This window comes from Eucyclogobius newberryi, unplaced genomic scaffold (genome assembly GCF_026437365.1).
Source record: "Eucyclogobius newberryi isolate DKJ021-1_F unplaced genomic scaffold, fEucNew1.0.hap1 SCAF_6, whole genome shotgun sequence".
Classification (NCBI taxonomy): Eukaryota; Metazoa; Chordata; class Actinopteri; order Gobiiformes; family Gobiidae; genus Eucyclogobius; species Eucyclogobius newberryi.
Window position 1 is genome coordinate 8,686,530 of NW_027316278.1, and position 72,089 is coordinate 8,758,618.

At 44.1% G+C, this 72,089-nt stretch overlaps 1 protein-coding gene across 1 annotated transcript; it reads left to right on the forward strand.

The window, feature by feature from the left end:
- Positions 1-47,869: 47,869 nt before the first annotated feature.
- LOC140346803 (zinc finger protein 703-like) lies at positions 47,870-50,886 on the forward strand. The gene is given in 3 exon segments (XM_072432999.1): positions 47,870-47,977; positions 47,979-48,161; positions 48,542-50,886. Coding segments are annotated over 3 exon segments (1,752 nt in total). The 5' UTR covers positions 47,870-47,884; the 3' UTR covers positions 50,018-50,886.
- Positions 50,887-72,089: the final 21,203 nt, after the last annotated feature.

A 72,089-nucleotide genomic window follows, 5' to 3' on the forward strand; every position in this document is an offset into this window, starting at 1 on the left:
TGTATCATTATTCCTCACACAGATCTTCAGTGTGCCATTATTCCTCACACAGATCTTCAGTGTGCCATTATTCCTCGCATAGATCTTCAGTGTGTCATTATTCCTCACAGAGATCTTCAGTGTGTCATTATTCCTCACACAGATCTTCAGTGTGTCATTATTCCTCAAACAGATCTTCAGTGTGTCATTATTCCTCACACAGATCTTCAGTGTATCATTATTCCTCACACAGATCTTCAGTGTGCCATTATTCCTCGCATAGATCTTCAGCGTGTCATTGTTCCTCACAGATCTTCAGTGTGTCATTATTCCTCCCACAGATCTTCAGTGTGTCATTGTTCCTCACACAGATCTTCAGTGTGTCATTGTTCCTCCCACATATCTTCAGTGTGCCATTATTCCTCGCATAGATCTTCAGCGTGTCATTGTTCCTCCCACAGATCTTCAGTGTGTCATTGTTCCTCACACAGATCTTCAGTGTGTCATTGTTCCTCACACAGATCTTCAGTGTGCCATTATTCCTCGCATAGATCTTCAGCGTGTCATTGTTCCTCACAGATCTTCAGTGTGTCATTATTCCTCACACAGATCTTCAGTGTGTCATTATTCCTCACACAGATCTTCAGTGTGCCATTATTCCTCGCATAGATCTTCAGCATGTCATTGTTCCTCACAGATCTTCAGTGTGTCATTATTCCTCACACAGATCTTCAGTGTGTCATTATTCCTCACACAGATCTTCAGTGTGTCAGTATTCCTCCCACAGATCTTCAGTTTGTCATTATTCCTCACACAGATCTTCAGTGTGTCATTATTCCTCACACAGATCTTCAGTGTGTCAGTATTCCTCCCACAGATCTTCAGTGTGTCATTATTCCTCACACAGATCTTCAGTGTGTCATTATTCCTCACACAGATCTTCAGTGTGTCATTATTCCTCACACAGATCTTCAGTGTGTCATTATTCCTCACACAGATCTTCAGCGTGTCATTGTTCCTCATCAGATCTTCAGTGTATCATTATTCCTCACACAGATCTTCAGTGTGCCATTATTCCTCGCATAGATCTTCAGCATGTCATTGTTCCTCACAGATCTTCAGTGTGTCATTATTCCTCCCACAGATCTTCAGTGTGTCATTGTTCCTCACAGATCTTCAGTGTGTCATTGTTCCTCACACAGATCTTCAGCGTGTCATTATTCCTCACAGAGATCTTCAGTGTGTCATTGTTCCTCACACAGATCTTCAGTGTGTCATTATTCCTCACACAGATCTTCAGCGTGTCATTGTTCCTCACACAGATCTTCAGTGTATCATTATTCCTCACACAGATCTTCAGTGTGCCATTATTCCTCGCATAGATCTTCAGCGTGTCATTGTTCCTCACAGATCTTCAGTGTGTCATTATTCCTCACAGAGATCTTCAGTGTGTCATTATTCCTCACACAGATCTTCAGTGTGTCATTATTCCTCAAACAGATCTTCAGTGTGTCATTGTCCCTCACACAGATCTTCAGCGTGTCATTGTTCCTCACACAGATCTTCAGTGTATCATTATTCCTCACACAGATCTTCAGCGTGTCATTGTTCCTCCCACAGATCTTCAGTGTGCCATTATTCCTCGCTTAGATCTTCAGCGTGTCATTGTTCCTCACACAGATCTTCAGTGTGTCATTATTCCTCACAGAGATCTTCAGTGTGTCATTGTTCCTCACACAGATCTTCAGTGTGTCATTGTTCCTCACACAGATCTTCAGTGTGTCATTATTCCTCACAGAGATCTTCAGTGTGTCATTGTTCCTCACACAGATCTTCAGTGTGTCATCATTCCTCACAGAGATCTTCAGTGTGTCATTATTCCTCACACAGATCTTCAGTGTGTCATTATTCCTCAAACAGATCTTCAGTGTGTCATTGTCCCTCACACAGATCTTCAGTGTGTCATTATTCCTCACACAGATCTTCAGTGTATCATTATTCCTCACACAGATCTTCAGTGTGCCATTATTCCTCGCATAGATCTTCAGTGTGTCATTATTCCTCACAGAGATCTTCAGTGTGTCATTATTCCTCACACAGATCTTCAGTGTATCATTATTCATCACACAGATCTTCAGTGTGCCATTATTCCTCGCATAGATCTTCAGCGTGTCATTGTTCCTCACAGATCTTCAGTGTGTCATTATTCCTCCCACAGATCTTCAGTGTGTCATTGTTCCTCACACAGATCTTCAGAGTGTCATTATTCCTCACAGAGATCTTCAGTGTGTCATTATTCCTCACACAGATCTTCAGTGTGTCATTATTCCTCAAACAGATCTTCAGTGTGCCATTATTCCTCGCATAGATCTTCAGCGTGTCATTGTTCCTCACAGATCTTCAGTGTGTCATTATTCCTCACAGAGATCTTCAGTGTGTCATTATTCCTCACACAGATCTTCAGTGTGTCATTATTCCTCAAACAGATCTTCAGTGTGTCATTGTCCCTCACACAGATCTTCAGCGTGTCATTGTTCCTCACACAGATCTTCAGTGTATCATTATTCCTCACACAGATCTTCAGCGTGTCATTGTTCCTCCCACAGATCTTCAGTGTGCCATTATTCCTCGCTTAGATCTTCAGCGTGTCATTGTTCCTCACACAGATCTTCAGTGTGTCATTATTCCTCACAGAGATCTTCAGTGTGTCATTGTTCCTCACACAGATCTTCAGTGTGTCATTGTTCCTCACACAGATCTTCAGTGTGTCATTATTCCTCACAGAGATCTTCAGTGTGTCATTGTTCCTCACACAGATCTTCAGTGTGTCATCATTCCTCACAGAGATCTTCAGTGTGTCATTATTCCTCACACAGATCTTCAGTGTGTCATTATTCCTCAAACAGATCTTCAGTGTGTCATTGTCCCTCACACAGATCTTCAGTGTGTCATTATTCCTCACACAGATCTTCAGTGTATCATTATTCCTCACACAGATCTTCAGTGTGCCATTATTCCTCGCATAGATCTTCAGTGTGTCATTATTCCTCACAGAGATCTTCAGTGTGTCATTATTCCTCACACAGATCTTCAGTGTATCATTATTCATCACACAGATCTTCAGTGTGCCATTATTCCTCGCATAGATCTTCAGCGTGTCATTGTTCCTCACAGATCTTCAGTGTGTCATTATTCCTCCCACAGATCTTCAGTGTGTCATTGTTCCTCACACAGATCTTCAGAGTGTCATTATTCCTCACAGAGATCTTCAGTGTGTCATTATTCCTCACACAGATCTTCAGTGTGTCATTATTCCTCAAACAGATCTTCAGTGTGTCATTGTCCCTCACACAGATCTTCAGCGTGTCATTGTTCCTCACACAGATCTTCAGTGTATCATTATTCCTCACACAGATCTTCAGCGTGTCATTGTTCCTCCTACAGATCTTCAGTGTGCCATTATTCCTCGCTTAGATCTTCAGCGTGTCATTGTTCCTCCCACAGATCTTCAGTGTGTCATTGTTCCTCACACAGATCTTCAGTGTGTCATTGTTCCTCACACAGATCTTCAGTGTGTCATTATTCCTCACAGAGATCTTCAGTGTGTCATTGTTCCTCACACAGATCTTCAGTGTGTCATTATTCCTCACAGAGATCTTCAGTGTGTCATTATTCCTCACACAGATCTTCAGTGTGTCATTATTCCTCAAACAGATCTTCAGTGTGTCATTGTCCCTCACACAGATCTTCAGTGTGTCATTATTCCTCACACAGATCTTCAGTGTATCATTATTCCTCACACAGATCTTGAGTGTGTCATTGTTCCTCCCACAGATCTTCAGCGTGTCATTGTTCCTCACACAGATCTTCAGTGTGTCATTATTCCTCACACAGATCTACAGTGTGTCATTATTCCTCACACAGATCTACAGTGTGTCATTGTTCCTCACACAGATCTTCAGTGTGTCATTATTCCTCAGTAGTTATAGTACGACAAAACGCCCTGAGGAAACACTTTGGTTTGTACTAAATAAAGGACTCATCACCAAACAAAGTCCTTTGATTGTACATTTATTTTTTATATATGTAAAGCTCGGTAACTTTCACTGTTCTTCATCTGACGAGGCCTCGATAAGCACATGTTTCATTTTCTATTTTTCAAACAAGAATATCTCACTTTTCATGTTTCCACAAGTTTTATTCTGAACAAAACCATTCGACATTGAAGTTTAGACGTCGACAAACAGTTTCTAAAATGCCTGGGATTCTCGTACAAGCTCCGGGAACGGTTTTGAAATATGAACTTTGAAATGAATCCTCCTGTCAAAAAAAAAAAAAGAAAAATCATAATTAGATATTGTTAGAGGCTAAAAACCACTTGCACCACAGTCAGTAACATGTATTTCATTAAAAAGATAGTATCATGTTCTCATCTGGAGCAACATTCTTCCCTGTGTCGTTCTCACTCCATAAATCTCGTGTAGTTTGACATCCGGCTTTAGATTATCACCCTTTTTTGGACGGCTTTTCCGATCTGCTGTTATGTATTGTCTCACACGTGACATAACTCTTTGCACAGTTGAACAAGAGCCAATTATAACGTGATTAAAAAAGACAATAATCACCTCGACGATGTTTTTTTAAGCCCATGTTTTTCCTGAATAGGTTTTATCACACGCACTTCATCATTCACAATAACACAACAATAACCTGAACACTAGTTGTTGCACCAATGAGACTGTGTTCAAATATCTCTCTATAATGAAGCATTAAAGGCAATTGACAAAAAAAACACTTTGTTATCACCATGGCAACATCCTTAGCAAAGACAAAATGCTTAGTTTTGACTATTTTATTTTATTTTCAAATCCAAGAACTCTATTCAAAATCCTTAATAATGCTGCTTCAACTCACACAAATCTTGAGTGTGTCATTGTTCCTCACAGAGATCTTCAGTGTGTCATTATTCCTCACACAGATCTTCAGTGTGTCATTGTTCCTCACAGATCTTCAGTGGGTCATTATTCCTCACACAGATCTTCAGTGTGTCATTATTCCTCACACAGATCTTCAGTGTGTCATTGTTCCTCACAGATCTTCAGTGTGTCATTATTCCTCACACAGATCTTGAGTGTGCCATTATTCCTCACACAGATCTTCAGTGTGTCATTGTTCCTCACACAGATCTTGAGTGTGTCATTATTCCCCACACAGATCTTCAGTGTGTCATTGTTCCTCACACAGATCTTCAGCCTGTCATTATTCCCCACACAGATCTTCAGTGCGTCATTATTCCTCACACTTAGCAAATACAAAATGCTTAGTTTTGACAATTTTATTTGATTTTCAAATCTAAGAACTTTATTCAAAATCCTTCATAATGCTGCTTTACCTCCCTTGAAAAAACATGTCCAACCAAACCGAGATCTATATCTGTTTATTCTGTAACTCTTAGAAATGGATTTGTTTTATAGTGTATTTTACTGAGCTAATGTTAATAATGAAATGTAACGTGCTGTAATTGTAACGAAACGTGTGCTTTTATTATCGTGATGTATTCGCCTGCCCAGGGACTGCAGATTGAAAGTAGCAGTCGCTAAATCATCTTTTCTCTTGAAGATGAATGCTTTTCTACACGGTCCCTGACAAATAACGACTAAACTAAACTAAAACATGCGCCGATTCCAATACCCGAATCCATATCAACATTTTGGTCGCGCTGAACTCTACTTTAACTCCTTTTTACACTCTTTTTTTTCTTCATCATGATTTATTCACGGGACTGTCCGCGGCGAGGTGGCGAGTGCCGTGTTCACATGGAATACGCTTGGTTCCCAGTGTCGGTGCGCTCTGACACGCGAGGAGCTGTCAGCGCGTTCGCTAATGTAGCCAAATGAGTGTCAATCCTTTCCATTCCGCTACGGACCCCCATACACCACACTCCCCCCCACGCACCCCCACGCACCCCCTCGCTCGCCCCCGTGAATAGGCAACCAGCTGGGTGCTATAAAACCACCGGCGGCACACACTAACCTTGAGTGTCAGGGCTTAAAGGATGATGGGTCCGTCTTTGATGAGCGAAGGTGTCTCATCTCGCACCTTGTCGTCAAACTTCCAAAATGAAAAAAATAAAAAAAAGCGAAGGGGGCCACGGGGCCGGGGATATTAGCCTGTCAGTGGGGTGACAAGCTTAGCACAATAGGGGTGGTATAACCGGAGAGAATATATTGAAAGAGTCAAAGGGTCGACGAGCACAAGTCACATGCTATTAAGCTCACGCTGGTTCATTTTAAAGCGGTACAATGTAACTTTGGCTGGCTGTCCCCATCTGGCTTTGGAACAGAAGTGGGGAATTTAACAGCCGCGGCAACAGCAGTGCCCCGTGTCACGGTTAATTTACTTAAAATGTGTTTTGAAAAGCTTTGACTTAGCACGTTAGCTTTGGCGAACGTCTGTGTTACAAGCAGCTAAAGGCGTGGCAAACCCGTTCCCAAATATACTTTAAGCCCATTCTATTCTTAAGTTTTTATTTTATCATGATTTATGTATCGTTGTTTTACGTTGCATCTTTCTGCCGAAAGAGTGATAAGCTTTGACTTAGCACGTTAGCGTTTAGCTAAAGTCTGTGTTACAAGCAGCTAAAGGCGTGGCAAACCCGTTCCCAAATATACTTTAAGCCCATTCTATTCTTACGTTTTTATTTTATCATGATTTATGTATCGTTGTTTTATGTTGCATCTTTCCGCCGAAGGAATGATAAGCTTTGACTTAGCACGTTAGCTTTAGCGAACGTCTGTGTTACAAGCCAGCTAAAGGCCTGGCAAACCCGTTCCAAAATACTTTAAGCCCATTTCATTCTTAAATTTTTATTTTATTGTAATTTATGTATAGTTTATATCTTTACAAACATTATTATTCATTGTTTTATTTTGCATCTTTCTGCCAAAGGAAGGTTTTAGTTTTGATTAGCCTGTACGTAGTGTTCAATGTAGCAGGGAAACATGTTACTTTCCTTCAAGATGGCTGCAGTTTCCTTGTGATCGCTGATTGCGCGGCGGAAACACGTTCACTTTTCAATCAAATGTCACGGATACGTCATGCAAGCGTCATATGGGAAAGAAGTTTAGTAAAGCGTGTCATTCCCAATTTTCCCATGTCTTGATTCAGCATCCAAGAGTACTTAACCTAGCGAGCATGGATCAGAAAACTCAAAGCCCTCAAGCTCAAGGGAATTGAACCCTGGGTCTTCTTGCCATGGCGATCAGGAAAGGTGTCGATTTCGCCCATGGTTAAAAGTCCAGGAGCCTTTAAGAATTCCCAACACGTTCTCCAAAGTTACAAACTCTACATTCAGACCGCTGCTTTACATTTACCAAAAAAAAGAAAACGAAATGAATTCCGCTCTTTGCCAAACTCGCTCCGAAACCGACGCCATTCCTCGGCACGTCCAATTGGTTGTTTACGGTTCCCCTTCTCGTGTCGCTTTCAAAGACTCCCGTTCCAAACTTTGGCTTCTCCTGCAGCTCCCAAAGAAGTCAGGATCAAGAGCTTTTGTTATTTCGAGTTCTCCCCTGAAGGCAGCGCCGGCGTAAAAGCCTCACCGTTTCAAATCCGCCGTGTGATGTTGTTGGAGCGCTGCACTTTTTTTCCCGCGCATGTACTTTCTCCTGCATCAAAGTCAATATTTCTCTAGATATCCGCGTGTACCGTGTCATCGGCGCTGCAAAACAACACATTAGAATGACTGACAGTGCCAATAGTTTGCCAGCTTGATTGACACTCGGCTTATTTGACGCTAAGCGGGACCGGGGGGGGGAAAATCGTCTTGCTCCTTGACGAACCCCCCTTTTTCTAGACTCCTCCATCATTTTTACACGTCTGCCATTGCCGACTTTGTGGTTACTGACTCTGGCGAAATCCTCTTTGAGTTGAGATCACCACGGTCCTGCCAAATGACGGATAATCCTTTGGCGTTTTATCGCTAAAGCTTCTCCGCGGTACGTTGCGGCGTCTTGTCGATACGATCTGATTCGAGAGCTACGCGTTCGTCGATAGAATTTCATCATCAAAGCGGTCATTTACATATGGCGGGAACGGAGACACAAGGACTACTTAACTGTAAGCGGCCTACATGTGCATGCAATATACATAAGCGTGTTGTAAACGTACATATTTTCCAGAGTATAAGTCGCACCAGCCAAGTAATGCATAATAGAGAAGAAAAAGATATATATAAGTTGCACTGGAGTATGAAATGTGGTTACAAGTGTGAAAATAACAAGCCATATCACATATAAGTTGCTCCGGAGTATAAGTATATAAGTATAAATATAAGTATAAGTCCCACCCCGGCCAAAAAATGCATAATAGAGAAGAAAAAAACATATATAAGTCGCACTGGAGTATGAAATGCGGTTGCAAGTGTGAAAATAACAAATAATATCACATATAAGTCACTCCGGAGTGTGAGTATAAGTATATAAATATAAGTTTAAGTCGCACCCCGGTCAAAACTATAAAAAAAGGTGCGACTTATAGTCCAGAAAATACGGTATATTATTGGCCTGGATGGAGAAAAATGTAAATATTTGTAGTATTTTTCATCAGAAGGTGCAGGTTCTTGACAGATTTGAAGCAAAGTTTTAGCATTGACTATTTTCTTTAATTGGTAGTAGTGTCTTTATGTTCATAACTCGCCCCATTTATATTTCTGCAAAAGGGAAAACAAAAGTTGTAATTTGTTACTTTTTTCCACACTGTGCGGCGGAACTTGACAAACAGATTGACGGCGTTGTGAAAGTTTTTTTTCAACTTGGCCTTTCATCTAAAGTAAAGCCTTCTGCAAATCGCGCCGACCTTGAAAGAACTATTCATGCTTTTATCAGCTCACAAATGGATAAATGTGATATACTTTTATGTCTCCCAGTCTGCCCTCGGTCGCCTCCAACTAATGCTGCAGCTCTTTTTTATTCACATTCAGACGTCAGCACATCAACGCAGTTCTTTTCGCACTGACATTAGCTTCCAGTTTTCTTTTAGAATTGATTTAGAAATGGTACTTTTTGCCTTGCGCCTCCTCATCCGACTCAAACACGGGAGTGATGGAGCTTTTTCCGCCCAAGACTCTGTAACAAGCTGTCCGAGGCTCAAAAAATACTCACTAACCCAAGTCGCACCAGACAAAAAATGCATGATAGAGAAAAAAAACACATATATAAGTCGCACTGGAGTATAAGTCGCACCAGCCAAAAAATGCATGATAGAGAAAAAAAAAAACGATATAAGTCGCACTGGAGTATGAAATGCAGTTGCAAGTGTGAAAATGACAAATAATATCACATATAAGTCGCTCCGGAGTATAAGTATATAAGTATAAGTCACACCCCGGACAAAACTATGAAAAAAGGTGCGACTTATAGTCCGGAAAATACGGTATTCAGACTCACGCAGTAATGTACCACCACCGCTTTTGTACAGTTTGTTTTAATATCTGCACTGTTAATTGTATTGTATTATAGTTTTACCGTTTATCTTGCCTTAATTAATTGATTGAATAACACCAAACATTATCACATGCAATAACCCTACATAACCCTTTCACAAATTCCCGTACAATAAAAACACAATCTCCATCAACGCTTTAACATTGCACGACACTGATTGACAACCACTAACATACATTAACCGCAGCCCTCTTTACCCAACAATCCAGATGCATTATTCTTTTCAAAGCTCCCTCACAAGCTTTTAATATGTCAGCTCTGTCAAACATCTATCGAGACGGGAGCAGAATGTAATAATAAAACTATTTGTAAGCCCACACCTGTTGTTCCCATTTCATCTGGAGGTGTCACAATAAGTGTTTAGTGCCTTGTTGAGAGATGCCAAAGTCGCTGGCAATCACAACACACAACGCCAGAGCGACTGACGTGACAGGGCTTTGAAGTCTCGCCTGTAATTTACCTTTGTGACTCAATTATAGCCTATTAAAAAAACCGGAGAACACGTTTTGTACATAATGCCGATCATAACAGCTGTAATTTATCGCCATCGGTTGAGGAGCGACGGAGGCACGACATTGCGGTCTGGCAGAGGGCTTCAAAGGGCGCGGCGGCGATGACAAACGCGCGGCGCTGAGAGAATCCAGGAAGGTGGGTTAGTTGGGAAAGCCGCGCCGACATAATGGCGTCGCTGCGGGCAGGATTCTGATCCCAGCGACAGGAAGAAGGAAAGTACAAAGGGAGCGGGGAAGAGAAGTATTGTTTTCAGTGTGCAGCGACTGTGTTCAAAACTTTGTCTTTTGTGCGGCTCTCAAAGCGAGCTCGCAAATCAGTTCTGCACCTGCACGGACCGTGAAGGAGATTTATTTCTTGCCTTAGGTTCGACTGTAAATCTCGCTTTGCGTCTGCTTCAATGGGACTAACTCATCCTGTTTCAAACCGATGCTTCTTGAGGACAGGGCGTAGCTGGACGTCACATCATATTTCGTGGAATAGTGTCCAGTGACAGAAAATGGAAAATATTGCTAGGGATTGTTTGAATCGAAGGTGATTTACGGGGAATTCCTCAGATGTCGTCGTCATAGTTGGGCTCGTTCGAGTTCCGACTTGTGCACTTTCACTGGAACACGAATCCAACTCAAATTTCTGTTGGATTTTTGTCTTGAGTCCAACGAACCGGCCAGACCGTAGTTTAGCATTAGTGCTAACAATTTGAAGCTATATTTGCTGCTCCAACAAAACATAAAAAATATAATAATAATAACGTCGATAAGCCGCAGGTGCCCACGTTGTAACACGACGTATTTACATACACTGGTCTTTGGAACCGGGGGTCTCGCAGGGCGGGTCTGATTAGACTCATTTCTCAGTGAATTAATATGATTGTAATAAAACACACAGCATTTTGAAGCTGAACAAACAGAAAACACATCACAGCTGTCCCTACTGTCCCCCTCTGTCCTACTGCCCCCCTCTGTCCCTACTGTCCCCTCTGTCCTACTGTCCCCTCTGCCCCTACTGTAACTACTGCCCCCTACTGTCCCCTATTGTCCCTACTGCCCCCTCTGTCCCTACTGTCCCCTCTGTCCCTACTGTCCCCTCTGTCCCTACTGTCCCCTCTGTCCCTACTGGCTCCTCTGTCCCTACTGGCACCTCCGTCACTACTGCCCCCTTTGTCCCTATTGTCCCCTCTGTCCTACTGCCCCCTCTGTCCCTACTGCCCCCTCTGTCACCACTGTCCCTACTGTCCCCTCTGTCCCTACTATCCCCTCTGTCCCTATTGCCCCTACAGTCCCTACTGCCCCCTCTGTCTCTACCGTCCCCTCTGTCCCTACTGTCCCTACTGCCCCCTCTATCTCTACTGCCCCCTCCCTCTGTCCTACTGCCCCCTCTGTCCCTACTGTCCCCTCTGTCACTACTGTCCCCTCTGTCCCCTCTGTCCCTACTGTCCCCTCTGTCCCTACTGCCCCCTCTGTCACTACTGTCTCCTCTGTCCCTTCCGGACCTTCTGCAGCCGGTCTGTCAGTGGAAGAAGGATCTCTACTTCACTGTTGTTCTCCACAAGGTTTCTACTTTTTCTCACATGTTTTTTTGTTGTTGTACTTTTTCCTTTTCGTTGTACTTTGTCCTTGTGTCTGAGGACAGGGGACGCTAGGCCAGTTATCCATTTGCTCAAGACGAGACGCTACAGGTGAAACGCCTTCAAAAGTAACACCTACACACACCAAACTTTACAATTTTGTACTTCACAGAACGTACAGAAGGATTTATTGATATATAATTCTGATCGCTACATCATTCAAGTTTTAAGTCTAAAGATTAAGGCAAAATTTTCAGTCACATAAAACTGAATAATATACCCAAAATCTCCTCTGTGAATGTTTTTGTATGTAATATTGTCAACAAACAGAAATGTAAACCTAGTTCTGTCCATTTTTCAGATTTAAATGTCCTAAATATGTGTGGAGCGTTTTTGACCATATGAAAACGTGATATAACAAATTTTCTTTACATTTATATGAGTAAACTACAAGAGAAGTGTCAAAATGATATCTTTTGAATTCAAGATTTTTTTCCCATTCACCTGCAGTGTCTATTTCCTTCAAACGTCGGTCAATCTGCCTCTCTTTTACCGACCAACGACTCGTTCAGTGTTTTCTAAGCGTTAGCCGTCCGTCTCCGCAGCTGCAGTTCTCCGAGTCACCCGAGAGACTCCGATCGCGGCTTCCCCCCGAAACCAAAGTCCTTCGCGTTCGTACGAAAACCTGTTCAAACACGAATCCTCGCATCAGACAGGTGCTAGACTGCAACTTCACAGTCTGCTTCCTCCGCACAAAGATAAAGGTACATTTGTTTATGCTGCTGTTTGATCTATGAGCCATTGTGCCCCCGAGTACACTATCCTTATTGTAGCGTGCCACATGTGAGCATTCAAGCGCTCCAAAGAAAGAAAGAAAGAGAGGGGGGAGAGAAAGAGAGGCTGGGGGGGTGAAACGTTGTGCTGGATTTGCGGGCGAATGTGATTTATGCCTGGGAACTTTGATCTTTAAAAAGGCTCTGGGATTTTACACAACAATAATTCTCTTTGGCCTCACTTTGAATAAATGATGTGTCGGTGGCCGGTGTCCAACGTAGGTTTTTATAGACGCAGTGGGTCGGATACAGCCAAGAATATACACGGGCCGGGACCGGGGCGACGTACAGAGGGACTGGGCGAGCTTGCAAAAAGAAAAAGTCACAAAATGTTCTCTGAGGTATTTTAATTTGAGGAACAGACCGTAGCGAAATCGTCGACTTGCTTTATAGGTGTTTTACGAGGCATTTTCCTGCACTAAAAACACTTGTAATTGAATAAAAAGGAGGTTAAACACCAAGACTGCAGAAGACTAAAGACGTGTAAGTAACGTTTATCTGGAGTCAAACCAGAGAAGTCACACGGCGTGTCTCGATCCAACTGTGTTCTTTGTACTTTCCTTGATCCCGGAGAAGATTTATGTCAGGCATGGATTTGTGTTTACCGTATTTTTCGCACTATAAGGCGCACTGGATTATAAGGCGCATTAAGCGAAACAAAACAGTCAGATAAGTCAGTCAGTTGAACTTTATTAATGCAGTATGCACGGAAAGTGGCCAGCTTTTCGTCGTAATCTTTTGGCAGTTGCTGTGAGATATTAATTCATCCATTATAAGGCGCATTTGGATTATAAGGCGCACTGTAGTTTTTTTGAGAAAATTAAAGGCTTTTAAGTGCGCCTTATAGTCCGGAAAATACGGTAACCAGGTAAAACTCATATTTTTCATAAGTGAACTGGGGCAAAGTGAAAAAGTAGCAGCAGGCAAATCATAAAAACATTTACATTTACATTTAAAAGAGACATTTGAGGGGGAAAAATCAGAACAGAACTACATTTAAAAGCATGAAAAATATGCATAGGATTCTCACTCTTTGTTTTTGGGCTCAATCAATTAAAACTAGATCAAACAAGGGGCCGGACAACTGGGATTCATCCAGAAGGTTATAGTGGTCAAATACCATGTGCCAGTTAATAAATGTACATTCTACACTACTTCTACGTATGTTTTTGTTTGAATATAACTCCTTATAAAGCCAGCCCTTTTATAATTCCACCAGCATTCGATCACATTCACAATTTCCCACGCGCTCTCTGCTCTCTAATGTGTCTCGACGAGTGAATTAATCCTCTTGTGAGACGAGTACAGTTCCGTCTTATCTTATCTCTGCGTGCACACAAAGATAGCCTCGTCTTTAGCTCGTTGTTTACTTCCCGCTCGTAAGGTCAAAGTTCAGGCGGGGCCACAGGGGAGACCGCCTCGGCTCATCCTCAGCAGAAGCGCATGTGTCCCGTTCAACTTTCGACCTCTGGCCCACGGCGGACTTTACAACATAAACACAGCCGCAAAACAACTTAAGGACCTGTTTTTGAGTCATCTGGGTTTTCCATCATTTGTTATAAGCACAAACGCTCAGAGGAGTCATAAAGTGTTGGGTCTCACACCGTTTGGTAGTTTTATAGTTGTGTGAGATCATATAACGTGATTCAAATTAAATTAAGACGTGTTGCGCACAAAGTATTATAATACCATAACAAATCATTTATAGGCACAAGTTGATGAGCAGCAAAACACACACTTACTCAAGGTGTGGATCTTAATCGTATATATCTTATCTTTTATCTCAAATGTGTGTAAGTTAATGAAGTTAGTGTGTCAGTATCATGCTCCGAGGGGCACCAGCCTGAATAGGGGGGCATACATTAGGCATAGGTTACTCTGTTTTTAATTCTTTATCATTTCAAAACTAACTCTAGGACTCGAGTGATGCTGCCTTGTCTTTAGAAGATACGAATCTGTCTCAATTTCAACTAGAAACAGTGAAAAAAACAGAATGAAACGAGACGTGTGATGCGTCCAACGATGGAGCAGGGGCGGAGCAAAGACATTTAGGGACTGTGGGGGCCCTCATAATGAAGTGAGTAATGCACCACAACAGGAAATGATATGATCCCCAGACCCCTTTATGATTGTGATTCAAGCAGTATATAAAATGAAATAGCCTACATATGAAAACAATTGAAATGGGGCACCATTGAGCATTCTGCTTAGAGCACCCAAATGGCAAGCAGTGTGGAGAGTGGACCAATCACAGCGCTGCATTGTGGTTTGGGAAGCAGCCAAACAGACCTAAACAAACATGGCGACGAAGAAATACATACTATTTTGTTTTTGAAAACAGGAAATATGAAATCAATCTGGCCAGGTAATATTAAAGCAGCTTTCAGTCCAATACAATATTAACAAATCACATCATTTAATGGTGGTAAAATGTGCATTTACTTAAAAAAAAGAAATTAAGAAGAAGTCCCGCTTGTCTTGACACTCAATAATGACCTTTATTAAAGAACACAAACATTCTCTCTGTTGAAAAAAGACATCTGTGCTTAGTTAGTCAAATGTTAGTCATATGTCTCGAGTCACAGCTGGCTGCTGTCCACAGAAAGTTATGTTTCATGTGTCCAATAAGTCTCGCAGTAATAGCTGATTGTGATAAAAGACTTGTCCGAGTGCTGTTTGACTTTTCTCCTGCTCCTCAGCCTCCCACTCCACTCCATTTGTCCTCCATCATGTGAAATTACAGTACATTACTTTAACAAACCATAACCGTAAATCTGACTCTGGGACAGTCTGATATATCGTCACCAGTGGACACTTTCATTTTGCTCGCCTGTCATTTAGCCTCCACTAAAAGGGACAGGCCGTTCTTCCAGGAGAAGAATTCCTCCCTTCAGGCTGAAAGAAATGTATGACCTTGGATTTGGTTTTAACCACGGCTCACACAAACACCGTAAATTTACAGCTGGGAACCGCTCTCTGAAAAGGACTCGCAATTTGCCAAAGCCATAAGTCCAGTCAGCAGTCTCCGCTCTCATCACAAACCCGAGAGCTAAGGTAAGCTAATCACTGGAAATGTCAGCCCAGTACTCTGACTGCAATAAATAATCCCATTTAAATGAACTAGCCTGTTTAACGTTTGCACTTATGTAACGGGAGAAGATAAATGTTTGGCCTCGTGAGCTACTTGATGGTAACTTAGCTGCAAACGCACTGCAAATGTTCACCAAGACAAACTGTTCACCATAAAACATGCTAGCATTAGCTTGAACCAGTCACGCTGCAAAGTTTGCTAACAAAATTATAATGTGCGTATACAGGGTTGTGTTAGCAGCTAGTATCAATACTATGCTAGCTGTTAGCATCAATACTATGCTAGCTGTTAGCATCAATACTATGCTAGCTGTTAGCATCAATACTATGCTAGTTGTTAGCATCAATGCTAAGCTAGCTGTTAGCATCAATAGTATGCTATTTGCCCCATTCTTGTCTCATCCACTTTTTCAGTTGCTGTAGCTAAAGCAAACCAGTCCAGGAAATGTGGGATAACACAGTTTTGCAACACATAAAACTCCAAATCTTTATCAATTTAATCCACTTATCGTCAGAATTCATATATAATTGTTAAATGACTGGTAGGAAAATTCAACTGTAACATTTTTGAGAAGCAGTTAAGGCTAAATAACTGTCAGAATTCTTTATTTCAGTAATAAATGTGGATGTTCGTTCCTTTAAGATGAAGCTGCTTTCACCTTCAGTGACGGGACAAACACCAAACATTCTTGTTCGAATACATATGCCTGTGTTCCACCCCCAGCCCGTACAAAGTGTCCCGTGTGGAGGCCATGCGTCTTAGTCCTCGGCAGCTGGATCCACTCACCCGACTCTCTCACTGGGCTTTGAAACAGCAATCAGTGCTTTATACTGCAGGGAGGCCTCGTAAAAGTGTCACTGCGGGGAATATATGACGCCGTATTTCAAGCTCCCCTCCCTATTTTTAAACACTGAGTTATGGCTGCAGAAATGTGGGACCATTAAAGGTGATATGATGTATTTTCTGCCTTGTTCAGAAAGTCATTCATCACCATGCACCAAAAGGAAAACTGCACTTACCCTCTCCGTTCACTGGCCATTCTTCTGTCCCCCTGCCCCCCTCGCCCTCGCCCCGTCCAGTACGCTGTCTTAAGTAATTTACGACACACCGGTAGTGCAACCTTCTGGCAGAAACTGCAAGAGCAGCTTGCTCACTCTCCTGGATACTAAATAACCTTTTATAAAGGATCCAACTTGGCCAAGTCATCTGCTGCAGCACATTACAGACAGCCTCTGGAGCACAAGCTAAAGAGGGAAAGATTCATATTATATCTGGTTTTATCTTTTTGTAACTATGTGAACAGTGAGACGAAAGGGCAGTGGATCCAAGGTCGAAGTATGAAGAATGTTTGATTTGTCCAACTGTATGGTTTCATTTCCCTCTGTTTCCATGGTTGGAGCCTTTCCCAGCCTGTTCTCAGGGGCCGAAGTGGGACTCTCATTCACCGCGGGCAATTTAGATAAATGCAAAGCACTTTGCCACCATTGATTTTAGCGTACAGTTGTTTATATTTTGTATATATCCTCACTTAGGGACCTTAGTTCAGTTGTAACACCAGGAGAGTACAGTTTATTTTATTCTACAATGTAACAAGAAGCAATAATATTGCTTATAGTTCTAGATCATTGAATCTGTTGCTGTGACACTGAGCATGCAAATGTGCTGCTCGCTGTGCCCATGCGTCATCACTGTCATCTTTGTACGATGCGTGTTAAAAGTTGCATTTGTTTATCTGTAAATAGGACACACATGGACTGAGACAAATGCCTGCGTCAAAGTAGGCCGTTGTTTGTGTTCTCAGGACAAAACACTGAAAGTTTACGTCTCTTTGCTTCTTTATTCTTTATGACTTTGTGGTATACCGTATATCTGCCGCATAAGTCACCGCCTTCCAACTGTATCTCCCCTGCAACTAGTGCTGTATCAAATAAAGGTGGAATAAATCTTGGTTGGCGGTAATGATTACACCAGGAGAGCGCGGCGTAGCGGGCTGTGGCTGCTGTGTTTTGTTGTCATGGTGCCCCGGTGTCTCTCGGCGCAGGATTAATCTCCCGCGCTGAGGCAGTAGCTAAGGTCAGCAAGGGAAATATTTCATAAGTGTCAGGTTGGCCCGTAGCCCTCATGCTAGCTGGGGCTGGAATGAGAAAGCACGGCACCATAACAAACGGCCGTATGTGGCTTCGCGAGGGCCCACAGCTCGGCAGAGGAGGGGCCGGCGTGATATACGAGCGTACTTCACTTTCATGTATTCATCTGAGCCGCTGAATTACTGCCAGGGACACGCGGGGTGCTTTGTCACCACAAGGACCCGGCGAATAAAATATTTTCGGTCTGGGTCTGGAATGCATTTTCCATTACTGCCGCCGCTGCTCAGAGTTTCCCGTTTTTTTTATTTTATTTTTTGGTACTAAAGGGAGTTTTATGAAAGTACTAAGTGTTGCAATAAAACATGAAGTACAGCCCCGCGAAGCTGAACGTGCTTGTTTTCTGATTCACGCTGATGGAAGAGAAATGGAGCTCCGAGCGGAAGTCGATCAATGGCCGACTTTCCAGAGTGCCTGACCTCTGACAAAAAACATGTACTTTTAGCTCAGAAAGCAGCCGGCCAGCTCAATAACCTCAGCAGTCCGTCCGGGTGAAGTAGACACACGCTGTATATCTCCTTTCAATGTCAAATGTTAGTGGTAAGTCGCTATTAGTGGGACTAATAGCGACTTGTGGATGTTTTGGACGAGTACGAGATGTAGAACGATGGTAAATGGCATCGCTCGACATTGATTTGGCCCTAAAAGCGTTGTTCACCCGAGGAAGCGTTTGTTATTGACCCCGGAGGTTAAAGTGTTTGGCCCAATGACCCAGAAAACGTATCGGGAAACGGTTGAATGCTCGATTGTTATTGCCAGGGAAGGGAAGGGCCCCGTGTGCAGAGGTGGAGCCCGTGTGCAGAGGTGGGTGGAGCCCGTGTGCAGAGGTGGGTGGAGCCTGTGTGGAGAGGTGGGTGGAGCCTGTGTGCAGTTGTGGGTGGAGCCTGTGTGCAGAGGTGGGTGGAGCCCGTGTGCAGAGGTGGGTGGAGCCCGTGTGCAGAGGTGGGTGGAGCCCGTGTGCAGAGGTGGGTGGAGCCCGTGTGCAGAGGTGGGTGGAGCCCGTGTGCAGAGGTGGGTGGAGCCCGTGTGCAGAGGTGGGTGGAGCCCGTGTGCAGAGGTGGAGCCCGTGTGCAGAGGTGGGTGGAGCCTGTGTGCAGAGGTTGGTGGAGCCCATGTGCAGAGGTGGGTGGAGCCCGTGTGCAGAGGTGGGTGGAGCCCGTGTGTAGAGGTTGGTGGAGCCCATGTGCAGAGGTGGGTGGAGCCCGTGTGCAGAGGTGGAGCCCGTGTGCAGAGGTGGAGCCCGTGTGTAGAGGTGGGTGGAGCCCGTGTGCAGAGGTGGGTGGAGCCCGTGTGCAGAGGTGGAGCCCGTGTGCAGAGGTGGGTGGAGCCCGTGTGCAGAGGTGGGTGGAGCCCGTGTGCAGAGGTGGGTGGAGCCTGTGTGCAGAGGTGGGTGGAGCCCGTGTGCAGAGGTGGGTGGAGCCCGTGTGCAGAGGTGGAGGCCGTGTGCAGAGGTGGGTGGAGCCCGTGTGCAGAGGTGGGTGGAGCCTGTGTGCAGAGGTGGGTGGAGCCTGTGTGCAGAGGTGGGTGGAGCCTGTGTGCAGAGGTGGGTGGAGCCTGTGTGCAGAGGTGGAGTGACGTTACATTAAATAATCATTCAAACGATGTGACGCAGCAAATCGCAGGTACACAAAGAATCGCTCAATTAAGAGTAAAAGGGTCTTTGGAGAAACTACTACAAGTTTGTAAAATGTATTCTTTGTTCAGGCAAGTTTATTTGTAGAGTATGATAAAAAAAAAAAATGCATTCAAATCACAAAACAGATAAAGACATTAAAGAGACGAGTGCAAATTAAATCATTTCGTCTTATGCACAGCCAAAGGAAAAATAGTTTTTAGCTTTTTAGTTCAGAGTAGAACCCGTCTCACATAAAACCGCTGATTTAATGTGATAAATTATGTAAAAAGAAAAAAAAATGACATAATGCACAGGTTCTGGTATTTGCACAGAAAAGACACGCACAAAATACAAAAACAAATAGTATCTGAAGGTGAGGGTTAAATATATGTATATATATATATACATAGTGACTTAGCTGTACTATATATGTATGAAGTCATATTGTGTCAGAAAACAATGCTGAAAAGTGCAATTTCCTCAAAAAGTTACTCAAGTAAAAGTAACCACCCACTTCTGAGGCTGGGTCAAAGTCATTAGTATTAACAAGGCAATAAATACTTCTTCAACCATGTACTTTTACTTTCATTTCTTATGCATAAGCGCAGTATATACAGCATTTCCACAGACGAGCTAAAAGTTGAGCTATTTAACTCTTTTACTGAGCTGTCATTAGCCGCTGAGTGCTGTACGTGCAAAGAGCAGTAAAGTTCAAAGACGTTTATGAAACATTTGGGGAAAACATGGGTGACATTTCACACCCACACTGACAACAGCCATTAATCTTCTTCATGATCTTTGTTTTCGCTCACGTCCGCCAACAGCCTGTCAGTCACACGCCACTGCAGTGAGCTATGTGACAGGTAATTGGCCCGGATATTCACCGAGGCCTATGAACCTGAACTACAGCCCACGGAGCAGGCAAAAGTGAGGACGCAACCACTGACGGATGAGACGTTTAAGTGAAATAATGAGCGACGCAACCGACACTTGGACGAGTCAAGTGAAGGGCACGCGCTCGCTCAAGGTGCAGTGACGTTTCCCCGCACGTTCTGAGCCTTCCTTACTGTTCTGAGGGCTCGTTTAGAAAGCACGCCAAGTATGTCGCTTTACACGTTAAGTCTGGGATTTACAATAAGACAAAATGAGCAGGTTTTTTGAGAGAAACGGTCTGAGTTTGAGGCCGTTGCTGTTTTGTCCGTGCGCACACTTTTGCTAAGAACGTTTTGTAAATGTTTTGGATTCTGTGACGTTTTTAATGCACAGTAAAACTTGATATATCTACACTTGGAGATTAAATTTGCAATCTACCGTTTCTAGTCATGTCGTCTTGTGCTGTTTTTATGTGGTACATCGCGAGACAATAAAGCCATTCTCTCTTATTATGCAAAATCAACGCTATCCATGCCAGGGTACCTACATTTATTCATGAAAATAACAGTATTTTTTTGTGTTTTCCCCAAAGAGAGGTTGTAAAATCAGCACGTTGTGACAGAATCAGACCGCTGCACGCTGTCCGCATGTAATCGCATGCAATCCAATTTTATTTAGAACTACGGGAGCAATACCGGTAATCTAGTACAGTATTAGACCTGGTTTAGACCTGGTTTAGACCTGGTTTAGACCTGGTTTTGACCTGGTTTAGTCCAGTATTAGACCTGGTTTAGACCTGGTTTAGACCTGGTTTAGACCTGGTTTTGACCTGGTTTAGTCCAGTATTAGACCTGGTTTAGACCTGGTTTAGACCTGGTTTTGACCTGGTTTTGACCTGGTTTAGACCTGGTTTAGACCTGGTTTTGACCTGGTTTAGACCTGGTTTAGACCTGGTTTTGACCTGGTTTAGTCCAGTATTAGACCTGGTTTAGACCTGGTTTAGACCTGCTTTAGACCTGGTTTAGACCGGTTTTAGACCTGGTTTAGGCTTACAAAGGACCGGTTTTAGTTCCAGGATAGATCTGGTGGGACTCAGAAGACCAAACGTTGGAGAATCCCTGACACAGATTATAAAAAAACCTTGAATATTACGTCATCTTTATATTTCGAACACTTAAAGAAACAGAAAGTACAGTATAATACAACATATTGTCTGTTTTTGTTCTTTTGGTATGAACTAACTCCATCTTTACACTGTATATTTCTGACAATGACCTGAAGAAACATGTTACTTTTAATTTCCCCCGACGACAAACACAACCCGCTCGGACCACTCTGCTCTTCTCTTCCAGCCTCACCTTCCCCATCTGTGTTTTTTTGCTGGCGCAGCATTATTCCACTCTGCGGCAGGTTCTCGCTCGGGCGCTGACCCGGCGTTGGCAGGCGCGCACACATGATTGATGTCGTGGGCGGGACACTCTGGGAGCCGTTTGTATGATGTGTCAGAGCTGATCTGCTCACACGCGGCTGGCCTTTTAATTGAGCGATGCCATCCGCCGTCACATCTCGCCGCTGGTTGCGAGTGATTGACAGGTGCAGCGAGTCCGGCGACGTTCAGAGACTTCGGTGACTCGACATTGTCTGCGTCGAGACTTGGGAACAACGCAAACTTGGCATGGCAGAGTACAAACTGTGATGTCAGTGACTAAAATGAATAGTATGCAGTATATAGTATATATATAAAAGGGAAATAGTTTGGAAAATCGACTTTTATGAGCTTTTAACCACGTGACATTAGTGTTCTTTCATCACTGGTTGTATTTTTATTGATTGATTTGTGCATGTCTGAGTAATACTTGAGCAATACTTGCGTAATCCGCCCACTTTTCGGGAATTTACTTGTGATGAGTCAAAACAATTCATACATATACGGTTTCAAAACATGCCATTTTTCAACATTAAAAGCAAGTAAACACATTTTTGGTACTTGTAACAGTGAAATATCTGTTTGAAAAGGCGGGGCTTATCAGTTTGGACATTTGGAACAGGAAGTCAATGGACCTGTTTCAACTATTAGGCCATTTTAGATCAATATTTCAGTTTAGGATTGACAATGATGTTATGGTTTAACACTAAATATCAGAAAAACACATCTTTAAATGATCATTATTATACTCAAACGCCTTTGGAAACTATATTGTGGCTACAACTACTGACACTATTACTTCAGCCACTCTTATTGTTATGACCTATTACTAAACCCGTGTACTACTTACATTGTTTTTGATGCTACTACTACTTCCTAATTAGTACTTCTGTGACTCCCTTTCGCACTGTTTGATCTACTGGTTTTATTTCACCCTTTTTCACTTTCCTTTGATAGTTTGTCCCCTATAATTTCACTAAACATGTTGACGAAGCCGCTTTTCCCCAAACTCGTCCGCGCTAAGTCGGCGGGGCTTTTATGACATACAGTAAAAGCGGCGCTCACGAGACGAACTGACAGGCTAAAGAGTGTTTTCCCAGCCTCTGATTGGCCGATAAACCTGGAGTGCAGGAAGTAGCTTTGACTCTTAACAGGCGTGAGGAATGCGCCGCGGCTGATGTCTTTGCACAACCCGCTGTCCCGAGCTGCCAGACCTGTCACGGAGGAGGCTTATGAATACCTTTATTGTGCTTCTATCAAAATGGCCGCCCCCCCACACACTCCTTCCTCCTTCCTTCCCCCCCCCCCCCCCCCCCCCCCCCCCTCCTCTCGGCGTTGTCAGATAGATCACTGGTGGAGAAAAACAACTTTGATGTCATCTGAAATTTCACACAACATTGTAGGACGATCTGATTTGGAGGCGGGCGATGTCTGGCGGAGCGGTTTGATTCTCTCCCCTCGCGCTCCTGATAACTTCTCCGAGCTTCAAACAATGGGAGCCTTTGTGTCCGTTTGAGAGAGGGTTCGGGTCGCCGCTGGGTGTGGGACGGGGGCGTATGGGGCGTTGGAGGGCGGCGGTTGATAGTGGTGAGCGCTATCTGCTTTGTTCACGTTTTACATTTACAAATTCAAATGTGATCAGGCCTCCGAACTCTGACCATGATCACAGTGGATGGATACCTTACGGAGTGTACTGTGGCTGTGAGTAAGAAGTGTCACCAAAAAAAGTATGGATGACACAAACTGCACCGACAATCAAGGACTGGACTGACATTAGATTTGAAAATGGGGGGAAAAAATCACATTCACACACTTTGTTGCCTTTTGTGACCCTTTTATGTGGTATTTTGTATATATCCTGCTCTCCCTGATCTGTGTGCTATATTTAAAAACTGAAGAAAACAAAACAAAGCAATGGGCCCTCTGCCGGTGCACCGCGGAGTGATAGAATTTAAACAAGGCTCAAAACAATAGCTGCTAGCTTCAATGTTAAGGTGAGTCTTAGTGAAGGTCAGAATATGCATTGTGAATTGTTTTCAACAATAACATCCTCCATGACTTTAAAAACATCTAAAACTTCTACAATGAAAATAATCGGTGGATACATTTGGAATTACTTTTGGCAGCCGAAAAAAGTTATCCCAAAGAAATGTATGGAAGATTCAGCAGAGCGCACAATGCGCTGTAGTCTCTGTTTGTCCCTGGCTGTGGCTCCAGCGTACCACACGGTGATGGAGGAGGTGAGGATGGACTCAATGAAGGCCGTGTAGAACTGCACCATCATCTCCGCTGTCAGCTTGGCTTTCCTCAGCTGCTGCAGGAAGTACATCCTCTGCTGGGCCTTCTTGAGGAGCTGATGGTGGCCCCCACTTCAGGTCCTGGTGATGGTGGTGCTGAGGAAGAGGAGGGAGTCCACAGTGCTGGGGGAGTCTGTGATAATGAGGGGGGGCTGGGGGGCCGGTCCACCTCCTTCCTGTAGACGGACTCATCCCCGTCCGAGATGAGCCCGATGAGGGTGGTGTCGTCCGCAAACTTGATCATTTTGACGTGGCTGGAGGTTCAGCAGTTTGTGTTCAGGGAGAAGCAGGATCGCTTTGATATGTCAACGAGGAAACATAATTTTAACAAAAAGCATAAAACGGTACTTCAACTTAGACCCTTTAAGGAGGCCATGCAGGTAACCACTGCCACTATGCACCCCACAATGAACAGTGAACCCCCCCAAAATACCACAACTAAAACACACAATTAATGTATCGACTCATCACAGATTTGCAGATGTAGCTCATACCACAGAGCAGCAACAGCAGGTTGTGGATTTGGAAACAAAAGTGCCAATCTGGGAGGGAAGCCTATTATCCCGGTGTGATTTTGAGGCAGACTGGTGGAGGACAGGTAGGCAGCGAGGAGACACAACGCTCTGACAACGCAGACACAATCTCCTTTAAACCCGTGCGATAGCGCTGTCAGGAACTGCTCCGCGGCTGACACGCTCAAATACAGTGCAGACAGCTAGACGGACGTATGCGATTTAAACGCCGCTCTCAAGTCTCAAGAATGGCCCGTGTTTGTTATTATAGCCGGCAAACGCACTTGTGAGCACATGCACGCCGAGCGACAAGAGGATTAGAGCTGTTCGTCAGAGCGCGGGAGAGGCAGGCGCTAAGATAAACCAGCTAGGCAGACGAGTCACAGGCTGAAAAAGACGGTTTCGTTCGGGTTTGAGTTGTGTTTCAATTGTCAGGTTTTTGAAAGATGCGTAACCTTCTTAATGTTAAAGGTGCACTATGGGCAGGCCCGGGTCGTCAGGGGTGCAAAAGGGTGCAGTGCAACTTCATTTTAAAAGTCTTTGCACCCTCATCTCGAGTTAAATAATGACTATCTTCCCCTTTGAAACTCAGATGCACCGACAGGCAGTTTGGTCTTGACCCGGGCCTGACTATGGGCCGACTTCATCGCTGTATCCGGGATGCTCCGCAGTCACTATCACTACGTTGACATGCACAGAGAAAATCGGATCGTGCCCACCAAACCAGTCGGACCAGTTCCACAAACCGAGTTCACATGCATGCTCCCGTGTACGAAGAATTGTCTGAAAAGTGTCTGATTGAGCTAAACTACCACACTTACCACGCTCACCGATCAATTCATCACACAGACTGGCTCTCTATGTCATTCAAACACTGCTTGTATTTCCGACTAACGGCTAATCATTAGAAACGTGGACAGAGCCTGCGCTAGAAAGTCTCTAAAAGCTCGTTTTTTGCTGAAACTTGGCGCTGCTGTTGTGCACGAAGCATGAAACCGTCTCCTCGCAGTAGCTGATTCCACGTTGTAATGTTTATCTGCCTATATACTTTTTTAGCTTCCAGGGCTTTGTGTGGGAGGGTGTGTGCGCAGCAACGTTTGTCCGGCTGCAGTTTTGATTGATCGCTCACATCAGACTGAATATGGAAGAGGTCGAGACCATTTTGCTCCTGGTGGATTTGAGAGAATCGATCCATCTCAGTCGAAAGTGCACGGATTTACACGCAGTTCTGACAATCGATTGAAATTGGACGAGGCAACGTATACGATTTCCCTGAAAACGGGACGGCAGAACTAGTCCAATATTAATGGGTTTGTCAAAATAGTGTGTTGGGTTGCCATAACAGGATCTGTGGAGAGGCAAGCAAACGTTATTCAAGTAAAAATATAAATAAATAAAAGCACCACACACTGAATGCACTCAGCATTTCCCTCACACATGATCTGTAGGTTAATCCTCCAGCTAACGACTCCTGACCAAGATCTCATACTCTAAACATAGCTTTGATGAAAAGGTCAATAACAAAACATTCCAAGTATGTGAGATCTTGTTTGCAAGTTGTAAAGCTAAAGATGACTCATGGGGGTGAAATGTCTGTATGTTTTGGGCTTTTCTTCAACCCATGACCTGAATGACTTACATTCTTCACAGCAATAAATAGTAGGAGTTTACTTTGCCGATTTGCATGTTGTTCATGGCCAGGATAAAACTTAGCAGAGGATTAGCCTCCTGCATATTTGAGGTTGTTGGGGGAAACGGGAATATCTAAAGGAAATCTACCCAGACACAGAAGAAAGACCTTAAATGGGATGGGAACAGAACCCATGACCATGCTGCTGTGAGGTGCTGCTGTGAGGTGGTGCTGTGAGGTGGTGCTGTGAGGTGCTGCTGTGAGGTGGTGCTGTGAGGTGGTGCTGTGAGGTGGTGCTGTGAGGTGCTGCTGTGAGGTGCTGCTGTGAGGTGGTACTGTGAGGTGCTGCTGTGAGGTGCTGCTGTGAGGTGGTGCTGCTGTGAGGTGCTGCTGTGAGGTGCTGCTGTGAGGTGCTGCTGTGAGGTGGTGCTGCTGTGAGGTGCTGCTGTGAGGTGCTGCTGTGAGGTGCTGCTGTGAGGTGGTACTGTGAGGTGGTGCTGTGAGGTGGTGCTGTGAGGTGCTGCTGTGAGGTGGTGCTGTGAGGTGGTGCTGTGAGGTGGTGTTGTGAGGTGCTGCTGTGAGGTGGTGCTGTGAGGTGCTGCTGTGAGGTGCTGCTGTGAGGTGCTGCTGTGAGGTGGTGGTGCTGCTGTGAGGTGGTACTGTGAGGTGGTGCTGTGAGGTGGTGCTGTGAGGTGCTGCTGTGAGGTGGTGCTGTGAGGTGGTGCTGTGAGGTGGTGCTGTGAGGTGCTGCTGTGAGGTGGTGCTGTGAGGTGCTGCTGTGAGGTGCTGCTGTGAGGTGCTGCTGTGAGGTGGTGGTGCTGCTGTGAGGTGGTACTGTGAGGTGGTGCTGTGAGGTGCTGCTGTGAGGTGCTGCTGTGAGGTGCTGCTGTGAGGTGGTGGTGCTGCTGTGAGGTGGTACTGTGAGGTGGTGCTGTGAGGTGGTGCTGTGAGGTGCTGCTGTGAGGTGGTGCTGTGAGGTGGTGCTGTGAGGTGGTGCTGTGAGGTGCTGCTGTGAGGTGGTGCTGTGAGGTGCTGCTGTGAGGTGCTGCTGTGAGGTGCTGCTGTGAGGTGGTGGTGCTGCTGTGAGGTGGTACTGTGAGGTGGTGCTGTGAGGTGCTGCTGTGAGGTGGTGGTGCTGCTGTGAGGTGCTGCTGTGAGGTGCTGCTGTGAGGTGGTGGTGCTGCTGTGAGGTGGTGCTGTGAGGTGCTGCTGTGAGGTGGTGCTGTGAGGTGGTGCTGTGAGGTGGTGCTGTGAGGTGGTGCTGTGAGGTGCTGCTGTGAGGTGCTGCTGTGAGGTGCTGCTGTGAGGTGCTTCTGTGAGGTGCTGCTGTGAGGTGCTAATAATTGCAAGTGGAGACAGTTTAATTCCTGTCAAAATTTAGGAAATTTAGGAAACAGCAATTGTCCATATCAAATCAACCGTGTGGTTTCACCTTCTGACAGAACAGGAAGTTTGGGTTTCAGAATGTAATTCTTCTGTAGCACAATATTTACAAAAACTCAATAGAGACAAGTAATATGCAGCAGAGACTGGGAGACGTCGTGAGCTCAGCATCTGCTTCATATCGTCATTGTGTGATTCAAAATTCCTCTATTTAATGCAGTTAAATCATCACAATGTTCTGAGCATTTCTGATATTAAAAAATGACAGAGGCAAGCCAGGATTTGTTCATCTTACCTATTCAATTCCCCCTGCAGCCAGCAGATGGAGCCCAAAAGTCAGTTCCTGGTGTGGGAAAAGACAGAGTGACATGAAGCCATTTTGTTTTTGTAAACAATTATCATTTTTTAGTTTTAAATCATGAGATGTAAAGTAACAGCACTAAAGAGCACGTTTAAATGACAATAACTATACAAACAATGCACAATATTTGTCCTTTAACAGCATTTATAAAGTAACCACGATTTGTAATAAAAAAATTAAATTATGATCCAACTCAAAAAAAATAAAAAATACTGATATACATTTTTCTCCACATTACCCACACTTAATAAGCAGTATTCTGTGTACAGTTTTACACTCAGGTTTTTGGGTTTTACATAACATTTTCAGTTTGATGCGAGTGTCAGAAGTTTCCACTGTATCCCGGCCGCTCTGTTGCCAGCCTGGCTCTTTCCAAGTGTTTGGCTCTAAATGCCACGTCGGCTACACCCCATCAAACTGTCCTATCCACCTCTTTCCTTTGACTTTTATTACAGCTAACACAAAACGCACAACAGACCCCCGCCTCGGGCCCCCATATTCCCATTCCACACAGCCCATAAGTCAGTCACAGATAATTAAATAGGAGTTATTTACACTGCTGGCCCCTCCTCTGGCACTTTTATCATTCCTCGCTGTTTTGTACAGTGCACTCCACACACGGAGCCAGACCCTGTCAACGATTTGGCCGACGCCGGCGAAAAGCCCTGACGATCGTAACAACTTGAAACGACGTATAAATGTGTCTTATGAGCTAATGTCAATGTCAACAGCCCTCATTAAGCGATCATTTCCAGCACTTTTCAGGGCCCGAGCGCACGTCCAGCGACCGTGGAGCCAAAGGAGGGTTTCCGCGAGGTTGCCAGGTTTGTCGGATTTCAGCGTCTGACTGTCAGCGTTATGTATTTGTTTTGGAGCAGAGCGATGGCAGCATTACGAAACTCAGTGGGGTCATAAATCACTGGCTGGCGATCCGGGTTCCAGACTGTCCAGCTCGCTCTTTCCGCTCGATGGAAACAAGATGGACGCACGACGTGGAGGAGGCGGAGCTTTAACTGGGTACTTTAAATGATGTACTTGTTCAAATATATAACAAGTAAGATGTCGTTTGAATGAAGGACGTTCCTTTTACTTCGTTTGTGGGACGACTAAAGGTATTTTTTTTTTTCATTTAAGTCAAATTTGGACCGTTGCCATAGCAATAAACCATTCTGAACTCATTGTACTGTGTTTGAATGGGTCAAAGTCCTCCTCAAAATGACATGCAGTGAAGGATTTATCAATAATTGTTCATGAATAATTAAATTGAATTAAATTAAAGTTAAGGTTAAGTCAATTCAACTTAAGTCTAGTGAGGTCTAATTTAGTTAAACACCACGTTACATTTGGGACTAAACTAGAAATTAACCCAGACCTAAACATGGTCTGAACCAGGACTGAACCAGGTCTGAACCAGGTCTGAACCGGGTCTGAACCAGGTCTGAACCGGGTCTGAACCAGGTCTGAACCAGGTCTGAACCAGGTCTACATCTGAATTAAACTGGGCTCAAATCAGAACCAAACCACAAGTGCAAACGCATCCTTAGTTTAGATCAGGTTTAAATTAGCTTAGGTTTAGTCTAAGCTTAGGGTTAGGTTAGGTTAGGTTGAGTTTAGGTTTAGGTTTAGGTTTAGTTTAGTTTAGTTTAGTTTAGTTTAGTTTAGGCTTAGTTTAGTTTAGTTTAGTTTAGTTTAGTTTAGGGTTGGTTAGGTTTAGTTTAGTTTAGTTTCGGTTTAGTTTAGGCTTAGTTTAGTTTAGGTTTGGTTAGGTTTAGGTTTAGTTTAAGCTTAGTTTAGTTTAGGGTTGGTTAGGTTTAGTTTAGTTTAGGCTTAGTTTAGTTTAGGCTTAGTTTAGGTTAGGGTTGGTTAGGTTTAGTTTAGTTTAGGCTTAGTTTAGTTTAAGCTTAGGTTTAGTTTAGGGTTAGGTTAGGTTAGGTTTAGTTTAGTTTAGTTTTTTTCTATTTTAGTTTAGTTTAGGCTTAGTTTAGTTTAGGCTTAGGTTTAGTTTAAGTTTAGTTTAGGGTTAGGTTAAGTTTAGTTTAGGCTTAGTTTAGAGTTAGGTTAGGTTTAGTTTAGTTTAGTTTAGTTTTTTACTTCAGTTTAGGTTTGGTTTAGTTTAGTTTAGTTTAGGCTTAGGTTTAGTTTAGGTTTAAGTTGAGGTTTAGGCTTAGTTTAGGGTTAGGTTAGGTTTAGTTTAGTTTAGTTTTTACTTCAGTTTAGGTTTGGTTTAGTTTAGTTTAGGGTTGGTTAGGTTTAGTTTAGTTTAGTTTCAGTTTAGTTTGGGCTTAGTTTAGTTTAGGTTTGGTTAGGTTTAGCTTAGGTTTAGTTTAAGCTTAGTTTAGTTTAGGGTTGGTTAGGTTTAGTTTAGTTTAGGCTTAGTTTAGTTTAGGCTTAGTTTAGTTTAGGGTTGGTTAGGTTTAGTTTAGGCTTAGTTTAGTTTAAGCTTAGGTTTAGTTTAGGGTTAGGTTAGGTTTAGTTTAGTTTAGTTTTTTTCTATTTTAGTTTAGTTTAGGCTTAGTTTAGTTTAGGCTTAGGTTTAGTTTAAGTTTAGTTTAGGGTTAGGTTAAGTTTAGTTTAGGCTTAGTTTAGGGTTAGGTTAGGTTTAGTTTAGTTTAGTTTAGTTTTTTACTTCAGTTTAGGTTTGGTTTAGTTTAGTTTAGTTTAGGCTTAGGTTTAGTTTAGGTTTAAGTTGAGGTTTAGGCTTAGTTTAGGGTTAGGTTATGTTTAGTTTAGTTTAGTTTTTACTTCAGTTTAGGTTTGGTTTAGTTTAGTTTAGTTTAGGCTTAGGTTTAGTTAGGTTTAAGTTGAGGTTTAGGGTTAGGGTTAAGTTAGATTAGTTTAGGTTAGGTTTAGTTTAGTGTTAGCTTTAAATTAGGTTTCTTCAGGTGAACACAACAGGTAAAAACGTACTCATTGCATCACGATTAACTTAACTCATTATTAACAACAGCTCAGTGAAAAACACAATAAAATGACACCATTTCAAACACAATAGATTTCCTCAAATGATCAAATGAGTTTTTTCAGATATTAAAAATAATGATGTGCTTTATCAATTACTTTAAAGGAATAAACATAGAATACGACAAAAAATAGTGCAGATCACGACGAGCAAAAATCTAAATAAGAACACAAGTAAACGTCGAGTAAACATCAAAAGAAACTAAATCAGGGCTTTTTCAAGTTTGGAGTGACATTCTAAAAGTGTCTGACGGGAAGAAAAAGGCAAAGATCTTTGGGGATTGTGCAGTGGAGCGGGCCGATCAGGTGGTTTGTTCACAGCAAAGTTTGATACATTTTTTAATATTACTAACCACTTTGAATAGAGTTCTTAGACTCAAAAGTAGACTTAAATTGTCAAACGTAGAAATTCAAAGTACAAAAACAGCAGGAGAATAATAAAATATACAATCAAATATAAAAGACTTAAAGACGCAATGGACGATTTTTCGGCGATTTGAGAACGCAGGCGGAAGTGCACATGCGCACTCCCCCGTGTGGACTGATACAACACACACGTGCGTTTGTTTATTAGCGCGAAAGAGCGCATCGCATCGCTCGTCTCCCGTAGATTTCTGTCCACTTCTGCGTCAGCTCGAACTGTCTTTCTCCGTCTTCATTTTGCCCCGTACACTGAGGGAACTATATTATGAGAGATCCATGCGCTTAGACACGCGGAATCGTGGGGACGAGCCTGACGCGGCTGCAGGTGAGCGGTAGGTGCGTTTTATGATTGATACGTGGCAGGACAAATGATTTATCCACGCCACGAGGAAATATGATAAAAAATGTGCTGAAAAAAATCAGCCATTCCACCTTTAACACAAAAAAGTCTTATACAACCACACTTTACGTTTTACTTATCACCTAAATATCACGTGATTTGACAATGTTAACAATCTAATACAATTCAACATCAAGACAACAAACAAAATAATCTCTTTGCTGAAGTTACTCTCTTAACTACAAATACTGCAAATACTCCAGTAGCTAACAACATAGCAGCAGCACTGACACTTTCATAGCTTCTTAACGCCAGAATAGACAACGTCACGATGCCACTTTTAGCTTCTCTAAACTCAGACGGCGTAAAAGCCGGTGGTCAGTTTATGGCCCAACGTCACACTGTCGTCACGCTCTTCACTGCGGGCGGCGCCGTGAAAGACGCGCCGGCATGAATCACCTCCAGAATCACCTCCAGAATCACCTCCAGACTCACCTTCAGACTCACCTCCAGAATCACCTACAGAATCACCTTCAGAATCACCTCCAGAATCACCTCCAGAATCACCACCAGAATCACCTTCAGAATCACCTTCAGACTCACCTCCAGAATCACCTCCAGAATCACCTTCAGAATCACCTTCAGACTCACCTCCAGAATCACCTCCAGAATCACCTTCAGAATCACCTCCAGAATCACCTTCAGAATCACCTCCAGAATCACCTTCAAAATCACCTTCAGAATCACCTCCAGAATCACCTCCAGAATCACCTCCAGGATCACCTCCAGGATCACCTCCAGGATCACCTTCAGGATCACCTTCAGAATCACCTCCAGAATCACCTCCAGAATCACCTCCAGGATCACCTCCAGGATCACCTCCAGGATCACCTACAGGATCACCTTCAGGATCACCTCCAGGATCACCTTCAGAATCACCTCCAGAATCACCTCCAGAATCACCTTCAGAATCACCTCCAGAATCACCTCCAGAATCACCTCCAGAATCACCTCCAGAATCACCTCCAGACTCACCTTCAGACTCACCTCCAGAATCACCTACAGAATCACCTTCAGAATCACCTCCAGAATCACCTCCAGAATCACCACCAGAATCACCTTCAGAATCACCTCCAGAATCACTTTCAGAATCACCTCCAGAATCACCTCCAGGATCACCTCCAGGATCACCTACAGGATCACCTATAGGATCACCTTCAGGATCACCTCCAGGATCACCTACAGGATCACCTCCAGAATCACCTCCAGAATCACTTTCAGAATCACCTCCAGAATCACCTTCAGAATCACCTCCAGAATCACCTTCAGAATCACCTCCAGAATCACCTCCAGAATCACCTCCAGAATCACCTTCAGAATCACCTCCAGAATCACCTTCAGAATCACCTCCAGAATCACTTTAAGAATCACCTCCAGAATCACCTCCAGAATTACCTTCAGAATCACCTCCAGAATCACCTCCAGAATCACCTTCAGAATCACCTCCAGAATCACTTTCAGAATCACCTCCAGAATCACCTCCAGGATCACCTCCAGAATCACCTTCAGAATCACCTCCAGAATCACCTCCAGAATCACCTCCAGAATCACCTCCAGAATCACCTCCAGGATCACCTCCAGGATCACCTTCAGGATCACCTTCAGAATCACCTCCAGAATCACCTCCAGACTCACCTTCAGACTCACCTCCAGAATCACCTACAGAATCACCTTCAGAATCACCTCCAGAATCACCTCCAGAATCACCACCAGAATCACCTTCAGAATCACCTTCAGACTCACCTCCAGAATCACCTCCAGAATCACCTTCAGACTCACCTCCAGAATCACCTCCAGAATCACCTTCAGAATCACCTCAGGAATAACCTCCAGAATCACCTCCAGAATCACCTTCAGAATCACCTCCAGAATCACCTCCAGAATCACCTTCAGAATCACCTCCAGAATCACCTTCAGAATCACCTCCAGAATCACCTTCAAAATCACCTTCAGAATCACCTCCAGAATCACCTCCAGGATCACCTCCAGGATCACCTCCAGGATCACCTACAGGATCACCTTCAGGATCACCTTCAGGATCACCTTCAGAATCACCTCCAGAATCACCTTCAGAATCACCTCCAGAATCACCTCCAGAATCACCTCCAGAATCACCTCCAGAATCACCTCCAGGATCACCTCCAGGATCACCTCCAGGATCACCTACAGGATCACCTTCAGGATCACCTTCAGGATCACCTTCAGAATCACCTCCAGAATCACCTTCAGAATCACCTCCAGAATCACCTCCAGAATCACCTCCAGAATCACCTCCAGAATCACCTCCAGAATCACCTCCAGAATCACCTTCAGAATCACCTCCAGAATCACCTTCAAAATCACCTTCAGAATCACCTCCAGAATCACCTACAGGATCACCTATAGGATCACCTTCAGGATCACCTCCAGGATCACCTACAGGATCACCTCCAGAATCACCTTCAGAATCACCTCCAGAATCACCTCCAGAATCACCTTCAGAATCACCTCCAGAATCACCTTCAGAATCACCTCCAGAATCACTTTCAGAATCACCTCCAGAATCACCTTCAGAATCACCTCCAGAATCACCTTCAGAATCACCTCCAGAATCACCTCCAGAATCACCTCCAGAATCACCTTCAGAATCACCTCCAGAATCACCTTCAAAATCACCTTCAGAATCACCTCCAGAATCACCTCCAGAATCACCTCCAGGATCACCTTCAAAATCACCTTCAGAATCACCTCCAGAATCACCTCCAGAATCACCTCCAGGATCACCTCCAGGATCACCTCCAGGATCACCTACAGGATCACCTTCAGGATCACCTCCAGAATCACCTCCAGGATCACCTCCAGAATCACCTTCAGACTCACCTCCAGAATCACCTCCAGAATCACCTTCAGAATCACCTCCAGAATCACCTTCAGAATCACCTCCAGAATCACCTTCAAAATCACCTTCAGAATCACCTCCAGAATCACCTCCAGAATCACCTCCAGGATCACCTCCAGGATCACCTACAGGATCACCTATAGGATCACCTTCAGGATCACCTCCAGGATCACCTACAGGATCACCTCCAGAATCACCTCCAGAATCACTTTCAGAATCACCTCCAGAATCACCTTCAGAATCACCTCCAGAATCACCTTCAGAATCACCTCCAGAATCACCTCCAGAATCACCTCCAGAATCACCTTCAGAATCACCTCCAGAATCACCTTCAGAATCACCTCCAGAATCACTTTAAGAATCACCTCCAGAATCACCTCCAGAATTACCTTCAGAATCACCTCCAGAATCACCTCCAGAATCACCTTCAGAATCACCTCCAGAATCACTTTCAGAATCACCTCCAGAATCACCTCCAGGATCACCTCCAGAATCACCTTCAGAATCACCTCCAGAATCACCTCCAGAATCACCTCCAGAATCACCTCCAGAATCACCTCCAGGATCACCTCCAGGATCACCTTCAGGATCACCTTCAGAATCACCTCCAGAATCACCTCCAGACTCACCTTCAGACTCACCTCCAGAATCACCTACAGAATCACCTTCAGAATCACCTCCAGAATCACCTCCAGAATCACCACCAGAATCACCTTCAGAATCACCTTCAGACTCACCTCCAGAATCACCTCCAGAATCACCTTCAGACTCACCTCCAGAATCACCTCCAGAATCACCTTCAGAATCACCTCAGGAATAACCTCCAGAATCACCTCCAGAATCACCTTCAGAATCACCTCCAGAATCACCTCCAGAATCACCTTCAGAATCACCTCCAGAATCACCTTCAGAATCACCTCCAGAATCACCTTCAAAATCACCTTCAGAATCACCTCCAGAATCACCTCCAGGATCACCTCCAGGATCACCTCCAGGATCACCTACAGGATCACCTTCAGGATCACCTTCAGGATCACCTTCAGAATCACCTCCAGAATCACCTTCAGAATCACCTCCAGAATCACCTCCAGAATCACCTCCAGAATCACCTCCAGAATCACCTCCAGAATCACCTCCAGAATCACCTTCAGAATCACCTCCAGAATCACCTTCAAAATCACCTTCAGAATCACCTCCAGAATCACCTACAGGATCACCTATAGGATCACCTTCAGGATCACCTCCAGGATCACCTACAGGATCACCTCCAGAATCACCTTCAGAATCACCTCCAGAATCACCTCCAGAATCACCTTCAGAATCACCTCCAGAATCACCTTCAGAATCACCTCCAGAATCACTTTCAGAATCACCTCCAGAATCACCTTCAGAATCACCTCCAGAATCACCTTCAGAATCACCTCCAGAATCACCTCCAGAATCACCTCCAGAATCACCTTCAGAATCACCTCCAGAATCACCTTCAAAATCACCTTCAGAATCACCTCCAGAATCACCTCCAGAATCACCTCCAGGATCACCTTCAAAATCACCTTCAGAATCACCTCCAGAATCACCTCCAGAATCACCTCCAGGATCACCTCCAGGATCACCTCCAGGATCACCTACAGGATCACCTTCAGGATCACCTCCAGAATCACCTCCAGGATCACCTCCAGAATCACCTTCAGAATCACCTCCAGAATCACCTCCAGAATCACTTTCAGAATCACCTCCAGAATCACCTCCAGAATCACCTTCAGAATCACCTCCAGAATCACCTCCAGAATCACCTTCAGAATCACCTCCAGAATCACCTCCAGAATCACCTCCAGAATCACCTCCAGAATCACCTTCAGAATCACCTCCAGAATCACCTCCAGAATCACCTTCAGAATCACCTCCAGAATCACCTTCAGAATCACCTCCAGAATCACTTTCAGAATCACCTCCAGAATCACCTCCAGAATTACCTTCAGAATCACCTCCAGAATCACCTCCAGAATCACCTTCAGAATCACCTCCAGAATCACTTTCAGAATCACCTCCAGAATCACCTCCAGGATCACCTCCAGAATCACCTTCAGAATCACCTCCAGAATCACCTCCAGAATCACCTCCAGAATCACCTCCAGAATCACCTCCAGGATCACCTCCAGGATCACCTTCAGGATCACCTCCAGGATCACCTTCAGAATCACCTCCAGAATCACCTCCAGAATCACCTCCAGAATCGCCTTCAGAATCACCTCCAGAATCACCTCCAGAATCACCTCCAGACTCACCTCCAGACTCACCTTCAGACTCACCTCCAGAATCACCTTCAGAATCACCTCCAGAATCACCTTCAAAATCACCTTCAGAATCACCTCCAGAATCACCTCCAGAATCACCTCCAGGATCACCTCCAGGATCACCTACAGGATCACCTCCAGGATCACCTCCAGGATCACCTCCAGGATCACCTACAGGATCACCTCCAGAATCACCTCCAGAATCACTATCAGAATCACCTCCAGAATCACCTCCAGAATCACCTTCAGAATCACCTCCAGAATCACTTTCAGAATCACCTCCAGAATCACCTCCAGAATCACCTTCAGAATCACCTCCAGAATCACCTTCAGAATCACCTCCAGAATCACTTTCAGAATCACCTCCAGAATCACCTCCAGAATCACCTTCAGAATCACCTCCAGAATCACCTCCAGAATCACCTTCAGAATCACCTCCAGAATCACCTCCAGAATCACCTCCAGAATCACCTTCAGAATCACCTCCAGAATCACCTCCAGAATCACCTCCAGAATCACCTTCAGAATCACCTCCAGAATCACCTCCAGAATCACCTCCAGAATCACCTTCAGAATCACCTCCAGAATCACCTCCAGAATCACCTTCAGAATCACCTCCAGAATCACTTTCAGAATCACCTCCAGAATCACCTCCAGGATCACCTCCAGGATCACCTACAGGATCACCTATAGGATCACCTTCAGGATCACCTCCAGGATCACCTACAGGATCACCTCCAGAATCACCTTCAGAATCACCTCCAGAATCACCTCCAGAATCACCTTCAGAATCACCTCCAGAATCACCTTCAGAATCACCTCCAGAATCACTTTCAGAATCACCTCCAGAATCACCTTCAGAATCACCTCCAGAATCACCTTCAGAATCACCTCCAGAATCACCTCCAGAATCACCTCCAGAATCACCTTCAGAATCACCTCCAGAATCACCTTCAAAATCACCTTCAGAATCACCTCCAGAATCACCTCCAGAATCACCTCCAGGATCACCTTCAAAATCACCTTCAGAATCACCTCCAGAATCACCTCCAGAATCACCTCCAGGATCACCTCCAGGATCACCTCCAGGATCACCTACAGGATCACCTTCAGGATCACCTCCAGAATCACCTCCAGGATCACCTCCAGAATCACCTTCAGAATCACCTCCAGAATCACCTCCAGAATCACTTTCAGAATCACCTCCAGAATCACCTCCAGAATCACCTTCAGAATCACCTCCAGAATCACCTCCAGAATCACCTTCAGAATCACCTCCAGAATCACCTCCAGAATCACCTCCAGAATCACCTCCAGAATCACCTCCAGAATCACCTCCAGAATCACCTCCAGAATCACCTCCAGAATCACCTTCAGAATCACCTCCAGAATCACCTCCAGAATCACCTTCAGAATCACCTCCAGAATCACTTTCAGAATCACCTCCAGAATCACCTCCAGGATCACCTCCAGGATCACCTACAGGATCACCTATAGGATCACCTTCAGGATCACCTCCAGGATCACCTACAGGATCACCTCCAGAATCACCTCCAGAATCACTTTCAGAATCACCTCCAGAATCACCTTCAGAATCACCTCCAGAATCACCTTCAGAATCACCTCCAGAATCACCTCCAGAATCACCTTCAGAATCACCTCCAGAATCACCTCCAGAATCACCTCCAGAATCACCTCCAGAATCACCTTCAGAATCACCTCCAGAATCACTTTCAGAATCACCTCCAGAATCACCTCCAGAATTACCTTCAGAATCACCTCCAGAATCACCTCCAGAATCACCTTCAGAATCACCTCCAGAATCACTTTCAGAATCACCTCCAGAATCACCTCCAGGATCACCTCCAGAATCACCTTCAGAATCACCTCCAGAATCACCTCCAGAATCACCTCCAGAATCACCTCCAGAATCACCTCCAGAATCACCTCCAGGATCACCTCCAGGATCACCTTCAGGATCACCTCCAGGATAACCTTCAGAATCACCTCCAGAATCACCTCCAGAATCACCTCCAGAATCGCCTTCAGAATCACCTCCAGAATCACCTCCAGAATCACCTCCAGACTCACCTCCAGACTCACCTTCAGACTCACCTCCAGAATCACCTTCAGAATCACCTCCAGAATCACCTTCAAAATCACCTTCAGAATCACCTCCAGAATCACCTCCAGGATCACCTCCAGGATCACCTCCAGGATCACCTCCAGGATCACCTCCAGGATCACCTCCAGGATCACCTCCAGAATCACCTCCAGAATCACTTTCAGAATCACCTCCAGAATCACCTCCAGAATCACCTTCAGAATCACTTTCAGAATCACCTCCAGAATCACCTCCAGAATCACCTTCAGAATCACCTCCAGAATCACCTTCAGAATCACCTCCAGAATCACTTTCAGAATCACCTCCAGAATCACCTCCAGAATCACCTTCAGAATCACCTCCAGAATCACCTCCAGAATCACCTTCAGAATCACCTCCAGAATCACCTCCAGAATCACCTCCAGAATCACCTTCAGAATCACCTCCAGAATCACCTCCAGAATCACCTCCAGAATCACCTTCAGAATCACCTCCAGAATCACCTCCAGAATCACCTCCAGAATCACCTTCAGAATCACCTCCAGAATCACCTCCAGAATCACCTTCAGAATCACCTCCAGAATCACTTTCAGAATCACCTCCAGAATCACCTCCAGGATCACCTCCAGGATCACCTACAGGATCACTTATAGGATCACCTTCAGGATCACCTCCAGGATCACCTACAGGATCACCTCCAGAATCACCTCCCAGAATCACCTTCAGAATCACCTCCAGAATCACCTCCAGAATCACCTCCAGAATCACTTTCAGAATCACCTCCAGAATCACCTTCAGAATCACCTCCAGAATCACCTTCAGAATCACCTCCAGAATCACCTCCAGAATCACCTCCAGAATCACCTCCAGAATCACCTTCAGAATCACCTCCAGAATCACCTTCAAAATCACCTTCAGAATCACCTCCAGAATCACCTCCAGAATCACCTCCAGGATCACCTCCAGGATCACCTCCAGGATCACCTACAGGATCACCTTCAGGATCACCTCCAGGATCACCTCCAGGATCACCTCCAGGATCACCTACAGGATCACCTCCAGAATCACCTCCAGAATCACTTTCAGAATCACCTCCAGAATCACCTCCAGAATCACCTTCAGAATCACCTCCAGAATCACTTTCAGAATCACCTCCAGAATCACCTCCAGAATCACCTTCAGAATCACCTCCAGAATCACCTCCAGAATCACCTCCAGAATCACCTCCAGAATCACCTTCAGAATCACCTCCAGAATCACCTCCAGAATCACCTCCAGAATCACCTCCAGAATCACCTCCAGAATCACCTTCAGAATCACCTCCAGAATCACCTCCAGAATCACCTCCAGAATCACCTCCAGAATCACCTCCAGAATCACCTTCAGAATCACCTCCAGAATCACCTCCAGAATCACCTTCAGAATCACCTCCAGAATCACTTTCAGAATCACCTCCAGAATCACCTCCAGGATCACCTCCAGGATCACCTACAGGATCACCTATAGGATCACCTTCAGGATCACCTCCAGGATCACCTACAGGATCACCTCCAGAATCACCTCCAGAATCACTTTCAGAATCACCTCCTCACCTCCAGAATCACCTCCAGAATCACCTCCAGAATCACCTTCAGAATCACCTCCAGAATCACCTTCAGAATCACCTCCAGAATCACCTTCAGAATCACCTCCAGAATCACTTTCAGAATCACCTCCAGAATCACCTCCAGAATTACCTTCAGAATCACCTCCAGAATCACCTCCAGAATCACCTTCAGAATCACCTCCAGAATCACTTTCAGAATCACCTCCAGAATCACCTCCAGGATCACCTCCAGAATCACCTTCAGAATCACCTCCAGAATCACCTCCAGAATCACCTCCAGAATCACCTCCAGAATCACCTTCAGGATCAGCTTCAGGATCAGCTTCAGAATCACCTCCAGAATCACCTCCAGAATCACCTTCAGAATCACCTCCAGAATCACCTCCAGAATCACCTTCAGACGGCTGTGAAAGACACTTGGGTTTTCCAGGTATGCAGTCTTGAACTATACCATATATATATATACCACCGTCAGACATGTCCAATCTAGGGCCCGGGGGCCAAAGGCGGCACTCAGACCAATTTTTGTTGGCCCTCCAGCTTCCTGCTATGTTGGCCCAAACAACAAATAGTAGTACTTTTTACAGTGAAATTGGGAAAATTCAGGCATATTGATGTTATACCAACCTAATATTAATGTTCTAGGTCTAATTAAAGGTGTGGAGGCTCATCGCAATTATGTCAAATGCAACATTTCGAATGATTCACTTTGTCATCAACAAATTCATTATTGTCAAGTAGTTTGTGGCCCTCTGTCCCCTTTAAGTTTCAAAATGCGGCCCTTGGTGAAAAAAGTGTGGACACCCCTGCCATAAGTAGATCGTCATTTTACATTTTGTTCCTTTTAAACCACAATATGTACCTAATAATTCTTATTAATGGAAATGGGTTTGTTCACTTCCTGTTCAAAACTGCAGAACTGATCATTCTTCATAGCGACGGTTCAGCGTAACAAGCAGAAGATTGTCATTTACATGTTTTTAGCTGTGAAAAGTGGCTACGTGACATTTTAGAACCCGACATGTCTTGATTTTCCAAATAATCACAGCAAAGTATAGAGATCTGGGCGGGGATGGGGGGTAGGTGAAAACAGCAATTTTCCGAGCACTTGATCCTCAGTTGTAGGAAAATACAGGACTAACTCAAACATACAGGAATCACTCAAAATACAACTTTGAGTAAACTAATGATGCGGAAACACAACAAAAGTTTACCGTATTTTCCGGAGTGTAAGTTGCACCAGCCAAAAAATGCATAATAGAGAAGAAAAAACATATATAAGTTGCACTGGAGTATGAAAATAACAAATTATATCACATATAAGTCGCTCCGGAGTATACGTATATAAGTATAAGTTGCACCCCGGCCTAAACTATGAAAAAAGGGTTATAGTCTGGAAAATACGGTAATCATGTTGGAAATGTTCATTGTTGTTATTTTTGTATTTTCATTGCTGTTGAATCTTGATCACTGACGCCAATGCAAACAGTTTTGTTCACACGTTACCATATCGACCCGACCTGTGCCTCCATCACCCCGACACGGCCCCGGGACCCCCAGCCCCGTCCATGCCGAGCCAGTGAGCCGGCCCTTTAACGGGAAAGTTTGTCTCCATAAAACATCCAGGACAGGAAGCAGCCATCAGTCACCGACACGGCAAAACAGCTGTTCAGGGGCCACTTCAAGGGCCCACATGAAAGAGGCCCTCCACGGCTCCCTTCATCCATTCTCTGGCTGCCTTTGTGTGCTGGCTCCAGGGTCCCGCCTCCTGCTTTGGTCTGCTTCTAAAGACATACCCCCCGTAGATGTCCGTGTATGCAGCCCCGCACTCCCGCCGCAGCCAGGCCATGACTTTGGGACCACTCTACTACTACTACTACTACTACTACTACTACTACTACTACTACTACTACTACTACTACTACTACTACTTCTACTTTACTAGTTTTATTCAGGATTATACTGTGAACGCAGCGCTCCGTGACAAAAGCAGAGCGTTTAAGTCGTTCAGTCGATGAGTCGGGCCATGAAGTCTCAGGTTTGTGGTTAGTTGGTCCTAAATTGAGCCCTTTTTATTCCTGATGTGGACCTGGTTTGGTCCTGTTCCAGTCCCTGTTTAGTCCTGGTTTAGTCCTGATCTAATTGTAATGTAGGTTTACTTTCGGGTTTTGTCTTGGTTAGTATCAATTTTGATGTGGTGGACGTGCAAGCGTGACTGACATTTCTATTTCTATTGGTCGAGCAGAAGAGAAGACTTGGATTGAGTCAGCTGTAGATTTGGGATTGATTTATGGCTTTATTCTGCTCTTTTACATTCAATTATGCAAATTATGCTAGTCATTTTCTCGCCTTCTCGGCGCACTTTGGGTGAAATATATGGTTGGATCATAGATATAGTTTTGCTTCCACAAATTCCCCACCTCGTGTATTTGCCTAGTCAAAGCATGACATGAATTTCTTCTCAAAAATCTGACCCTTGTGTGTCGTCTGCATCTAATCCTAAAACATTTGATCAAACGTCAAATAAAGTGTCTGATACTACGCTGAAATACAGTTTGGGATCAGAGTGTGTCGACTGCACGATGTTGATCCACATTCACTCAATTAACTTCATGTGTTTACATGGAAATGTGACATTCTGATTAAAGGAACAAATCACATTCGGACTCAATTTACAAAAGGATGAGATTTGACAAACTTTGGACAAAATGGGACGTTTACTTTGGAATACCGTATTTTCTGGACTATAAGTCGCACCGGCCAAAAAATGCATAACAGAGAAGAAAAAAACATATATAAGTCGCACTGGAGTATGAAATGCGGCTGCAAGTGTGAAAATAACAAATAATATCACATATAAGTCGCTCCGGAGTATAAATATATAAGTTTAAACATAAGTAAAAGTCGCACCCCGGCCAAAACTATGAAAAAAGGTGCCACTTACAGTCCGGAAAAAAAGAGTTTTCATTGAATGTTTTTCTTTGTGTTGGTTTTCTCTGGTCGTCCGCTGTGTTTCTAAGTCCTCTTTTATATATTTAACAAACATTCCCGCTCCACGTAACTAACCACTAGTGTCATTCCACCATTTTTTTCCACGATCAACAACCTCCTGTGAGTTTTCCCAGTCCATTTCGCTCCCTTTACAAACCCATAAACCCCCCGACTGTCCCTTTAACTGGCTCCTTCACCTTTTCAAAAACAGCTCCAGATCCGGCTCGTGCCCCGGCGCTGAGGAGCCGGTCGTTACTCGTCAGCTGTTTACACGTCTGGAGTGGAGGTGCTGACGGACACGCTAAAACAAACACGTCCAGCGCCGCCGGTGACTGTACTGTACTTAGCTCGCGCGGCTTTTGTGCCGCCGTGCATTGTGGGGACGCGGGGGTCATCGGGGCGCGAGTGGCATGTCTGTGGGCCGATGAGTGACGCCCGGGCCCCGGCGGTGACAGGTGAGACGGAGGGAGTGCTGAGCGAGGCCGGGCCCACTTCAGTCCAATGACAAGGCGGCGTGCGGCGGGGAAGACGCGGAGGAGCGTGGCGGCGGCGGAGGTGGCACTTAACGTCAGAAGGAGGTTAAGGAAGTCGAAGTAAAAACTCATTTGCAGTAAAGGTAGAGAGTAAAAAGTGTGAGTACAAAGTGGAAAACGCTACTACTCTACTACTTTACCAATGCTACTACTACTATTGCTACTACTTCACAGGGAAATACTGGGGAAACTGTGGTGGCCAAGTGTGTTTTGAGATTGTCCAAATGTGCAAAGATATTGGACTGAGGTTAACAAAGGACTGCCCATTGTTTTTGGCATCCAACTCTGTACTTGGGCCTCAAAACTCCTGCCATGGACACAATACATGGATACCTTTGGAGAGTACTTCTGGCAGCAGGGGAAACGGCAAAATCACCAAAAATTGTCCATTATAATTACAAAAATGGAGAAAATCATATTTGGACTGAAAGTTCTTAGTTCCTTTAATGTTGTTTCAAAATAATAATAAATAAATAAAAGTACTACATATTTTTAGAATACTACTACTGCTGTTACCACTGTGATTGGCTGCACCACTTTATAATAACTATACCTAAATAAGTCTTTGTTTATGCTTCATTCAGACTATTAAAAGTTATTATTAAGGTGAGACACTACAGGAATATATATTTATATATATTTGTCTTTTTGACTCAGTTTGCTCTCTCAACATACAGGTTTTAACATGGAAAAAACAAATTGTCCAATCTGCTCCTACATTTTAAATTATTTCTAATCCATCTAATCCACTCACTTTGATTTTAAGGAGTGTTTTCTTATTTTTCTCACTTATGGACATGAAGATCTCGTCTCAAAGAAGCACCTACACTCACCAAACTTTACATTATTGTACTTAACACGATGTTGACCAAACATACCAAAGCATTTGATGATATCTAATCCCAAGCCTGATTTATTCAAGTTTTAAATGTGAAAAAATAGGCAAAATTTGACATTTTAATCCAGTTTACTGTCAGATGTTCACCCCAAAACAAAATAAGAATTCCAAAATATGTTGCTGTATCTAATATCTCAACAAAATGAACCAAAAATATCATGTATGTGCAATATGGTCCAACTGCTACTAGTACAACCACTAGTTTGACTTCTTCTGGCAAAAGCGTAAATAATGTGATTACACTTCAAAAATGCAGTAAATTGAAAACAGTATAAGTACATGAAACCCTTGTAAGCACGCTAAGTTGTGAAATTGTCAAACTATTTTATGACGCAAAATAAAGCCAATAACCAGTGCTCCATGACACCACTTTAAACTGCGCTGTTGAAATATATTACATTACGGATCGACTTGTGCCGGCCAAGAACGAGGGACGAGGCCCAAACGCACTGGAAATCCCCATAAAGCTTTGTTTTTGTGTTTAATACTTCACTTTAGAGCCACTTTATAATAACTACAGCTTATTTATTAGCCTCAATAAAGCATGAACAAAGAACTCATAACTACTCAGGCTTAGTAACTACTTTACTACACTTACTAAGCCTGAATCATTCTTAATAAACTATTTGTTCTATTTGTTCTTTTAAGCCATTCTTCGTGTATTCTCTATTTCTGTCCAAACCATCTCACTCTGGACACGTTTGACGACAATTTAAACTTATGCACTGTTTTCTGACGTCCACAAATCTGAATCTTTTTTTGCATTTATCGCCTTCGTAAGCGTTTTATCGACTCATAAACGGGGGGAAATGCCACAATGACAGGCTGGAAAGTGGCTCATGTGAATCAGTTTTGCGCTGATTTAATTAAACCATTCTCAGACACTGGGATCGTTTGGTTGTATTTAATGCGATAAAGCTATTGACGTGGCGAAAAATAACCGAAATATCGCGGAGAGCAAAACCAGAACGAACCAGAACGAACCAGAACGAACCAGAACGAACCAGAACGCAGAAGAACGACACAAACACCGACGTGACCTTTATTTTGGTATTTTTGTCAAACATCTTACGTTTTCCTGTGGCTTCATGACGTTGGCGCGTTGTAACTTGAGACGGAGACGTGAAACAATGAGTCCTTGTCTGGTGTTTGTTTGGCTGGAGTTGCTTTGATGTGAGCGTCACGTGAGTTTTTTAATAAACAGCTGCTAGAGCGAAAATCAGGAAGCAAAAAGCACCTGTCAGTCAAAGTCGCACGGACAATAAGGGACTTGAGAGTTGAGGTTTACGCTACTTCAAAATGTCTGCGCGACGCGAACGACCTGGCAACGGCGCACGAAAACAGAACTGAACCTAAATCTAACACCGGGCTAAAGATGGACGGTTTCACGGCAGCGCTGAAGGGCTTCAATGAGAGCAAACGTGGAGGGAAACGAGCTAAACTACGACTTTTTGCCTGGACTTGATGGAAAAAAGTACAGATGTAGACTTGGTTCCGTCCAGTTCTAGTGCTAGTACCGGATTGGTTCCGGATCGAGTCCCAGTTTCGACGCGGTCTATGTCCGAACGCACCCTGAACCGAGAAAAAACGAAATAAACCGGACTAAATTAGGCCCAGATCGTACTAAAGCAAGGTTTAGCATTCATGTGCATATAACTGCTGTAAAAAAACTTGCCACTATTATTATTATAATTTTGTCTTACGTTATCTTATTTTTATATTTATTTATTTATTTTATTTATTTTATTTATTTTATTTATTTTATTTATTTTATTTATTTTATTTATTTTATTTATTTTATTATACTTTTATTTATTTTTCTTTTTTTTTTTTCCTCCTCTATTCCTTATTAAGAATATGAGAGGTTCTGTCTATACGAGTTTATAAGAGTTTTTATATTAAGAGTGTTTTTTTAAAGCTTCCTATAAGTTATCTGTTCTTTTACTTCTGTATCTACTTGCATTGCAACACCGAAATTTCCCCATTGTGTGGACAAATAAAGACTTATCTTATCTTAGACCGCTGCCCGAACACTTTGGCCTAAATATTGTGGACTAGAACACGATGAGACCGATTATAAGACCGATATATCGATACTGACTGAGGCATCAAAAAGTACTGATTCTCATCCAAAAATATAGAAAAAATAACATTATTACAATACAATTTTTGGAACATTTTCATATCAGTTCAAGTTCTGGAATGGAGCAAAAAATATGAAATTATTTGTCGCAAAGTTTCATATCATATTAATTCAATACAATACTCGTTGGTACAGGTATCGTATCGCTATCGTATCCATACTTTATAAAGCAATGATACTTTATATAAGATCGAAACAAAAGTCACTTGCATCACTCACCAAAACATAATAAATACTACAAACCTGGGAATCGACATAATGCTCCATAAACACTCAGAAACTCTGCAGTGCCGCGATGACATAAGCATAATTCAAAGTATCACAGAGATTTTTAATGTTTTTATGGATGCCGGGTGCAGAGGTCGAGCGCGTCTGACTCATATTTCCATTTCATTTCATTACACGGCGCGGCATATATATTGCAAACGCCACGGCATGAGTTATGGTGCACTCGCTCTGATAAAAGGCTCTAAGGGGGTCACTGACACACATTCGCCCACATTCATTATCCCCCTGTGGTAAAAAAAAGGGGGGCCGGGCTCTGACAGACCACGCCCACCTCCCCCCCGCCCCTGCAGCGCTGTGATTGGCGCGCGGCTCGCCTTTGAAGGGCCCCCTCTCCCGGTGCGTATGCGCGCTCCGCGGTGTGACCGGAGAGGCAAGTGCGCAGCAGCCGCAGAGGTACAAGAGCCGCGGACACGGGAGGACCACCGCACCACGCTCACCTCTGACTGCGGGATAATTCCTCCAAGAACCGGCGGCTTCTGACGTGATCGTGCCCGGATGAAGGATTATTACGGGGAAAGGATGTCATTCCAGCCTCTTTAGAGACACTTCGGGAGGACACGCGCTCCGTTTGGATTATTCTTTTCCTCTTTCTTGAGTTTGGGGCTCTTTAGATGCGACCACGAACCCGGCGGCGTTGAATCCCGATGAGAGAGCGGCCCCGCGGGTCTCCCACAGCTGACGCGCTCTTACGCAGCCCGTCCCCGGAGCGCCGCGCCGCCGCCGATCCCGCGCGGACTGGAGGAGCGCCCGTCCGGCCCCGCCGCGTCGCCGCTCCTCGCGCTCTCGCTCCCGCCCGCGGACCCGTCCCGTCAAGCCCGTCGGTTGCCCGTCCGGATCGTGAAGATGTTGACGGCGCACGGCGGCCACTTGCTGCACCCGGAGTATCTCCAGCCGCTCACGTCCGCGCCCGTCAGCATAGAAGTGAGTCCCGAACACACGCGCGCGCGCGCGAGCCACCGCCGTTCTTTATGTGCGCAATTCTGCGGCGATGAGCGGGGCAAGTGCGCGGCCCGGTACCGGTAACACACGGAGCAAAGCGCCATTTTACGCACTGCGACTCTTTGGCAAGTTTGAGAAAAGGGGATTACAATTTATTTAAAAAAAAAGAAAAGAAAAGAAAAACAGCCTTTGAATGCTGATTATTTATAAATGTGTGCAGTTTAATCTCAATGAAGTCGCATTTCTTTCTTTATATTTTACTTGCGTTGTTCTGTACAATATAGATAATTTAGATATATTTGTGTTTCTTGTGATACTGGACACCAGACTCATGCTCCTGCTCTGTTTTGTTTTGCTCTCAGTTGGACGCCAAGAAGAGTCCTCTGGCTCTGCTGGCCCAGACCTGCTCTCAGATCGGCAAACCGGACCCTCCGTCCTCGTCCAAGCTGTCCTCTCTGTCCTCCGGCGGCCACGACAAGGAGTCCTCCGGCCGGTCCAAGAGCGGCGAGCAGCACCACTCTCCCGACGACAAGTCCAGCTTCAAGCCTTACTCCAAATCCTCGGGCGACTCTCGGAAGGACGTCATCGTGACAAAGAGCTCCTCTGATAAGTCCTTCAGGCTCCCTAACGGCAGCTCCAACAGCAGCTCCGCCTCATGTCCGCCCTTCCCTCCACACGCTCGCTCCCCCGGCTCTCACTCTCCCCCGCTGCACTCCCAGAGCCACAGACAGAGCCAGTCCCCCTCTGCGCGCTCCCCCACGCACCCCCAGAGCCAGCACTCTGACCGGACGCCGCCCAGCTCGGAGCAGCCCTCCTCGGACTCTTCCAACGGCGGCAAGAAGGACTCGGACGCCTCCAAGTCCGGACTGGACGGAGCGCAACTGGCCAACTCGAGTCACGTCCGGGCCAGCGCTAACTCCAGCAACGCCAGCTCCGCCTGCAGCCCCCGCCCGGAGAGCAAGTCCGACTCCCAGGCCTCGTCTCAGCTCGGCTCCGGACACATCGCCCCCGTCTCCCCCTTCAAACCCGGACACTCGGTCTACTCCTTACCCCCGGCGTCCATGGGCTACCACGGCTCTGTTATAGGGGCCTACGCCGGCTACCCCTCTCAATTTGTCCCAGGTTTGGACCATACCAAGTCCAGTTTGGGGCTGGGACTTCAAGGGAAACACCCGAGCTCCAGTCCGCTGACAGGCGCGTCCCCTCCCTCTCTAATGCAAGGTCTCTGCCGGGACCCGTACTGTCTCACGTACCCCAACGGCCATCATCTGGGCGGCAGTAACTGTAACTCTTGCGTGCACGACCCGTCCTCCATGAAGTCCAGCTTTCCGCTCGTCTACCCGTCGCACCATTTGCACTCCCTCCACTCCAGCGCCCTGTCCTCCAGCAGCACCCCGGGGTCCCTCTCCCACCCGATCTACACCTACGGCTTCATGCTGCCCAACGACCCCCAGCCCCACATCTGCAACTGGGTGTCCGTGGGCGGGCCGTGCGACAAGCGCTTCGCCACGTCCGAGGAGCTGCTCGCCCACCTGCGCACCCACACGGCGCTGCCCGGCATGGTGGACGGTAAAATGTTGTACCCCTCGTCGGTGTCGTCTTCCGCGTCTTGTCACCTCCACCTGCCGCCACCGAGCAGCCCGGGTGCACTGCCAGGGTCCTTCTCCCTCCGTGGGTCTCCTGGGCTTGGCATGGCGCGCTACCACCCCTACAGCAAGTCGCATCTACAGGGTCCCGGACTGCACATGGGGTCCATCCCCTCCTCGTCGCCGTACTACTCCCCGTACGCGCTGTACACGCAGAGACTCGGTTCAGCGTCTGCGTTGGGATACCAGTGATGCTAATGCTATGCTAATGTCCACAGGCCGGTTTGGTTGATGGTCTTGGACACCGGGGGGGCTCAGAGCGGTTGATGGTCTTGGACACCGGGGGGGCTCAGAGTGGCTGATGGTTTTGGACACCGGGGGGCCCAGAGTGGGTGATGGTCTTGGACACCGGGGGGCCCAGAATGGCTGATGGTCTTGGACACCGGGGGGCCCAGAGCGGTTGATGGTTTTGGACACCGGGGGGCCCAGATGGTTGATGGTCTTGGACACTGGGGGGGCCCAGAGCGGCTGATGGTCTTGGGGGCCCAGAGCGGCTGATGGTCTTGGGGGCCCAGAGTGGCTGATGATGATGGATCGTGAGCAGCACAAGAAGAGAGACTTGAGAGACTCTGTGGAGCATCGTGGCTTTATTACAAGTCTTTGTTTTGTTTTTGTCTCCCAGAAATGAACAATATGTATTTATTTTTTACTCAAGCGCTTGGTATTCGACTCTGAGGGATGTTTTTTCTTTCTATTTCTTTTTTTTTTTTTAAATCAAAATTGTTAAAACATAACAATTTTAAATGACACTTCTACCATACGAAATAAAAAACCTGCTCCATGCCAAATATGGAATGTTTTGTTGACAAATTTCTTGCCGTTACATTATTTTGTCCTACGCTAAAGGCTAACTCTGGAGCAATGCATGTCAACCATTGTTTTTACCTGTATATATGCAAAGATGTAATATTTTTCCAAGCTCATTTTTGGGGGGTCGGGGGTCAACAAAACAAATGGTACAAAGATACAAAAAGTATGATATAATAAAATTAAAGATGGCTGTGCTATCTGATAAGAACAAATATTATTTTATTAAATAAACATTAAAATTTACAATGCAATTCACTGTTTTATCGTCATTGATTTCTATGAGATTAACTGGATGGAAGTACAATTCTTTAAGTACTACTACTAGATGATTGAGACCATTAAAGCATAATATTTCATGTGTACTTAGCTTCATTAAGCTTCACTTAGCTTCATTTCATATAGAGTTATTTGAATTAAAGCTACAAGAAGATCTATAACTAGTCATGTTCAGTCACTTTCAGATCATTTAAACCATCATTCTTACCATAAAAAGTAGTCATAACTCATTTTGGACTTCATTTTTGGAAAACCCATTTTAATGCAACGCAATTTTACAACTCCATCTTTATTGATTCCCCCATAAAACATGTAAAATGTTAATATCCACACACGGTATGATGTATGTGCGCCGCGGTGCAGCGAGCAGGCCCATCCATCATTATGACTGGGTTATATGGGGCACTGTGATTTTTCATGGCTCATAGCAGCTGACAGGGCCGTCCCTCCAGAGGTTAGCCCGGGTCACGTTAGCCTGTTAGCTCTTATTCTCCCAGGACTTGTGCTGGAGGAGCTCGTCAACCAATCAAACGCTTGCATTCAAACCACCGGCGACTTAAAGGTTATAACGGTTTCATTCAAAGTCCAGATGAAAATAGAGTCTCTGAAAACATGAGCTAAACAATTGGCATTAAATTTGACTCTTATATTTTAGTTTTAATACTATACAATACAAAAATCATACATTTATTAACATGTATCACACACTAAGCAGTAGTAATGGTCTTAATATGCTTATTTATTGCTTTGGTTGTGTGATTGTGATACTTAAAGCTAAAAAAATAAATAGAATTGTGAGAAGATTGGATCAAATCATTATAAGTTAATTAATTTGTGAACCCTTGCGGGAACCATTTCTTGTCGACACCCAGTAATTACACAGGTAATAACCACGAGCTGCAACAGGAACCAGTTTGAACCTGTTTCCAAAAAGTAATGAAATGTAATGAAACCAGGTCAAAACACGTGCATTTTGAATCTTTAGAAGCCAATTCTACGATGACGTTCTTACTCAGTTATGAACTAAACTGACAAACATTTACCCCAGTCACTTTTCCAACACATTGCAGTTTTTGTACATCATACTTTTACAACTTGAAGTAACATTTTCTGACTTGAGTAAAAGTGTGGGCTCCTTTTAATGTGAGTACAAGTGACAAACGCGTTATGTTCACAATATAAAGTGATGTTTTTTTCTCTTTTTCTCCTGGATATCCTCTAAAAAATACCAGATTTTGTGCATTATTTTAGATTTATTTCCTCCCAATTGCGTCACGATGTGTCCAGTTCATTGTACTCGAGTAGAAGTACCTCCACATTTCTTTCCCTTTTACCACTACTTTCCACTTCTACTCGAATAACGTTACAATGAAGTAACGTCACTCTTTACTTGAGCAGTATTTGAGTAATAGTCGATAACAATAGTACTTTTTCCTTGCTGCACTGACCACACCTGACCCCTCCTCTTAGCTCCGCCTCCCTCTCACTCTCACTGCTTTTGTTGTTCCCGCTGCACCTTTTTTTTTTTTTTATCCCCCCTCCTCTCTCTTTTTTCTTTTAATTGCTGTTGTTGCCGGCGCTCGCGTGGAAATAGCCACCTCAGCAGAGTGGTCAGTGGCTGCTGGGACCTCCGTAATGACCTGAGGGAGGAGCCGGGGCCCGGGATCTCCTCACGCTCTGACGGATCGCACGGCGACACAAAGGCCAGTGCTGACAATGGGAGGCGGCTAATAGAGAAATATTCATCAAAGTGCTGACACGTCCCCCGGAGAGCTGCTTCTGTAACGTGCAGGGTGATGCAGAGGAGGAGGTGGAGGTGGAGGAGGAGGAGGAGGAGGAGGAAGAGGAGGAGGAGGAGGAGGAGGAGGAGGAGGAGGAGGAGGAGGAGGAGGAGGAGAGAATGTGGAGGTCACGCTGTGTTTGACAAGGTGTGCAGGAGACGTTTGGAGGTATTTAAGGCAGCGGCTAATCCGAACACTTCAGTGATCTTGAGATGAGCAGATGAAAGTGCTACATTGGCCTGAAGACAAGACAAACAAAGCGTCAGCAACAATAAAAGTGACACATTGACATTAGATTCAATTAGAAACAAATACAGGTTGACTGTTTGTTGTTGTAGATATTAAACGATGTATCTTCAAAAGTAAAAGTACTGTACATTTGACACTGGATATGTTTTTTGTCACTACATTTGAGAGCAGGTATTTGTACTTTCGACTGAACTATGGTTTTGAACTGCTCTAAGAAAGTCAAATGTATTTTTTCTTGTGATTTTAGATCTGCTGAAAAGGTTTTATTTATTTATTTGTACGCTTATGGTGACGTCTTGGCTACAGTTTGAGAGTTCCAAGTCCCAGCACTGAGCAGACAAAATGAGGCTGGATAAATGACCAGGAAAACAATCAGCACAGTTCTTTGTCCTTTAATAGTTCTAAAAATCTGTGTGACTTTCTTCTACTCTTTACTTACCTTTTTGAAGTACATTTTAAAAGGGGTATTTTGATAATTTAGTAGATTTTTTTATGTAATTTTCTTTTACTTGACTATTTTCTTGCTCTTGTATCTGTACTTTTACTTAAGTAGTAGTAACTTACCTCTTCCACCATTTTTCCAACATTCATTTATGCTGCGTTTACGCTACATTGAATTTGGGACTTAACTGGGACAAAAACAGGACTAAACCATCTGCATCAGGATTAAACTGGGCTCAGGTTTTTGTCTAAAGTTTTTGTTCTGTTCATGATGAGTTTTAATTATAGTTCAGTCCAAGATACACCAAAAGTAAAAGAATCCATCAACGAATTTACAACAAATGTTCATCATCTCCATTCAAAGTACCCTGTGGTGAGTGCCCGCGTACCCCTGGTTGGGAAACACAGTGACAGGACACAAACTGTACCTTTTTTTTACTCTGAAACGATATCGCCCAAAACTGAATCCGACCAGCAAATTCAAGAGCAGCGCCTTCCACGACGTCTCCGAGCCGTTCTGAAGTACCTCCTCCTGCTGTGACGGCGTGTCCGAGGGGCCCCTGGCTTGGGACCGTTGACCCTCGGCCTCCTCTCCTCCTCTTCCTCCCTCTCTCCTCTCCTCTCGCGGTTCATTAGCGCCGCAGACAGGGGAAAGGCTAGCACAGGTGTCACTTGACAGCGCCATTAACAAAATGGATGACCCTCTCCAACCACAGCTATGGCCCCCACTACGGCCAGCAAGGTCACTCTGACCCCGTCACCTCTCAGGACACCGCTCTGGGACACCGCAGGGATTTGTCTTCTTTAGAGAACAGGAGTTTGTGAGCGTGGACAGCCCGGGTTCGTTCGCCATGTGCTAGTTTCAAGGTGTTTTTTAAAGGAAACTAAAACTGGGTCAAGGGTATTTTGGGTGCTGCGCTTTTGTATTTAGTGCAAGACATTTGTCAGAGGGAACAGGAGATACACTGGAGTGGGATGCCCCCTAAAGTTGTCCAGGAGAATTACAGGTGATGTTTGATGACAGGTGTCAGTTTGAATGAGAACGTTCAACATCTGTCTTAAAAACTACATGTTTTAACATTTAAGGCCATCAAAGGACAGTTGTATTTGTGTGAAGCAGTTTGATGAAATAGTCAAAAATATGTTCTTAGGACATCAAAGGGATGAAACGAATGCTTTTGCAATATGATTATTGTGGGGAAAACACAAACATTTTACAATTATTGACACCAAGACCAAGCAACAGTGAGATATTACACTTTTTTTCAATAATATGTTATTTTTAGATCCTACAGTTATAGTGTGACCTGTATAAATTATTGATTAATATTGTATTTATTTATTTGTAACTGAAACCAACAGAAGACTATAAGCACGGTAATGCATCCATCGAGCTGCAGTGCTATAGTTACAGTGTTTTGTATCCGTCCCCATTCAAATAAAGAAAGATAGACAGAAGAAAGACAATTTAAAAAGTTTGGAAAGTACAAATTAAACCTTTCATCGTTGAGAAACTCAATCTTTCATACATCTGATTTTGTGCACACGTGTTTTAGGCATAATTACAACAATGCCTAATGAAATAACAAACAAGGAGCCTAAATATTGGAAAAGAGAACAAATGTGCACAATTATTCAGCATATTTCATGACATGTAATACAAGCTGTAATACAAACCAGCAATCAATCACCTGAGATCTTAACAAAGTACCGGAGCAAAACCGGGGCAATTTCAGACCTGAAATAGAACTCAACCGTGACTAAAGGGGTTCTGAGGGCCGAGTCAAAGGTCAAAAACATTACTTATCTTTACATTAATCAAATAGAACCGTGAGGCGACCCTGAACCGACCAGACCTTTGTTTCAGAGTCAAGTTTTAGTCAAAGAGGCCTGATTATTTTTAGTTTTCGTCAATTAAATCCATAATGCATTAGCCACAAAGGGACACAGACATTTGTTTATGGTCTTTTTTTTCTTAGTCGGTGAAAATATATATCACTTTTTAACACAACAATGACAAAATACACACACGCTACCGTTTCAAAGCATGTCTTGTCGTGTATCACATGTACTTTTGAATCAGAGCACATGTACTCGACCCTTGAGGCGTACAAAATAGACTCAAACATGTTTAATTTTCCCACTGTAAAAAAAACACCCCAATCTTCTCCTCTCAGACCCATGACGTCCTCGCCCGGGCGATAGCGGCGGAAACACCCGTGTCTGGTCGTAGCTTAGGACCAGTTCCAGGGCGGCCCATGATTCACGGCGGAGGTCACGCAGAGGGGAGCGCTCTCCGTCTTCTCGGGGAGGTGGAATTAATGCCTCGGCTGCCAGTTAACACTCGTTCATCAAATGCCTCACTATTCTCTCTATCCCAGGGCTCATCAATCTGCCCCATCCATCTTAGATATACCCCCCCTCACCTCACACACACACACACACACACACACACACACACTGGCAGTCTCCCTCCCAGCTGAGTCAACACCCACGCACTTCATTTATGTGGCCAGTTCTCCAGCATTCAGCCGCACGGAGCTATTGTCCACGGGCTGACACTTGCAAAATGGAGAGTAGCAGCGAGTCGGCGTCTACCACTTGTGCATCGCAGGGTTTTTGGTCACATGAAAGCGCCATGTGTCATAATTCACATCGCTTTAAACTAGCCTCAAAGTGATTTATCTGAATGGCAAAAGGTTCTATGAGAAGTGAATGTAGCTTGTCCCCGGTGATCTGGCACGTAAACGTGGACTGCGGTGGAAACAATAGATGGATACCTTTGGAATGCACCTTTGGCATCAGGAAAACAGCCTCTGCAAAGAAACGGCTGACACAGAATGAACTCTCGTAACAAAGGGTATTTACAAAAGGGAAAACAAACCGATATCTTTGCTTGAAAACGGACATATTTACGACATATGCCAGATGTCTAGGCCAGTGTTTCTCAACCTGTGGCATGTGTACCACTGGTGGTACTTAAGCTGCTTCTAGTGATAAAACAGGTCCTCAACGGTTCTAATATTTGCTTAATTTAGAAGACGGTCTCAAATGTTTGTCCTCCTTTGGGTCACAATGACGTAGTCCCACTTCAGCCCTGGAACAGTCCCATTATAGACGTAGTTTGGATGTGGTGGCACTCAAAGGCTGTTTTTGGTCTGGTATTTGGCGTGAAACGTTTGTGAACCATTGGTCATACAGATGATTTGCCCCAGCTACACTATCATTTCCCTCTTTGTGGTTGTTTTTATTTGAATTTAAAAGAATATCTATGGTGAGGGACGTTTTTCAAGTCTGGATTGTGTGTCTGCGTCGGCCTTTATACGTCGTGTCATTGTAACTCACTACATTTCAGCCCCATGCCAACCGAGCCTGGGAGACAAACTGTCGCTCTGCAGATTGGAATATCTCTACCCACTGAGTCGCACTGCATCACCGCCTCTTATAACCCGTAAACAGAAAGTGCACTGTGAAAGAGTCAATATAATGGTCAGATACGGTTCAATTCTGTGGCGAAATAGCCTGATAATTGCTTTTTAACCAATTCATGTCATTCACGTCATTAACATAAACGCTCTCTCTCTCTCTGGACGGGACAATTGTAGCGTGACGTTGGGAAATTGGTCAATCTCAGGAAGAAACCCCAATCCAGAAAACAGACAAACAACAAAGCAAAACTTCCCCAGTGGATCGTGCGCGGCCGTTTCAAAGGTCGGACAGTAAAAGTGTTTTCATTTGTCAGTGACACTTCTACATCTCTTCTTCTATCTCGAATCTCCCCCACGCACAATGCCGTCACTGTCCCGGGGCCGTATTCCTCCACCGCCGCCCCAAACAGTCGGCGGCGGGAGGAGCCAGTGTGAGTGTGAAGTTGATGGAGGGGCCTAATATTCCCCGTGTGATCCCGCGTCACTGGCACTGGGGTCCCGGGAGCAGCTGACACCTCGGTGATTAATGACGACAGGGTGTGGACTGCTCCTCAATTAGAGCCGCCGCCGCCGCTCGGCTCGCCACAGACGCACAACGAGGCTACTCTTCGGACGCTGGGCCTTTTCCAGGAGATTAGAAGTGATGATGTGCAGGCTGCAGCTCCGAGGATGGAATGGGTGAACGGAAAACAACTCCTAGATGTATGAAGGGGGAAAAACACGCGTAAAATAAGACAACAATATTGCGGTGAACTTCATTGGCCAATCATGAGGCTAAAATGTATTGGATATAACAGTTTAAAATGTTCAATTCATCACAATTCTCCCATATGCTCTTTGTAGTTGAGAATGTATTTATTTTTTAACAATTGTGGGATGATATATTGTGTTATTATTCAAAAATGTGAATAAATGTGAAATCCTACACTAACGCACAAGAGAGTGTACGATATTAATATTTTTTTTTATAGTATTGTTCTTAATCACAATAATAAACATTGTAATAATCGCTCGAAAGGAGAAACATACTAAGCTTGGACCTTTGCTCATTACATGTTCTTCACACAGCATTTTCCAGTGGTCAAAGACTCTGGGTGGAGTTTTGACTTGTCCTTCAAAACTTTACGTGCAAAAATAACAACAACACATTATTGATACCTCATAATTAATAATCAGGCTTTGAATGATGTACACAATTACTGTTTTGGAGATATGTAACCATAGCATTTCATAGTTACATACAGTATGTGCGGCACAGCTCGTTGAAATGATCATTAACACAGACAGTGGAATGAATCGCCACATCAACTGAAAAGACAGGAAAAAATGCTGAAAATTAAACCCAGCCTATAATGGCTCAAAGTGAGGATAAGCACTCTGAAGGGGTTTTTACTCCCATGTTATGGGCTTCTACAGGGTTTGGGTGAAAAACAAGAAACTCAAAATGAGTGTGACAAAGGAAAGCGTTGAGAAGAGGAAAACACACTAATAGTGGAAAAGATTCAACTAATGGGGCAGAAGGCAGTTCACACGTTCCCCATACAACACTTCTCAAACACAAAATGTAATAATGTTGAGGTTTATTTTGTATACTATAATTAATACAGAGTTATTGAAGTACTTATTTGTCCTGTTTAGTGCTGGTTTAAACCTGATGAAGTTCCTGACTTACTCAACGAATCCTGATTTAGACCTGGTTGAGTTGAGAGGAACCTAAGGGGCAATAACATTGTATTGGGGTCATACATGTGTTTTATGTCATATGCAAAACCTTTGAGCCTGAACAGTCTGATCCTGCAAAAATACAATTGGCCTAAAACTGATCCTTGTGGCACTCCTGTATGGTAAAAGTCAGTGCTGCTAACCTTTTTTGTGTCCAATAGCGAGAAAATAGATAATCAGGTAAAAATATTTGTTATTATAGGTGAATTTGGATGGATTTGCACATGGACATGCTTTTTTTGTTGTTGAAATAAAAGCTAAAAGTCATGCAAAACGGATCTTTTTGCGCGTACATCCCTGGTGGCCAAAGTGACTTCAATGCATATATACTTTTTTAAATAAATATTTTTTAATAATATGGTTGTATGACTTGGATTTGATTTGACAGGGTTTATTGTTTTAGAACTAGTGAGCAACTAGTGAGAAATTGAGCACCTTTTATTTTTGTTTGTGTCGGTGCAGCACTTTCAAAACTCTTTCTGTTTACAAAATGTGCTATATAAGTCAAGTGGATTTAGATTTTAATGTGTACATGGAATACCAATCTTATAACATTCAGAACTAGCTTTGAAAGTCCGGACGGTGCATCATGGGCCCTTGAAGTTTTCCATTACTCAACAGCCAGTTATCTCCAGCGCTTATTCCCAAACTGTTGAAGGTTTGTGGGATCCCGGACACACAAACAGGCCTGTCCTCCTCCGTGTCCTGCCTCCTTCTCTTTATGCCTTCAGTCCTAAACATGAGCCGTGTCTCCATGACGACCGGCTCACAGTTTGACAGGGGACACAGCGCAGAGCCATCACCGCAGAGTTACACAGCACAGATGGCCCAACACATCGCTCATCGGGGCCTGTCACTGCTGCCTCATTTCCACACATAAAGCATTGACGGAGAGCTCCACACGTCCGTCCGCAGCGTACAACACTCTGGAATACTCCAAACTTGCAGTAACAACAACATAAAAACAGCAACCTTTAACTCTTGCATGTAATGTTGGCCTTTTTGGACACGTCTCAGCCAACCACAACGTTTGCACAATACTTGCTAACTTCGTGGATGTTTCATTTGTAGTTTGTGTGTTGGGCTCTAAACCAAGAATAACTGGTCATACAATCAAAACAAATGTCCCCAATCTAAATAAATAAGCCTCACAACAAGAAGGTTCCTGGTTTGATTCGTAACTTGTGGGAGCTTTTTGTAGAGTTTTTGCATGTTCTCACCAGTATTTCTTTTTCCGACCATGTTTTTAGCTTGTTGTTCATTGTGGATCAGACTTTTTCTTATTTTTTTTTTTACCACATCCATTAAATTCCTGACAGACCACATACAAAGTCACTGGTCAGGGAGCAGAAGAATGGACGGGAGCAGATGTTGGACCAACAGCATTCATCGGTGACAAGCTAAGCCGTGGAATGCAGATAGCAGCGCGTCCGTTTGTTGCAGTCTGATACCCTGAACTACGACGGCATCGGATGGATCTGAATGTTTCACGGTTAGAGCGATAGCCTTTGTGATGATTATGTTGAGGTTTTGATTCGTAGATGTTGTTCGTAGCTTGACCGGCGACGATATGGAATAGTCACGAAACTGGGAAAGTCCATTCTGACCACAGCGGCCCCACAGCACAGGAACAGCTGAGGGGAGTGACGCAGCAAGAAACGGTTGGGACATCATTTCGGTCGGTTCTTTTCTGGCCAAGTCATGTTCGTCTGCAAAAAGAAAATCGACCGCAATTGCCCAACGGACCGCCAATGGAATCCAGATGGACGCGCGAAACCAAGTGCCATTAGCCCCGAACAAAGTAAAGGTCAAAGTATGTCTCAAAACAGACCACACGCTTCTGTCCGTTCATCCAAAAATATACCATAATCATGTCAAAGCTGCTACATTATCTCTCCTTGGGATTCAACAATATGATTTGGATTTCTGTGAGAAGAAACATCACGATCTAACAGTTATTTTCAGTAATCAAACAACATCGTAGATTACTTCATGTGGCACAAACAGCCAGATTAAATCGCACTTTACTATACCTTTGAGGAGTATGATTGAAGATTTTTAATTTAAAGTCTTTACGATATTGTGCCCTGAATTACCATGATTATGCTTGCCAATAAACATGAATTGAAGTCAACACAAAATAGAGCATAAAAGTGCAGTTATGTCATCTATATCTAACCCTAACTCTATTGTTTATCCCAAAAAGTTAGATGCTGAAGATGTGTGCTAATCCATCTGGTAGTGGGAGTGATCAGGGGCGTCAGTCATGGGGTCAATACTCGTGAATAATTATAAAATCACGATAACACATCTCACAGTAATTATATAACACCACAATCTGACATCGCGACTTTCCCCGTCCGAAGCTCACCCGAGGGCCCACACTGAAATCGAGCCCCGTTCCCCAGTTGGAAAAGTTGTCAGGCTGCGGCGTCATTAATCAATAGCGAGACAAACCTCGAACGGATTTACACGAGTTAGCCGTCCCAGATACAACAGCTCCCTTTGCAAAAACAGGCTGCAGGAATGTAGCGAACGGCGCGCTGAGTCAATACGCATCCATCAATTTACCATAACCTGACAGCAGGATGTTTGGCCTCAAGACAGGGGCCCTTTTAGTTTGCTAATGCGGTGCAACGTATCGCATTTAAAGACGTTTAATCTCAGGGGCAATTTAGCAACATTTGGTCACTGTCCCTTCTCATATAAGTCGGTGTGAAATGCAAACGTCGAGCATCCGGTGTTGACAGACCACAACGTGTGCACCGAGCAAGGTATCCAGGGAGAGCGGGTGGTTATGTAAAAGGTAAAAATATTAGGCGTCGCGTCCAAATTAAATATTATTATGTTAAAAGTAAATACAAACAACATGTAAACAGGTAAAATGGTGAACTGATGGCTCAGAACGGGTCAGGACTGTGGAGGGCTGTGTCTGGGTGTCCCTGGACAAACCTTCAGCTACAGCGGGCTACTCCAAAACGAGATACACAGGCGTCAGGCTGGAGGCTGGGTCAAATGCGAAGACAAATTATGAAGGTTACGTGAAAGAATTGATATGGAAAGGAATGATTGTTTCAGAGCCGATGACCGGACCTCGGAGCTGTGGACCTGGATGCTCCTCACCTGGCTGGATGACCTCTTCCATACTAACTGACCCTCGATCCCTCTGTCTTTGGGTTTCTGGCTCTAGGCGAGGCAAGGCAAGTTTATTTGTCGAGCACATTTCATACACAAGGCCATTCAAAGTGCTTCACACAACAGGGAAAATGCAGTCAAATCACAAAGAAATGACAGACCACATACATAACATTCCAGACACTCTTTCCCATATTTATTTGACATTGCAGCGTGACAGGCGTCTCCGGGATGGACACATCACTTTTAGATTGATTCTTTCCCATATCAGCGCACTATCTGCAAACGGGTCAGTCCTGGACCATCTAATGTACAGCTTCTCCTCTTCATTGTGGTTCTCCGTGAGATTTTTCCTTGCAGAATGAGGGTCTAAGCTAAGTGTCCATTTGCTTATTTCCTGTAATCGTTGGTTAATCTGCTTCTCTATTATTGACGAATGACTGTTTCATTGTTTTATTTTCTAACTTTCTACTAGTAAAATCAACTATTTTGTTCAGCCCTGGGAAGCAACTGCTGTTATAATTGAAAGCGTAGCTAAAGTTTCAACTCTACTTCCTGGTTTATCGCTTGTCACCTGCTATTGGCGGCCAATCGCAGGCTGCAGCCATCACCTCGCAACCAATCACCGATCAAGCCGTTCATGTAAATCTTCGCAATCATCTCGCTGTGTCCACAACGTCACGCCACCTCCGCCGGCAGCAGAGCCATCAGCCTCCTCAGCCTCTCCTTCCCGTTTGACTCCCAAACCTCCCGAATAGATGCAAACTTTATCGAAGCAGTTGACATTTCCCGCAGCTTTTTTTGAGCCAGAGCATTCATCCAGAGCTCAGGCTTTGTTTAGATTATCGTAACACACTGTCCGCGATGCATTCAGATGCCTCCGTCTCGCTCGCCAGTTCTTAGTCTGTCAACGCTGGAGCCGTGGCCCGTTGACTGAACGATGAGTGCCACAAACCCAGAGGTCAGTGAACACATCGCCATCACTCAGCCCTGTGCTATTCTCACATGCAAGTGCCACAACTGTTCAAACATATAATTTATCCGCGTGTCGAGACAACGCGGACACCTGTTGCTCGAACACACACGCCGCCCCAGAATGAAAGCGGTTTACCTCCCGCCAATAACACTATATAGTCTTTAGATACGTCACGGAGTTTAATGGGTATGGATTCTGGTTGTATAACACTGTTGGTTGACCGCATTGTGTACGAACTGGAAGTAAAAAGCCATTAGAGAAACTTTTGACTCCATGTGCCATTCGTTTTATAGTTAATTTTATTGAGGAAACCTGTTTAGATGAAAAAGCATTCATTGTTTTTTCATATTTTATTCCGTATGGGGAGATGTAGAATGATATTCGCTAACCGATGGGATTTTATGGATTTCATTTTGAAAGTTTAACACTTAATTTAGCAGCAGTGGAGATAACAAATGGTCAGTGTGGATTCTCTGTTTGGCGCTCAATACAACTCGGAAGCATTCATCGTTTAACTCCGTGGTTCCTCGGGTCGGGACGGTAACAACGTGGTATTCAGAAGCCACAGTATCAATACCGTAAAAAGAATGACTACGAAACGTATTGACAGCGCTCATTTATTTCACTGAGTCTGTGGAATAGATTATTTTTGGTCGTTTTATTCACCTATCACGCCAAAAATGGTGTAAATAACAAAGAATCGCCCAAAAATCTGTGTAAATTCATATGCCTATCCCAGCATGGGTTTCAGAATGATGAGAATCTAGGGTCGTTGCCTTAGAGATTAACTATTTAAAAAGAGAATATTACGTTTTTTTAACGGGAAAAAAATCCTCAGGAAGCAGAAACTCAAAATACATAACACCACGATCCACCAACGTATGTTTATCGTACTGTGTACATGTCATACCGTCCCATCTCTACTAGTTAAAATAAAGTAAATCAGTAACTTCTCGCTAATGTTTATATATTTTATTGATATTGGTGTAAAAAATCTTCCCAAAACATTGTTAAAGATGAAAAATTCACTACAAAGATTGAATTGTGTGTTTAAATTATAGCCCTGAAATCATTCCATCCAAGTACCCCCTGGTAAGAGCTTGCGCGCCCCAAAGGGTCCCTGTACGTCTGGTTGGGAAACACAACCTTAACTCTGTGACTATATAGTGGTTTAAGTGTCTTGCCCGAGGACACAACAGCAGCGAGAGCTGTGAAAGTGGGCAACAAACCTCGAACCCAATACAATCTGTGTTTTCAAATCTCTACAAACCCAGCGACTTCCCTGGTCGAGAACGTGCCATCTCCACCTCCCTCAGTAATAACCTCTCTTCCCATTACGCGCCGCCTGTCACCGCCTGTCGCTTTGTTTACTTTGCGCCGCTTTTATCGGCACTTCGCCTAAAAGCAATAGATGGATCGATGTTAATTTAAACTTGTCAAAACTCCGTAACTAATCTCTCCACTCTATCTGCTCCTTGGATGTGCTAGCTTACGCGTCTGTCCACTTTCTCCCTTCCAAATTGAAGTTTTGTTGATCCCGACGTCAAACAGACCTTTTATCTTCAGTTCCACATTTTTACTGGAGTTCACGGGGTCGTGGAGTGCCAGATGTGCGTGGGTCCTGGAAACATGAGCGCGTCGGGACATGTGGTCGGCGTAGTATGTGTTTAAGCTAGCGGCTCTGTGACAGCGGGTGTGCGCTCGCTCGCGTTAGCTTATGTTAGCATTGCCCTGTGGTTCGCTGAGTGAAAGTGAGGGGCGGAAAAAAAGCTTTTTCCACCGAGCGGCAGATTATTTTTACACTTTAGCAGAATCCTTTTAGACGCGGGGAGAGTCTTGTATCCGCAAACACCCAACGTGAAGTAAGACGGGAATAAGGAGGGCAAGCTGAATTTGATACTCACTTAAGGGTGAACTATGAATCAACATGGTTTAGATTGATACAAATTAAATACTGTGAGTTCATGTGAAATAGTTTAATAACCTTGTTTAGTCACAGTGTTTTTTTAAAAAGGGCTTAAATACCCCATTATCAGCCTAAATGTGTTTCCCCAGGAGTATTCTCAGGGGTTCAGGTCCATGATTCCTTCTTGATTTGAAGGATTTTCTGAAGACCTTGGCCAAAACATACAATATTTTGATTCAAATTGCGTGGTTTTTATAATGGAGGGCTGTTGCCATGGCTTCAATCCCAGGGAGACAGGAAAGTAAAACAGCCATAGGTTGTTTATTATGACATCTATAGTGGATTTTCACTGCGGTTACACTTGCCTATAAGAATATGGTGCGTGAGGCAACTGCTGTTGGGATTTTGGGCGTTACAAAAATAAATTGAATTAAATTGAATTGACTGGTGTTAATTGGAGTGACTGGTGGTGGTCGGAGGGCAGATTGGCAGTCTTCCCCAGGGCAGCTGTGGCTAGACATGGACAGAATGAATAATATATTGTAAAGTGTTTTGGGTACTTTGAAAGGCACTAAACCAAATCATTATTATTAAAACAGACATCTAATTGGCACAGCTATTTGGAACATGATGTAAATACATGCACGTCTATCACCAAGACTGTCTAATGCCAACAAGTCACAGCCTGAGAGCAGAAAGGGTTAGAATGAATTCAATGTGAGAACATTAGTGTGAGCAGGCATTTTACAAGAGCCGTGCTCAGCCAGTTTGTTTTTGAGACAATGACAGTGCACAATATAAAGTACATGAACCTTATCAGGAGCGATGCATTGCAGTTGTAGCTCAGTGTAGGTGGTAAAATGTTGGCCCACTTCAAAAGTTCAATCCCTGCTCCACACAGAACAGTCTTCCTCATGCTATCTATATGTATTATATTATATTTATATTTATTAAAAACCCATTTGTTTGCAATTCATTTGAACACACGCCGAGCTTATATCTTTACTCTGTTTCTTCATGCTTTGTTTGTTTTTATTAGATTGCTCTTTATATTGCCTTTGTGCCGCTGCAGTTGGTTTGAAAGTGCTTTATAAATAAACCTGTGCACACAGTGTCCTCACACTTACCCAGTGTGCCTGTATGGGCTTGTATGTTTTTGTATCGATGTGTGTGAGAATGGGTGAGTGGATTTGAGGATAAGTGCTCTGAGCACACGCAGAGGTAGAAAAATGTGAGCGTATTATTATTATAATATTATTATTATAAGTTTATATGGTGGGACAGTGCATGAACACACATGACACACTGCTGTAAACTCACTCTCACAAACACATTCATACACCAGCGTCCACGAACACTGGAGGAAACGTGGGTGACGTGCCTTGCTCAAGGACACAACAACAGTTTGCTCCAGCGCCCCACTGTGGCACCTGGCATTCCAGCAGACCCACTAAGTACTGAGCAGGTCCATCTCTGCTGAGCTTCTGAGGCCTGACGAGATGTTGATGCGTCTCCATGAAACATGTGCTTCAGCTCTTGAGAGCCTCACATCAGAGCAGCACTAAAGCATGTGAAGAAACTGAACACTAATTATAATACAGAGGACTGGGGCTTATATTGGAAACCAAATACTTTTGCATGAAGAATCCATTCTACCTTTTTCTACTACTTTATTTTTCAAAAGGTGTTGAGCTGCAATTTGCACTCTCCCCTCAGTCCAGCTGCTGATGGAGCTCGGGGCGAAAAGAGAAAAAAAACAGGTCTAAAACGTGGAGGGTTAGCAGTGAGCGGGCAAGGGCGGGCGGGCGGGGCGGGAAGCAGGCCTGATTATCCAAATACAGTCATTAAAGGGGAAATGTGTTTTCTGAGCTGTCAGAATGATTAATGGGCGAGAGCAAATCCTCACAAATGCTCTTGTTTAGTCTAACGGGCAGACACGATCCTGCCCATTGATTTATGACAGGCGCTCTGTGTGGGAGCGAGCAGGGGTTACGGGCCGAGCGAGCATGCCTTTCAAAGAGAGCGCGTGAAGAGAGGGAGAGAGGGTTTTCGGTGACAAGAACAAGGCTTGTAGGGAGAGCAGGCGAATAGAGGGAGCATATTTCCTCATTAGCTGGCTCTGTCGGCTCACACTCAAACAACATGCGCTGGAGAAAGTATTTCAACACTAATGTGATTGTTCTGACTTCATTTGGACCGGCGCGCTACACTCCGCCGCTGCTGCACTTTGTTACAGTGAAACAAAGTCTTCCAAAAAGCCTCTGGACACCATTTTAGTTTGAGCTGATATTATATTTCACTCCTGTTCGTGTTTAGATAAGTAAGATTAATGATCACACGCACAATTTTAGCAGTAGACTCCGTCCTGGACGATGAATGTTCTGTGGAGTGTAAGGGAATTTGGAAAAGCAATCACTGCCACAAAAAAGACTAAAATAAATTGGATGTTTTTATTGCACTAAAAAAAAGAAAAGTCTTGTTCCTTTGGCTATAACATTCCACGTTATGGCATAAAACATAAGTATCTTCATGGAGAATGTTCTGGTTCTGGTTTTAAATGTACATTTCTGTAGTTTTCCATCCAAACTGAACATGAATTCTACAAAAATGTGATATTATATTCTGACAATATTCAAAAAATGCCTCATAAAGATAAAGATGGACATAGAGAAAACCAAGCACCAAATAACAAAATGTATTTAAATGAATCCTTCACAAACTAAGACCCATTTTCCTATTTTTTACAAAGTCGTTTTCCCGTCTCGTTGAGTTCAGATGATGGATTAGAAATGAACCAATCAGAGAAACACACAGTCTGTTCATGTCAAAAGAGAAAACTAACAGCGAGGACTGAGAAACTGACGAATCTACACGCAAAGCACTAAACTCTGAGGTAAAATAATCTGATATTTGATAGGAACGTCCCCAAAATTGGATGGTTTGGTTCCAGAGACTCGCCAGACCGAAGTCCTGCATCATATCACCAGTTACTAAACGTAGCTACAGTTCATTGGCAACATTTGCACGACATTTTCACCGACCACTAAAACTAAAAACGAAATGACTCAACCAAACCCATTTTTAACCTCGTCGCAGCGACTAATGTAAAGCAAAATGGACGCCTTCTCCGTCAGAACCCCGATCTGCGCCTGAACAAACCGGGCGGAGTGAGCACATTTCCTCAACGGCTTTCCAACATCTGCTTCGACAAATCACTCGCACAAACCGCAGTGTGTTTGGCCGACGCTCCGCACTTCTTCATCCACATTCTGGCTCCGCGATCAGGCATCAGCGGCGACGGCATCGACTTCTCATCCAAAATCCATCACGCAGCTGTCCGGACGCACTTCAACCTTCATTAGTCATTTCGGAGCTCGCCTCCTTTCGTCTAATGGAAAAGAAAGGACAACATTTCTCTCGTTGCTCAACGCCGCGCCGGACACACCGAGATTTATCCCGCGTTCCGTCGTAAATAGGATTAGCTAACAACCTCCCGTTAGGGCCAAGCAAACAGACAGTTACAATTCAATAAAACGCTTAATGTCACGGCGCGTTTATGAGATTACGACGTCTTAAATCGCGGATCGCTGGCAAGCGCTCGCGGACGTTTTGAAAGAACAGCCTGTGCTCTGATTTACTTTGGACGCGTACACCTCAGAGATAAATGAGCATATTTAGCAGCGGTTTCAGAGGAGCACATAAAGTTTAAAATTAATAAATGAGCGGCTGTGAGCGGTGCAAGAAAGTCCAAATAAATGGTGTGACCTGGACGGAATCTAATAGAGATTTCAGGGGAGTTTCTTGTTAGTTCTGTGAGTGAGGGAGTGTGTTTGAGATGTTTTTTATAATGTTGATGGTTCCAAGTTTGCAGAGAACAGTTCCAAATAGTACCTGAACTACTGAACTACTAGCAAGACCAGCGAGACCAGTAGGAAACAGCCACATGAAGACGTCAAAAGAACAGCATCTGGCATGATGGTGTTCCTAATATACTTAAATCAATGTAACCCGAGCGCTGTCGAGGAAACGCACGTACATTTTTCTGACTTCTTCATCTCACGTTGGCAGTAGGAAAAGGCTTCAAAGGTTGTGATCTGGACAATCGTTTTAGAACTAGTCCTGCCCTAATCTAGCTCGGGTCAGCCGCAATTCTAGTCCTCTGTCCGGTATTTTCAGATTGAAAAAGACGTCTGGGAGGCGGTCCAACCGTCTCGATTTCAGAAGCATTGTCCAGATGACTCTTTGAAACTTTTTCCAGGATCTCTCTTTAAACTGTTGGTGATCAAAACACCCTTCTCCTGCTTGATATAGCATAAGGACATTTGTAATTGTTCTAATAAAGATGTCACAAGAAAGAAAGAAGAAAGAAAGAAAGAAAAACCTTACACAGTATTGACTTCTTTTTTTGGAAACTCCTAGGGACTCTCTAGTTTGGAATTACTTTACAATTTGGTACATTTATAAATACTGGTACATTACTGCTGTATCTAGTCTTTACTGATGGGACAAAGTGACAGTTGGGAGCTTGGTAGAGTGGGATTTGAACCATAAACCCTCTTGTCATTGGGCAGCCTCTGTACCTCTCAGCACGGCATCAACACGCCATCTTAAATTTGCTATTTTTTGAGAAGAAGTTGTCGTCTGACTTGAGTTCTTTGCAGAAGCTTGAGGTTAACGCGCAAAAGATTAAATAATTTGCATCGCCAACAGCGTAAAGCGTCTGTTATTCCGTGTGCGCTTTGGAAACTCACGGCGATCAGAGCGACAGCAACTTTCTCCCTTCTCCCAAACCGTCACTTAAAAGTCCACTCTCGCCCGGTTCAAACAAACTTCACGAACACGCAGCGAACGCACGGCGACCCTGATCTGACGGCCGTCCCCCGGAGGAGCCGGAGGAGCCGGCGTCACGGCGCACTGCCCGGCTCTGAGTGGGTCCAGATGGATGGCTAGCAGCTGTTAGCCCTTTAGCCTCTCCCTCAGCGCTTCCATTAGCCATATCTGCGCTGCCACTTCCTTGATTCTCAACATGCAGAGTCGGAACGTTTTTCCCACACTGTACACGTCCGATACAATGAACAGACCCGCGACTGTTTACCCCACACGCCCACGGTGTCCCGGACTTAAGATCAGACACCACCGAGAGCAGCTGGACGCCCGGGAGGGGACTTTCGAGAGGACACTTTTGCGTTTGGAAGAATACTGTTGAGATGGGCTTTGTCTTGTCTGTATGAAAACGAAACACACCCCGCTGCAATTTGACTAACAAATAATGATTTTACATGGAAGACAGTGGAATTCAAAGGCCGTAAAACCGAGCTCCAACTGGTGGACTTAACTGAATGCACTTGTTGATCTTTCCTTTTACTCAATCTTTCAGAGATTCTGCAACCAAGCGGTGAGAAGTAGTGGGCGATCACGATCACGGGGCAGTGCCATGGGGGCCTTCTGCTGATCCTGAGCCATGACTTGAGGGGGATCGAGCCTTCTCTGTCGCTAAGTAACCTCCCGACACGCCATCACCATCACAGACCTTTTTAACCTTTTAAATCCAGACTTAAAACGTGTCTATTCAGACTGGCTTTTAACACTCACACTGTAATGACACTTTGTTTTGTACAGTTGTTTTTTTACTTAGTTTTTTATATTTCGTATTGGTTTGATTTTTTATTGTGAAGCACTTTGAGTGTTGTAAAGGGCTCTATAAATAAAGGTTGATTGATTGAAGACGTGATCTGGAGTAGGAACACTACGACAGAACTATGAACGTCACAAAGCATTTCTGAGCTCGAGGCCCAAGACCAAAGAGTTCTTAATTGAAGGTGAAACGTTCCAGATGAATAGGAAAAAATCTTAAATGTAAAGATATGAATTTGAAACATCGCCTGTAGTTTACTCACATAAATGTAAGAAAAAAATGTATTGTACGTTTTTCATCCTGTAATGTTTTCATATAGAAATCAGGCATTTTATGTGTAAAAACAAACAAAATGGCAGCCATTTGGGGCATTTTAATCTGAAAAATTGTCAGAGCCAGTTTTAAATTCATTTTGTTGACATATTAGTTACAAAAAGATTTACAGAGGGGATTTTGGATATCTTATTGGCCAAAAATGTCAAATGTTGCCTCATATTTAGACTTGAATAAATCTGGCTCAGAATGAGACTAGAACAAATCCTTCTGCACGTTTGGTACAATCCTGTTAAGTCCAAGTGTGGAAGGTTTGGTTTGTGTAGGTTCTACTTTATGTCTTTATGTCTGGAAAATGCATTTTAAAAAACCCCTTTAAAGTTACAGTTATGATCTATGGCTGAGTGAGTGGATTGAATGAAATAATGAGAAGATGTAGGAGCAGACTGGACAGTTTTATTGTTTCCACGTGAACAAAGCCTTTATGTTAAGCGTTTTGTTTGTCGCAATAAAAAAAATAAAAACATTTAAAAAAAGAATAAATTGTACCTGAATTATATTTTTAGTTTTTTTGTCATTAGGTCAATCTGAACTATTCACAAGAAGAAATCCAGTAATTCCAGGTTTGTGTCGCTGTGAGACGTGGCTAAAGCTAGAGTAAAAAACAACCTACTCCTGGTTTATCCTCAGCTTTTTCTGCATTTCTGTCACTTCTCTGCGCCTCCAAAGTCTCTGTCGTGCACTGGGTTTGGCTGAAATTTTGTAGATGCATCACGCAATAAGCACTGGAGATGTTATGGCTTTGGTCTTGGCGCGAGTGCCGTTGGTGAGCGTCCATTAACAGCAAACAGTTGTTGCTAATACGCGCTAGCTTTGTTTTTCTAAGCGTGTCGGCTCAACGTGATTTTAGAGAAACTGTTATTTCACCACTGTCGTGCAGGTCGGTGAACTGAACGGGACTGAACCAGGGGCTAAGACTCTGGTAATCCAGCATTAGCCACACAACTCTTTTTAGACATGCATTTGCTCTAAACACACAAATAAACACACACTTTAACTTTTAACACTAGGAACTGCTCCAAGCTCCTGTGTCATGGAATCAGCTCCGGTCCATGTTAAAGAGGCCGACAGTCTCTTCATTTAAGACCAGACTTAACATGTTCAGCTTGAGCACGTTCCTCTGCTTCTGACTTCTTATTCTATCAAACAATATTCAATATTTCATTTCACTTGTAATCTGTTTATTGCTTTTCCTTCTTCTTCAGGCTCATCGATGACCTGTGGACCCAGATCATCCTCGAGTCCCTGGAGAAACGGTCTCTACTCTGTCTGAACGGTTCTTCATCTGCCTCAAAGAACTGGTTCTCCTCCTGAAGAACTGGTTCTCCTCCTGAAGAACTGGTTCTCCTCCTGAAGAACTGGTTCTCCTCCAGAAGAACTGGTTCTCTTCCTGAGTTGGTCCAGCTCCACTGTCTCTCTCGCGTCTGTCTGAGGGAGTCTGATCTTCCCTTCACTGTAGAACTTCTCCAGGTTTCTACTTTGTCCCAAAGAGATTTGGTAGTTTTTCCTGGCCGAGAAGGAGGGTCTAAGGACACGGGAGCTTTGGACATTTGTCTAAGGACACGGGAGCTT